At 52.9% G+C, this 70394-nt stretch overlaps 2 protein-coding genes and 1 long non-coding RNA gene across 15 annotated transcripts in view; 1 reads left to right on the plus strand and 2 right to left on the minus strand.

The window, feature by feature from the left end:
* The first annotated feature begins 16474 nt into the window (after nucleotides 1-16474).
* Nucleotides 16475-27269, plus strand: C14H14orf180 (chromosome 14 C14orf180 homolog). Of its 13 annotated transcripts, XM_076551505.1 has the most exons (8): nucleotides 16479-16682; nucleotides 16768-16821; nucleotides 17981-18282; nucleotides 20614-20655; nucleotides 22200-22326; nucleotides 23982-24111; nucleotides 24480-24515; nucleotides 24878-27269. In XM_076551505.1, exons 5-8 carry the CDS (start codon nucleotides 22216-22218, stop codon nucleotides 25240-25242), a joined length of 642 nt encoding a protein of 213 aa, XP_076407620.1. In that variant the 5' UTR covers nucleotides 16479-16682; nucleotides 16768-16821; nucleotides 17981-18282; nucleotides 20614-20655; nucleotides 22200-22215; the 3' UTR covers nucleotides 25243-27269. The 13 variants fall into 13 exon arrangements, with proteins under 13 accessions (XP_076407627.1, XP_076407626.1, XP_042117176.1 ...); XM_042261242.2 differs by having other exon boundaries at nucleotides 16476-16821; nucleotides 20611-20637; XM_042261241.2 differs by having other exon boundaries at nucleotides 16476-16821; nucleotides 20614-20637.
* Nucleotides 27270-39554, minus strand: Tmem179 (transmembrane protein 179). Its single transcript, XM_042261238.2, has 4 exons — nucleotides 38909-39554; nucleotides 31553-31690; nucleotides 30383-30461; nucleotides 27270-28980 (listed from the first exon to the last, which is right to left on the minus strand). The coding sequence occupies exons 1-4, from the start codon at nucleotides 39499-39501 to the stop codon at nucleotides 28801-28803; spliced, it is 990 nt and encodes a 329-aa protein (XP_042117172.2). The 5' UTR covers nucleotides 39502-39554; the 3' UTR covers nucleotides 27270-28800.
* A 24828-nt stretch (nucleotides 39555-64382) lies between these two features.
* Nucleotides 64383-70394, minus strand: part of LOC143268563 (uncharacterized) — a 14864-nt gene continuing 8852 nt past the window's right edge. Inside the window, exon 2 of the long non-coding RNA XR_013044627.1 lies at nucleotides 64383-64612. This is a non-coding gene — a long non-coding RNA (uncharacterized LOC143268563). The remainder of the gene's footprint in view (nucleotides 64613-70394) is intronic.

Genomic DNA, 70394 nt, shown 5'->3' on the forward strand with positions numbered 1-70394 from the left:
CCCAAACCTGTCACTCAGCACTGTCTGCTCACACCTGGGTCGCCTGCTCCACCTTCCCCAGGCTGACTGCTCTGTGGGGACACCCTCAGGGCCCCTGCACGGTCTCTGCACGTGGCTTGGCCTGAGCACGTGGCTGCAGTGGGCAGGGGCTGGGTTGCAGGAGCCAGCAGTAGCAAGCGGCCACCAGTGCCTTTGCGCTCACTTTGGAAACTGTCAGTTCAGCAGTCTGGCTGAGGACCTGCTCCATGGTGGCCTTAAAACTGTCCACACTCATAAATCACCCGGGATTTAAACAAGCGCTGGTGGCAGGTAATTTTTCAGAACTCCCCCACACTCACACGCAGTCAGCGGCGTGGTGATGCAAGGATCGCGGGTGGGGTGGGGGGAGAATGAACTGAGATGGGGTCGACAGCATAACAATGCTGTCATCATCTCGGGGCTGCTTGTGGAGTTGGAGGTGAGGATGCTGACAGTGGATGGTTAACCTGGCCATGCTGAGGCTCAGAGTGTCCTGCAGATGTCTTCCCGATCCTGGGGCTCCACCCAGCTGATGGCGCTAAAGCCCACCTCCTCCTGTGACAAAGACACAACCCACAGCACAGCTCTCTTCTGAGTCTGGACTCCCCCACCTTCCCAGACGTCCTTGTGGGCAGGCAACACTTGACATGGGGAAGGGACGTGCTAATGGTGGGATTCAAACACCAAGACAAGAGCCCAGAGCTTCCTGCAAGTCACAGGTGATTGGCCCCACGTCCAGGAGGAAGTTAAAGGCTTCCCCCAGACATTTTTAAAGATCGCCATCTCCTTTAGTAGAAAGATGTGCTGCCCCACAATGCCTGTCTCTCCAAACGACTCTCAGATCACGGCCCGGAGCCAGGTTCTGCGGGTGACGTCTGAAGATCCATGTGGGCTGGGATCAGGGCTCAGTTAGGACTGGCACTAGGGCTCATGTAGACAAAAGCCAGGATTCAAATATGAGGCTGAGATCTGAGTGCTATGAGGTGAGATCAAGAATCCATGTGTGCTGGGATCTAGGACCAGTTCCGGACTGAGCCAAAAGTCCCTGACACAGGCTCAGAGTGGTGATGTTCACGGTCACACAGACAGTGACACAGAGGCTGATGTCTTCTCCAGACCCCACTGTTCTTCCTCAGCTGGCCAGAGGAGGATCCAGCCCAGTTACTTAGTTATGCAAGTGCAGGTCGTCTTTGGTTCTGCATCTAAAACTGCAGAAGTGCCCGCCTGACCCCTGGGAAGTGATGGGAAAGGAGGGCCCAGTCTAACAAAGATGGACTTGGGCGTAACCCAGGCCAGCAAGCTTTCTCTGACACTGGGAACCACGGGAGGACAACCAGAACCCTGGCCACTAGGAGCCCACAGGGCCCAAAAGTGTCTGCAGCCCCCTGCTAGGAAGGCCCTGACTGGATACCGTTCACTTTAGGTCCCAACCAGGTAAGGGCATTTTGATGAGCCTGGAGGGTTACTGGTACCCCAGAGCAGGGCCTAAGTCTCTAAGGAAGCACATAACACCAAGGTACTCCCAACCCCACAAGGCTGTAACCCCCCACCGACCTAGTATGGTACCTGTGAATTTGTAGTTTACAAATACAAAGGCTGCCTTCATCCAGGCACCTGTGTGGTTCCTTCCTGACCTGAAAGTCGCTCTTGGTGGCCCTGCCTCTGAGCAACACATTGCCCCTGCAGGGCTCCCTGTGGATATAAGGGCTCCTGGACCTAGAATGGCCTAGAACAGCCACACCAACTGTGGGATAGCCTCCCAGAGCCAGCCCAGGTAAGGGTGCATCCTGACCTTCTCTGGCCAGTCCTCCTACGCCACCTGGTGGCCATATCCTCACATGATTCAGGCAGCACCAACTGATGCCTGTCCGTCCCCGGGCGAGGCAGGACCACCATCCTGACTGGCCTTGCAGACATTTGCAGAGATCAGCATTTGGGGAAACTGAGGAACCCAGTCACCGGGCTGGCTTCTGGCACAAAAGCGCCTTCGCTCTTGAGGAGTCCTGATTGTCACAGGAGCCCCATCCCCAGAGGGCAAATGGCAATAAACACAAATGCAAGACATCAGCCGGCCCAGGCAGAGCAGCTCCTGATTGCTAATCACATCCTCATTCCTGTAGCTCTTTAAAACCCTTCCCGAGCCACATTATTGTCTCCAAAGAGCTGTTATTACTCTTATAAAAAAAACTTATAAAAATTCTAATCAACATTGGTCTTAAACGGAACCATCTCGCATGCTGGCTGCCTCCTCCTGTGCGGGTCTGGGGAAAATGAGAGGCCTTTACGAGGCGCCACTCGCCACCTCCCTTCAACCTCATTGCTTTTGCTGTCTACTGAAGTGTTAAGGATGGGGCCTGGGGCTGTAGTTATTGACACTCCTATATTCAGGCAGCCAGGACCAGAGGCCCTTAAAAAGTTGGGAGTCCTGATGCCAGCGCGCGCTGTGGTCCCAGCTCCCCCTGGCCAGGGCAGCTCTGCATCACCCTGACTTCCTGCTTCAGCTGGCTAACTCAAAAGGAGGCCAGGAACACAGCCCAGAGGCCAGCCAACGTGTGAGTGGACAAGCAGCTAAGGGCCCGGGCAATGAGGTGCCACGCGTACCTTCAGACTGTGTTCAGGACAGGCCCATGGAAACCATGGCCAGTGTCCAGCCTGGGCCATCTCAGGAACCCACACGACCTGAAGCCAGACCATCTCGCACCAGGTCAGCCATGCACCAGACTCTCACCTGGGCCTCAGGTGCTCACAGATGAATGCAGGTGCAGGCGGACGGCAGCCACAGGCTGGGGCTGACCTTCAGCTGACCGTGCACCCAGTACCCGCGGCAGCTCCTGCAGTCAGGAGAAGCCGATCCCTGGGAGGATCATGGGAAAGCAGGGTGTTGGGGCCCCTGATCGTGCGATACAGCCCAAACCAAAAACCACGCTGGCTGACACAGCACAGACCACAGGCCCTTTTCCTCAGGACCTCAAGGAATCGCGGTGGTAACAATGGGGTTCAGGTCAGTTCCTGGCCATAGTCTTGCCCTGAGCATTGCCTGACCTGTCTGCTGGCATCTCTGGGCCTGGATCCCACACTGCAGGGCCCAGTAGTGCTGGGAGGTACCATGTGAGAGGCAGGTACAGTTGTGCATGCCCTGAAGCAGCCACAGGCAGAGCTGTGGCAGCCTGAGTGGCAGAGACCCTGCTGAGGAGCCGTTCACCACAGACAGCATGGCTCCATCCCAGGATGCTAAGGACGTCCCCACAGACTGCTTGCCACCAAGCACATCTTTGCCTCCTTGGTGCACCCCAGCTGCAGGACGGCAGGTCTGGGCAGATGGACAGGAGGAGCACTGGGTGACGGGAAGTCCAACCCAGGGAGCCGCTGGGGACTGAGGGCTCTTCCTCACCTCAAGACGTGAGTCTGAGATGTCCCAGGAGAGAGGGACAGAAGGACACTGAATGTGGGGCCTCCTGGTGTCTCACCCCGGCCAACAGTTCAGCCAGTGGCTGTTCGGAGGTGGTGCCTGTGAGTGTTGTAGACAGGCCTGTGGGGCCATGGGGCCCCTGAAGCTGGCGTCTGTTTCCCAGGAGCCAACAGAATTTTCAGGGTATGCGTGGCCCCTCCTACTTCCTAGAACGCTAAGGACCATCCCAAACAGCATTCTTTTGCCATGTCAGGAGGGTTGCCATCACCAAGGCAGGTGTGCGAAGTGTGAAGGTCCTGGTGTCCAGGGCCCCTCGAGGTGTGAACTAGCAGGTGTTCAAGGGCCTCGCAATCCCCCAAACAAGCTCCTCCCTCCGGAAGCCACTCTGTGCGGCTGCTGAGACAGGAAGCACCCTAGTCCTCCCCCTGCATCCACTCTGACTGCAAACAACCTGGACCCCCGACCACAGCCAGAGATCTTCCAGACATGCTTACCTGTCAGACCAGGGCCAGGGCACCTTTAAGGGGCCAGCCGGGGGCTGGTCTCCAGAGAGGGACCACTGTGCTCTGAAGTCCCAGCAGCCTTGGGATAAGATCGGGAGGGGGGGGGGGGAGGGAGGACAGTCTGAGGGGAGCATGGGCTCTCCTGGGGTGGGAGGGGGGCTGTGCTTAAGGCGGCCTGTGATGGGACTTGGGCCAGGCACTGGAGACCACAGAGCCAGCTGTGGAACAGCAGCCACGTGTTAAGGTGCCTGGCTGCCCACCCCTCCCACCCACCCCCCACAACAAAGACACTTGAGCACGCAGTCCTTGGCATTTCCCTAACTCCATAGCCTCCTCTTCTGAGCCAGACCCTGGGCTGGGGTGCTTCCTGGAAACCTCTTAACAGGAAGAGTTGTCCAAAAAGGAAGTGGACAGAGAGGCTTGGAGGAGAGCGGGTCCCGCAGTGCTGAGGGGTGAGCAGGAGGAGGGGCCTGGAGGTCGGGGATGAGTAAGAGAGTGCCACAGCAGGCCATGGAGCAGATAAGGACAGGCGGGAACCAGAGGGGTGACCAGGGCTGGTAAGGGAAGGAGCAGGCAAGGCAGCCACTCACTCTACCTCCCTGAGCTCCAATTCTCTCCCCCCAGGGATCCTGGAGTCCACACCTGCCTTAAAAGCCACCTCATGATGGCATGCGTGGGAAACACTCCCTTAGAAGAGAACAGACAAAGATAGGATGGGAGAAATCCATCAGGCGGCCTTCCCAACCGCCACAGAGATTAAAATGCACGATCTTTCGATATGGGGCTAATAAAGTGAGCCGTCCCTCGCTGCAGAAATGAGCCATAACTCAGTGAAGATGCGCGCCAGATAAACTCTGCGTGGGGCCGGAGAGCGGCGGCCCACCACAGCATCCTCCCAGCTGTGGCCAGGGCTGACAGTGGTGGAGAACCAGGGCACCCACTATGGCCTTCCGCTGGGCCCTTTATTTCTAACAGCCTGCTTGGGGTTGAGGGAGGAGGACTAGAAAATGAGACTCTTAACCAGCACCCACTATAGCGTGGATGGAGGCCAGATCACCACGGTGTTTCTCAGAGGCCTTTGCAACCTGTGTGCTTGCCTGGACTATGGAAGGACAGACCAGCTGGGTCAGAACTCATCAGTGTTTGCCATCAGTATGGACAGAATCTGATGGCTTGGGGTCATGGTAAGGTTACCCTGAAGATACACCTACCCAGGTCCTGCCTAGGATCCCTACAAGGCAACCATGTCCAGGGAGTTCCAGACTTGACCTTTTGCTCAAAAGTGCTACCTGCTCCAAGCTCGTTTCCTTGGGAACATTCTAGAAGCCCAGACTCGAGCCCACCCAGCATTGGTGTATACTCAGCTCACACAGAGTTCCTTGCTCACAGTCAGAGAATTCCCCCATTGAACACTTTAGACCTGATCAACCACCACCTCGATGTGGCTGCCACGCCTGTGGAAGCTGTGGCATGGATGCTACCTCGTAAGTACCAGGCTCACTCTGGCAAAATGAAATGCACAAATCAGTGGGAGGAAGGCGACTGCCAGGGAGAAGCACGTGAGAGACCTACATGTGAGAGACCTCTTCAGGGAGCAGCCTCTCTGGCCTCACCCCCTACCTGTCAGGGTCCTGTGGGACCTTGGGCACCTGCATGCTGGTGAGCAGTCCATGCAGGAAGCCTGTGTCCCTGGCAGGGCCTGAGATAGATTCCAAGGCTTCTCTTCCTCCCTCCACAGCCCACACCACCACCACCACCACCACCGCCGTGTGGTCCTGCCTCCCAAGGGGCCAAACCAGCTCTGGAAGCTGACAGTTTCCCAACAGCTAGGCTCTTAGACACTATTACACAGAGAATACCACCTAAAAGCCCTAAATAACTTCCCAAAAGGGAAGCCCAGACGTTTACCACAGAATCAATTCACCTCTAATTTTAATGCTCTGAAAAGGTATTTTTCTTAATGACTCCATTATTTGTTCAAGCGGAGAGCCATAAACTCCCTACATACTCCAGGCTGTCTTTTTCTCTCCTTGCCTGCCTTGTCAGCCATCTCCGCACAGACAGAGCACAGCTCCCATCGAGTGGCGATTTTATACAATACTCCCGATCCCAAGAACTATAAAGTCTAGAACTTAATTAGGCCCATCAGCTCTCGGGCTGCTGAGGCCACAATTGTGTGGATAGCACCCAGGAAGCCTCTCACCCTGACAGGCAGGATCCATGTGGATTCATGAGCACAAAGTCAGAACACTGAAGTCAGCATTGGGGGCTCCCTACTCCCACCAGGCAGGGGCACAGGACCCATCCAGCCCAGTGTCCTGATATTGGGGGTTAAAGGACACTTTCCTGTGGCCTGGATATGAAGTTTTCCCTGTAGGTTTACGAAGCAGAGCTCAGAGGTGGGGCTATGGGGAACAACAGGATCCCTAGGCGTCTGACTTTCTCCATGACTTGCCACCGAGGGATGCTTATCTGGAGGAAGTGGAAATATTAGCAAGTAGAGCCTAGCTAGAGAAAGAGGGCCATGAAGGATGTCTTCTTCCATGCCCCCACCCCCAACGCCGCAGCCACCACCGTTTCCCAGTTGCTGAGACGTGAGTGACTCTGCTCCATCATGGCCTCGCCTCTGTCATGTTCAGACCGGACTCTGCCCCACAGTGGAGCCAGCACAGCATGGGTTGAAACCTATGAAACCACGGGCCAAAATAGATCCTTCCCCCCTAAGTCATTTCCTCAGCTATTTTGGCATGGGGCAAAAAACTAGCATGCTCCCCCTGCATGTGCTCTGAGCGGGCTTTGTTCCAGCCACAGGCATGGGTCATGTCAGCCGCTGAGGGGGTGGCTGCAAGGTGGGCACCTGGGAAAGCGGGTAACTCTGTGTCACCAGTGCGGGCACCTCCACGCACCCCAGAGCAGATCTGTGGGCAGTGGGCAGTCTGTTCACACGGCAAGCATTGCCTTCACACAGCAGCGTCCATACAGGGGCCAGTGCCCGGTGGCAGCATGGAGCTGGGGGAGTGGGCAAGTGCCGTGGACTGGAAAGGCCAGAGCTGGAAGGCAGGCGGGAGCTGGCAGGCGGGAGCTGGCAGTCTGCCTCTCCCGACCCGGGGACGCCTCTGCTCAGGGCTGCCTGGTCCATGGAAGTGCTGAGCCTCCTCCAACTTTGCAGGATGAGGGGGTCTGAGAGGAGGGCAGCAGGGCCACCCCGGACACTGCACAGCGGCAAGGGGCAATGGAGGTGGCACCGGAGGGCACACAGCCGGGTAAAGCCAGAGGGACGAGGTCAGATGGACACGGCTGGGCTAGGCTGGGAGAGATTCCCCTGACAACCCACACATGACTTCTGATCAGTATCTCTCCTCACATTCAAGTGTCCTCACGGTGCCTCTGTCCCTTCCTCTAGCAAATCTGTCAGCTGATTATCATGAATCTGAATAACTAACTATACACGGCCACTGTCCACGGGTCCCCAAGACCTGCAAATTGGGGGCCAGAGCCTATTGCCTGGAGAGCATTAGACAAGGCCCAAACATAGCTCCCAGCTCTGCCTGGTTGTGCGCACACACACACCCGAGGCATAAGATTCTTACTCTCCTGGACCCGTTCCACTTGCACATTCCCCATCCATAAAGGCAGGGGAGGGGAAGGACACACTAACCCAAGGAGACACCTTAGCCACCGTGAGCTCAGCATAAGGCAGTGTGTGTACACCTGCCTGACACAAGCTTGGCTGTGGAGTACACACAAGACCTGTTGCAAAGTCACACCTGTCAGCACCTGCAAACAGAGCGGTCCAGTCCTGAGCCTGACTGGCCATCTGAAGTTCTTGCTTGTCCTATGCACCAAGAGGACTTACAACTATCTCATGAAGGAGCATGTACCCTCTGCCCAGTTAAACTCACGTCGGTGGATCTTAAAGTGACCCCATGTGACCCTGTAGGTATGTGGGTACAATACCTACAGCAATGGCAGAAGTGACTTTGCTCTAGGCGGTGACACCTGCACCTATTCAGCCTCCAAAGATGAGTACACCTAGGTGCTCCTCTTAAAAGTGTGTTGAGTGCTGTGTGCTGCTCAGGGAGAGAGAGAGAGAGAGAGAGAGAGAGAGAGAGAGAGAGAGAGAGAGAGAGAGAGAGAGAGAGAGATTGATTCAGTGTTCTGCAGTATACAGAAAGCTACTTCTGTGTGAGACAGAAGCCCAGCCCAGGGTCCCCACCCGCAGCCTCACCCCATGACCTAGCCTTAAAGACCTGCACAGCTGTGCCTTCTTCTGCCAGGGACCAAATCCTCCCTGCCACTCCTGGCTCTGACCCTGACTGTTCCCTGTCCAGCCTTATTGCTTGTTCTGCATTTCCTACCCACACTAAGCAGACAGTCCTCCTGGCAAGCTGTCGCTGTCGTTCGCCAGAGGTCCTCAGAGGGGTCTGGCACAGGCCAGTTTTTAAATTACCTTTCCTGTGGAACTTGCCTGGCTGGTTTTCTCCTGCAGACAGGTGAACAGACAGAGAGACTGGAGAAGCCAAGGAGCAGTGCTGAGATGAAAATTCCCGGCACGGCCAATCAATTTTGTTGTTAGCAAGATTAGAAACGAGACCTGACAAGGAAAAGCTAGCTTTGTCTGTGAGGTCCTCAACTCGGAAGGACGTTCTAGGCTGTTCCAGCAGCCCCTCCCTCCTTCTCTGAGCTCTCATCTGTGCTGCTCCCGCCCTGGCCTCCTGCAGGATTTACCTGTGCTATCCACCCACCCACCCTGCAGGCTCAGGAGCCCAGGAAGCCAGAGAGAGCGAAAGGTGCTGCTCCCAGCTCACCCCAGCCCCGCCCTCCCTCTCCAGGTGAGAGGTAAGCGCTGGACAGGGGAAGGAGAAGCGGACACAGTGCCATGGGGACACATCTTCCTTCTCTCCACGTCCCAAGAACTCTGTCAGCCTGGCTCACCTCCTCCCTCTCCAGCCTATACTCTCCAGCAGGCACAGACTCAAGGCGCATGCTCTGTGTCCATGCTGAGGTCTAGCAGCCATGCCCCATAGACCCTGCTCCTTCCAGCGCCCGCACCGTCATCTGAGCCTACCACCCGCATCCGTTAGTTTGTGCCACTCTCCCGTAAGGCCATCTACACGGTGGGTACCAAAGGCAGTGCTTACCCCTCGCCACTGAGAGCGCCCCTCGTCTACGCTCTGAGGGGACATCAGTCACGTTAAGCTTTTCTGATTTTCTCACCAGCTCCAGCAGCAACTGAGTGCTTTAGTGCTACAGAGTAACCTAGGTCCATGGCAACCTAAGCTACCTGCTCACATGACTGAATAACGTCCTCTGCCTAGGTGGAGTCTGGTGTCCTAACATGACTCGGTCTGTGATGGGCAGACCCAGTGGACCAGAGCTTTCCATCTCTGATGGGAAAGCAGAATGCGGATCCTAAAGGCACCGTGCTCCGCATCTCTCACTAGGGTCTATCAGAGACACCATGCAGCTCTGACTCTGCTGCGGTACCTAACACTGGCCAGGCTAATTGTGGTGGTGTGAATAGCGCTGACTGGTGTGACTCTGTGTAGACCAGGAGTCGTCTCAGAGACCGGACAATGACAGAAGAAGAAAGGAGGGATGGATGGCAGCAAGGCTGTGTTCACTGCCCTCGCTCACAAGTGAGAAACAAAAGATATGGCTCTTCCGCTGTGTCCTGAGCACGCACAGCCCACGGGAAAGGATACAGAGACCTCATTCCATCGGGCACCACACCCGCGAGAGCAGGTTCAGTGGAGGCTGACACTAGGCTAGGCCAGGTACGCACTACCACTTGCCTCTAGGCTAGACAGAGTCATTCTTCCTAGTTTGCCATTGGACTAAGACAGGTGATCCATCATCATCCGCCTTTGAGTTAAGCCAAGTGATCCATTGTGATCTACCATTGGTCCAGGCTGGGTGATCCATCATCATCTGCCTTTGAGCCAAGCCAAGTGATCCATTGTAATCTGCCATTGGTCCAGGCTGGGTGATCCATCCCCATCTGTCATGGACTAGATGATCTACCACCACCTGCCAGGACCCATCTGGTTCATCAGATCCCACACAGTAGAGCAGAGTAGGGATGCAGTGAGACCACAGCCTGCATCCTTTGAGTCTTGAAGTGATACTAATTTCTGTAAGTCCCTTATGGGCTATGGTCTTACTTTTTTGGCCAAAGGTGGAATTGGCCATCTCTCTGGTTCTCATCATGCCCAGTGGCTCTTATGTCCTGGGCCAGGAAGCTGATGTGAAGGCTATCCCAGCCCTAAGTGAAAACAACACCAGTTATGCACTAGGAGCCTGGGTTTGACTCCAGAGACTTTTTTTTTTGTTGTTGTTGTTTTGTTTTTTTGTTTTTCGAGACAGGGTTTCTCTGTGTAGTTTTGGTGCCTGTCCTGGATCTCATTCTATAGACCAGGCTGGCCTCGAACTTACATAGATCTGCCTCCCAAGTGCTGGGATTAAAGGCTTGTACCACCGCTGCCCTGCTCCAGAGACGTTTTACCACTGGGCTCATTTACCACCGATCTGCTAAGTCAGTGGTTCTCAACCTATGGGTCATGACCCCTCTGGGAGTTGAACGACCCTTTCACAGGAGTTCCCTAAGACCATCCTGCATATCAGATCTTTATATTATAATTCATAACAGTAGCAAAATTACAGTTATGAAACAGCACTGAAAATAATGTTATGGTTGGGGGTCACCACGACATGAGGAACTGTGTTAAAGGGCCGCAGCGTCAGGAAGGCTGAGAACCGCTGTTCTAAGCCCTCACTCTAACCATGGTGTTGTTATGGATCCCCTAATGTCAAGAGCAACTCAGATTCTGAATCCAGCAGCTGTCAGAACATCTGGGCATGCCTCCCTCCCTGCGTATAGTTACTGTTGAGTCTCTCATACTGCCTTGTCTTGTGCGGTCTCAGTGAGGCTACCTCTGTGTATGGTGTAAGGGTTGGGAAAACTTGTACCCCCCACCTGGGCTAGGGACCCCAGTGAGGGACCCAGCCACTGTCCAAGGAAGGAAGCACACATAGAAGGCACATCTGAGCCACCAGAGACCCCATTCTGAGCTCTTGGCTGCTGCCATGATGGTACCACAGACTGGGTGTCCATTTGCCTACCCCTCCTGGATTTCAGCATGTACCATATGCAGCAAAGCAAGCGTTTCCACAGAGGAAGGTCAGCTGAGCTCACTGGGCATTGACTACCTCACGACACAATGAAGTAGTGGTGATCTTGGGCCCCGCCCCAGGCTCTGGGCCAGCGGTTCTCAACCTTTCTAACACCATGACCCTTTAATACAGTTCCTCATGTTGTGGTGACCCCCAACCATAAATTTTTTCATTGCTATTTCATAACTGTAATTTTGTTACCGTTATGGATTATAATGCAAATATCTGTGTTTTCTGATGGTCTTAGGGGACCCCTGTGAAAGGGTCATTAGATCCCCCCCCAAGGGGTCAAGACCCACAGATTGACAACTGCTGCTCTATGGTATCTTGTTCCAGCAGCTGTGCGGTTCTGGTGTGGCTGTGCCAGGTGCCACCGCTGTGCCCTGAGCATGACACTGCCTCCTCAGAGTCCTCGTCTTTGTCAGCCAGTGGGGCCACCGCTGGAGCCCAGTGGGGCCCTGAGAAAACATGAGGCCCAGTTTCTACCCCGCCCACAAGGACTTCTGTGATTGACAGCATGGCTCACATGTGGACATGTACCTGCTCATGCCCCTGCACGAGACTTGAAGTCCGTGTGCTGCGTGTGAAGGTTCTGCCCGGGACAGGCACAGCCATCTTCCTGCCATGGGTCCTTGGGGCCCAGAGACCAAGGATGGAAAGCCAGCAAAGCTCACACAGGACCCCTGCCAAAGCTCCTGCTGTGGGCAGGAGCCTGGCTCTGCAATGGCCGTAACAGCCGGAACACCCTGAGACTGCCCTTCCTGAGCCTTATACCCTCAGTAGGCTGGAGGTGGCAGACTGAGGCCTCTGGCCCTCCAACATCGCTGGGCCTACTCCAGCCAGCCCCCAAGTCCCTGCTGGAGAAACAGCTGTCACAGCGGCTTTGGGCAATCCCTGTCTCCGTTACGGCTTATGTACAGCACCCCAGGCGGCGGGCTTGTGGGGACGGGCTGACTTTATAAACAAAATTTATCATTGTAATTATGGTTCCTGGAGAGAGCTGAGGACTTTTACGGCCTCTTGGAGGTCATGAATAATTTAGGAAAATGGAACCAGGGTGCTTTTGTTAGTGTACAATTGGGCCCAGAGGTTCCCATTACCTGGCTGCGGGTGGCGTTGTGGCTGGTCATTCTGAATGTCCCACTGGAGGGGACCAGCCTCTGACACCCAGGAGCCCACCCTGTCGGGGGCCAGGGACACTGCCCAGCATCCTCATCTTACTGAGGGTCTAGGCTCGTGAAGGGTGGCTAGGTTTGTCTGTCAGGGGTCCCTGTGTCAGCCAGAGACCAGCACGTGTCAGCCCCATAGCGAGGCTGTGACTGCACGACAAAGAAGCATCACTCCCACGTGACCAGGATGCCGCATGGCACACGCTGTCCCCGCCACTGCTCCCTCTCCCTACAATGTGCTATCCCAAAGGCCTGTGAGACCCTTGAGAACTGCAAGAGGCAAGAAGCACCTTTGCTTACCTCCAGTGATGGAGGACTCACTACCTCACTGTTGGAAGTTCTTCCCTCAGACAGTTGTCTAGAAAAATTCCCCAAGTCTGGCCCTCAAGACGCCCCCGCCCCCGGGCCTGTGGACCCAGCCCAGGCTCCCACCATATTCACTGGAGTCCTGTGTCAGCCCTAGCATTCCACAGCCTGCTCTCACCCCACCTTGTCACCTTTCCCTCTCTCCACTGTGGTCCCTACCCTCATACCACACACCCACCATCTACCGACAAGTCTGCCCCCGTTACCCACTCAGCCACGTCCAGTCTCCCTCTGGCCTTGGAGCCCCAGCATACCACATGCAGTAGACAGCTCTATCCCTGGTTTCTTCTCACCAGCCCGACCCCCCTCATACGACAGCACCCAGGACCCCATGGGATCTCCGTGTGCCTCTATCTCTGAGCATTCAGGTTCCATTAATGCAACAGAACAAGCAGATGTAGCCTCAGACCTAAGGGGATGTCCAAACCCAGGGTGTTGGCAGGCAGCCCACGGTAGCTCAGGGGCTTCCAGCGATGGGAAGACCTTCCCGCATCTTTGGCTTCTGGTGGCCACTGACATTCATGGCCTGTGACTCTGCCTTCAGTCTGCACCCTGTGTCACACCATCTCCTCTTCTGCATCTGACCCCTGACCCCTGCCTCTTAGGACTTATGTGATGACCTTCAGTGTCCACAGGATACACAGTCCCATGTCCCCTTCCCATCTCAAGGTCCATATCTCAGCATAGTTGCAAAAACTCTCCCAGATGAGCTGCATTCATAGACTCCAGAAACCTCGCATAGATCTCTTTGGGGTACCACTGTTCAGCTTGTCACACAGGGTAACCCCAAACTCACCTCCATTTGGATACCATGAAAATCCTAATACAAGTACATGGCCTGCCAGCCCTCCATTCGTCTCCACCCAGATCTCATTTTCTAATCCCTAGGACATCCCAAACTCACTCATCTCCCGCCTGTGGAAACGTCATCTATAACCTGTGGAAAGTGGAATAATGCCCCAAAGATATCTCCATCCTCACTCCCCAGAGCCCGGACATTTTCAGTGTAACATACAGTGTATTAGTAAATTGCCAGGTGCAGTTTAAGTTGTTTAAAGAGGACCTGGGAGCGAGTAGTCTCTCTCTTGTCTCTTCCAAAGCCCCCTGTTCTGGGTCAGCCTGGACTCTGGATCGGGAATGAGTGAGGAGAAAACAGCAAATAGCTAGAAGGTGAAATATTTCAAGGAGGCTACCATTGTTTATTACAGCGTATATAAACACCTGCAGTGGGAAAGAGCAGGCAACTGCCTCGGTTTCTCCAGTCAACTTCCGCTGGCTGTTGTAAGCTCTGATTTAATGATTTTTATCTTCATTCACTCTCTCAATCAAATCAGTAAAGTCCTGATTTGACCATTCTTTGCCGTCTGTTGGCTGCTTCTATCGGCCGCCTGCTGTTTCTTGCCTTTTGTCTACTACGTGTTTAATGAAGTCATTCACTCACAGCTATAACAGCTCATTCTCCAGACAGGTACAGAACACGTGGTCATTGGCTGGTTGAAAACAAAGGTTACAGACAGGACTGGCCTTGTTGGAGACGTGGGATCTTTAAGATCAAGAGACTGTCGTGAATGTTGGGGGAGAGGCTTCAGTGGGTCCTTACCCATCAGAAGGATGAAGTGGTTCAGATGACCTCTTCTATTCCTGGCTTCCAAGCTGGGGAGAAAGACACAAGCAGGTGTGCAGGGATCTCTACAAGCTGGGAAAGGACATAGAGGGGCCTTCCCCAGAGCCTTGAAGGTCCTGGCCCTGCTGCATCTTGCTCTCAGCCTACAGCGCAACTCTGAAGGAAGGAAGAAGGGCTAGCCCATCAGCGGCATTTGTTCTAGAGGCAATAGGAACACCGGGGTGTACCCGCTCACATACCTAGCCAATGAATATCTGACCCAGAGGTCCTCAGTCAGCCCCCTGGGCCATCTGCCTTCAGCAGGAGCCCTCCTGCTTCCTCATGGCGCCCCCACCCACATTTCCCTATAGGAACAAGCCAGCCCATGGGTCAACTCTGCCTGACCTCTTCCTACCCAAGCTCTTCCCTGTATCCAGTGAGGGATCCATCAGACCTAATCAGTCAATATCCCTTCTCACCCACCTCCCTGAAGAGGACCACTCCCATCCCTTCGCCTCTCTGTCCTGCTTCCTGATGCTCACACCTATCCACAGACCCTTTGCGCGCAAACCCCACCTCAGAGTCTTTTGGAAGCCCTGAGGGTGATGGCTAACGTAACAGACAACATTGCCCCTACAAACAGAAAGTCCTGGGACACCCGTGGCCCTGTGGTCCAGAATCACAACCCCTCACCCCAGCAGTCTAGGCCACAATAGTGGGACAGAGAGCACCTCCGAACCACATCCCAAAGCTGTGGATCTACAGAAGCCTGACTTCACTGACAGCGTCCCCAGGCTGCGTCTTAGCAGCAGCAATGACTTCCAGGCTCCAGCTCTGCCCACTAGACTGAAGCAGTGGGAAATTTCCTACCTGGGAGACCCTTCTGCTGCTGTAGCAGATAGGGTCCTGCGCCCCACCCCCAACCCTGCCCCAGACCCACCGGTAACTCCTGTCAACCCGAGTCCCTCACTGCCATCACCACTACCTGCTGCCCATCCCAGGAACCAGCGTGTGGTTACCCAAGGCCTGTGCTTTCCGCCTGCCCTGCCTTTCTGGAAGGGACCTTTGCCTTCCATCTGCACGAGAAAGCCTTGGCAGCTAGGCCAGCATGGCACAGCAGTGCGCAGGACCGGCACACCGCCAAGGGCTGATAAAACAAAGGTCACCGTGGCAGTCACAGGCCTTACTGTGTGGCCAGAGGAGCTGAAACTATAAAGCCCCCACGACCTCGGTCCCGTGGGTCACCTCCTGCTGGAGACTTTCAACGCCCTCCCAGGAAGGCAGCACCGGCTCCTTCTCAGTGTTCACTGCCTGTGGCCATAGGGAATCTTAATCCTGCATGAGGCCGGGGACTTATTGCTCCACCTCACTCGGGTGACATAAGATTGCAGTGTAGCACAGAGCTAAGAGCAGGGGGAGACGGTCCGGTGCAGGGGGGGACAGTCCGGTGCATGACGCTGGTCATTCCCACCTTCAGAAGAGAGGCCCCGGTTGACAGGCAACCACACAAGGTGGAGACACCTCAGGTAGTCCTCAACCCAGCGGAGCCCTGCACACTCACAGACTCTGGTCCCAGGACCTCCCTCTCATTCCATGTAAGAGCCATTCATGAGCTGATAGGGGCTTCAGCAGGGGCCACCACATCGGGGCCAGCCCACCATCTCCTGTTCATGTGGCTTTGGGCAGGTTGTTTTATCCCTCACAGCCACGTCTCTCATGCACAAATGAGGGGCAAGCTCAACATCTGTCAGCCAGGGCAGATGCAGCAGAGAGCCCTTTATGCCAGCCCAGGATAGACCCTAGGAAAAGCAGTCCCTCCCCCCAGCTGCCCCTCTCTGGCCTGATGCTAACTCTTCATCTCAGGATACTACTGGGGTTCAGCCAGCATTGCCTACAATCTGTAACTTGGGCCCTGTACTCCCAGGGCAGGGCACCTTACGAAGCAGGAGGCCTGGGGCAGGCTAGGAGCCATCTCCACCTCAAAGCTCTACTGTAAGCCTGACCGGGGGCCGGATTCTACAGTCACCCCACATCTCCACAGCCCCCATGTCACCCTCACACAGCCACACTACCCTTAACTCCACAATATAGGTTTTCCAAGAGATTCACAGTCCTGGAACTGACCTGATCAGAACAAATGGGGCCAAGATGGGCAGGACAAGAGGTGCTGACCCCTGGCCTTGTCTACAGGCCTGGCCTACTGTCCACTGGGGCCCTGGGAAACGGCACCTCCCAGATCTGGAGCCAGTGGCCGGGCTGTGGGGTTGTCGCAATTTCTGTCAAAGGGGGAGGCAGTCATAGCTCAGGCCTTGCTATCTGGATGGCCCTGTGGTTCAGCATGAGGGCCCAGATAGGCAACACAGACCAGCGGTAACTGTACCCTGCATACAGTTAAGCAGCTCCATCAGAAGGAATTCTGTGGAGACCAGTGTGACCTACAGGTACTGTCCAGGGCCTCCCTCTTGAGGGGACAGGGAGGACTACTGACTGAAACCCACCAGGGCCTTACTGGACTGCACCCCACAGTCGTCCTGCAGAACATGGTCGTTTCTGGCCCTCGTGGACCCAGGAGGCAGCCAGGTAAGTAACCAGCTCTGGGGACCAGGTCTGTGTGACCTTCCCACTTGGGATCAGGACTTCCAGCAACAGGTGTAGGCAAGGAGCCAACTGTGGTGGGCAACGGGATGAAGGCGGTCTGGGCAGAGATCGCACAAGTCACCATGGACACTCCGGGGCGGCCACCATTCCCTCCCACAAGGTCTGAGGGGCTTCCTAAAGCGGGGACCATTGCAGACAAAACGCAGCAGCTGGGAATCCCAGAACGCTGTGTGTCCTTGTATGCATAGGGGGCCGAGGGAAGGCTCAGTCACCAGGTACCTCACACCCAGGTACCCGATGCTCCAAGGCTCTGGGCGGCTACACCTGGCCCTAGGGCTGCAATAGCCCCAAGCCCATCCCCTGCCCAAGGCCAGGCCATCTTTGGGAGGAGCAGGGAGGTGAGCTGTTTAAACCTGAATGCTGGAGCACTGTCCTCTAGCCACACAGGCTAGTAAGTGCTGCATCAGACAGCGCACAGAACCAGGGGCTGCTCCCAGGGCAGCAGGGGCCAAGTCAGCATGCCAGTCAGGCCTCCCCGCATGGGCATATCTCCTTAGGACAATGGCCTCTTCTGTGGGCACCGCCGCAGAGGCCATCTCTGACCCGCCCGGTACCTAGGCAGCTGGCAAGTGGCTCGCAGCCCCCAGGGCTCACCTCAGTTTAGGCCCTGCTTAGGGGAGAGTCCACACTGCCTACCAGAGGCTCTCAGGGCCTAGTCCAAGCCTGCTTCACTCTGAGGCTCCCCCGAACCCCGTCAACACACCACCATCACCTGTGCCTCGGTAGTCTCATGAGCCAAATGCTACTGAGCTGTGCAGACCCCACAGCTCACGTGAACAAGGCCTCGGGGAACATGAGTCCAGGGGCTGCTCCTACTCCTGGTTCCGGGGCAAGGGTGCATGAGCAAAGCCAGCAGGGACCAGCCTAGCTGGGAGCCTTCCTTAGAACTCTCTCTCTCTCACTTAAGTCAGGAATGTTTGGTATCTGGAGAGCTTCCAGACTATTCCTGGCTGGAGCGCCAGATTAGTAACACCAGCCCTCCCAGGGACCCCATCGCCCGCCTGGCCTGCACTCTGCCTCCCGCCCTGCAAAAGGGAGGTGAAGGGCCAGGGGTGTCCACGGCTTCCTGTTTCCTTTCTAGCTGGGAGGAGGAACAGCAGGCAGCAACCTCTGCCTTGTCCGTGCCCCTTCACGGACCTGTGGCCAAGCTGCTGAGGTGCCTGGGGTGGCATTCAACTCCACTGGGAGCCACTAGGCCCTGCGCACAGCAGCCCCCCTAGAAATCCGGCTGCCTAGAGGCCAGAGGGCCGCCAACCCTCAAGGCTGCTGAGGCCACTGCCCCCATGTCTCTGTAATGGAAACTTCTCAGCTGCTCTGTGAGCAAGAGCTCCAGTTCCTGCCTCATGTGGGCTCTGATCGGCAGCAGATCGCAGGACAAGGCAGGTGAGCCACCACACACAAGACAAAAATACAGTGCCGCAGGAACCCAGGTGGGGCAGGCCTTGGTGTGTGTGAGTGTGTGTGTGTGTGTGTGTGTGTGTGTGTGTGTGTGTGTGTGTATTAGTGCACACGGCCCCTGTGTCTGTGTGCATGTCATGTAAGGAAAGCCCCCCAGAGGCTCTGGCTTCCCAGCAGGCCAGGCCACCTCCAGTCCCTCTGGGGAATCTCCGGAGAGGTGATTTTGCAGCAGGAAGTCAAGCTCTGCTCAGAGGTGGGGACACCCTGCCCCTTCTTCAGGTCTCTAGCATAGCGCAAGTGTGAGGGTGGGCAGAGGGCAGCCACGGCTGCCAAGCACAGTGCCAGCCACTGGTCAGATCTGAGGAAGGACTTCCCTGTGGGGGATGGCAGGGCTGGCAGGGCACTGAAATTACCATGTGCCAGCTCTTGCACTCGGCACCCTGCCCACCCCCAGAGACTCTCCAGAACACATGGCAGACCGAGGAGGTGTGTGAAGGGGTGGCGGGCGCAAAGCACAGAGGCCAGGCTGGTGAGAGGGATGGGGCGTGGGCCACTGCTGACTCCCCAAACTCCAGGATAAGGCGAGGGAGGAGGGGCCTCTGGATAGACTTGGGGCTGGTCTCCAGAGCCCCTGGTTCGGGCCACCAGGCTGACTTGGGGACATGGCCCTTCTCTCTCTCTGTGACTGTGCTCCAGCCGTCTGCAAACACCACGTTCGCCTGCCTGGACTCGAGGGTGCCGTGTCCAAGCTTGGCTCTGAGCCTGTCTGGTGGCGTTCTTCACCTGGGTCAGGATTCCCCGCTCTTAGGGGCACTGTGCTCCCATGCTTGTCCTGGACTAGAGGGACTGGGCCTTGACTCTAAGGGGGCAGCTGCTGGGTTGTTTCCCTGAGTGAAGGACAGAGCCCCAGATACCAGCCCTCCCCAACCAGCGTGGCACAGCCATGGCACTCCCCGGGCCCCAGGCTCCTGGTACTATTTTCCACCCTTTATCACCCATCTGTCACGAGCCGGCCTCTGAGCAAATGCACTCAGGTTACGAGCTACGGCCTGTCCCTGCTGGGCCAAGGCCTCTGCTCTGGGGCCGGCAGGAGGGGGTACCAGCAGGCTTGCCTGTGTCCACTACATCCGCTACGTGAGCCAGAGATGCCCCCCTCTGAACTCCTGATGGGAGTGTGAAAGCCTGAGAGCTCTCTGCTTGATTGAGGCCACAGAGATAGGGATCCAAGGCAAATACACACACACACACACACACACACACACACACACACACACACACACCATACTCACACATATACCAAACACTTACACTCACACACACACATTCACACACACATTCACACACTCACACACATGCCACACTTACACACACCATACTCACACACACCACACACATTCACACATACCACACAAACTCACACACACACACACATACCACAAACACATACTCACACACATACCACACACTCACATACATACCACACATATACTCACACACATACCACACACACTTACACACACACTCTCACACACACTCACACACATACCACACATACTCACACACACACTCTCACACACACTCACACACATACCACACACACACTCTCACACACACACACTCAGAAACACACCACACACACAACCCCTATACACATTCACATACACACACCCCCACACTCATACAGCACACACAACACATACTCATACACACATACACACACACACCACATACTAACACATTCACACAACACACATACCACATACTCATACACACACACACACACACAACACATACTAACACACTCACACATGCACACATATGTGGTTCGGGTACATTCATGCATGTGCAAACATGCCTGTGTGTACACAGATCACATGCATATGCATATTCTCACATGCTAGCATACATCAGCCACACAGTTACATTTTTATGTGTACACATGGATTCTCCACAGGTCAGTATTCACATGCTCACACAAACAAGTGTCTACTCAAGTCATACGACCCCATGTACGCTCATGCACACCCACAAACATACATTCTGTTATGTGTATACAAACACACACGAGCGTCTAGAGAGACGGCTCAGTAGTTAAGGGCATTTGTTGCTCCTGCAGAGGGCAGGATTCAGTTCCCAGCATCCACGTGGTGGTTCACCACCATCCATGGGATCTGACACCCTCTTCTGATTTCAGTGGGCAACCTGCACATCCACGGCACACATGCATACACACAGGCAAAACACTCACACACATTAAGTAAGTGAAGTAAACATTTAAAAAACACTGACACATACTGTCTCACAATCCCCTAGCAGATCCTGGCCGTGGAGGACCAAAAAGTGAGTGCTGGCAGAAAGGTACAGTATGTGGCCCCTTCCCTGAAAGTGAGCTTGGAGCCTAAGGCGTTCCCCTCCCCTCCCCTCCTCTCCCCTCCCCTCCCCTCCCTCCCTTCTCTGCTCCCTGTGGCCAGCCCCTTCTCTACCTATTGCATTAAAATCTGATGCTGTGATAGGAGAATGTGCTCCCTTCTGAAGTAATTGAGCCATGCAAACACATCCAAGCAGACATTAACAGGGCTTCAGCCACCTGCCGTACTTACGCCCGCTGAGCATAAAGACTCGGCTGTTCCATTATCTCCTATGGAAGACTGTATGGAGGCCCCTGGGTCAACCTTCAAAGCAGCCATTTCTGGGGAGACCTTGAGGGGGTCCTCCTTGGAGTCAGGGCAAGCTCCTCACTCTTATCTACTCTCAGTTCTCAAGGGCAAGGCCCCTGGAGTCTATGAAAGTCAGAGCCACGTCTCATGAAAACAGGCATTTGCCCCCATTTCAAAGCATTCTCCGGGGCAGAGATCTGGGGGAATCTAGGTGGGGTGGAGGAGGAAAGGTGCCTCACACTGTCCCTTCCAGCTGGGGAAAGGAAGGAGAGCCACCCTGCCAGTAGCCCGGGGACACTTCCTTTCTCTCTGACCTGTGTCTCTACCAACTGACGGAGAAGGAGGATGGCAGTCTCTTACCTCCCCCAGCCATCCCCCACCCCCAGGCTCCAATCAGAAGGCATGGCTGAAACTATGGAAAATAATCACACAGTGGGCTGTTGTAGGGAGTGTGTGTGTGTGTGGGGGGGGGGTGTGACAAGGGTCTCGGCTCCACAGGCAGAAGGGATGCCACTACACCCAACCGTGAGCTGCGACAGGAGAAAGATGGACTCAGAGAAAGAGCAGCAGACGGGGAGACTGTCAGGGAGACAGGCTGAGAATTGCCCACACATGCAGAGACAGTCAGAGACAAATAGGCGCAGAGATATGGAGACAAAGAGAAGGACGGAGACAAACGGGCGGGGCCGGATTGTGGCCCATCCCTCCCAACACAAGGGCCAACTGAGGAGGCAGCGCACCTTCCAGAAAAGCCTTTCCTTGCTGGGGGATCCCTGACAGCGAGAAGCCCCTACTGTCATCCGCTCCCAGCGTCTGCCATGGGGGCTTAGCGGACTGACCGAAGCCAGAAGCATCTACTGTATGCAGCCTTATCCGTGATCTCAGAGTACTGCAAACTCCTGCAATAAACCACCATCTTCCTGAGCAGCCCATGACAGTGGGTGGATGGGCAGCTGTAAATCTCAGGGCATCAGCGCCCAAAGGAATATTACACAGCCATCCAAGGTGATAATTGTGAAGACTATGCCCGCAGAGAAAATTGCTGACAGAAAGGCTTTGCAGCTGGCGGGGCACGGGATTTATCTGCACCGTGATCCCTTGCAAAGGAAGCTGGTGTTTGCGGGTCTGTGAGAAGGGTGGGGGCTAAGGAAGCCAGCCTGGTTTCCAAGGGGGAATTTTCTCATCCCTTTATCTTTATCTCTGTAAGCATGGCTTGTGCAATAAATAACGTCTTCCTTATCATAGGACCATGTGCCAGTAAATGAGGTCTGCAGCTCGAGTCTTGCGCCCTGATTCCCACCCGCGGACACGCCAACCAACCAGAGAGAATGAGGGGGCCACGTGGGGCTCACAACCTCCCCGGACTGAGAGGGTAAAGCCACGATGCCGCCCGAAACAATAGCTCTAGAGATACAGGCTGCTGCTGTGAGTTGGGAGAGAGGCAGGGGCCAGGAGGGCAGACAGGGTCCCTGTCCTTGCTCTCAAGAGATCCTCTGTCCCTGGAACTCCGGAAGCCATATGACTGGGAACTTGGTGGGAGACCGGGAAATGGTTCCATTGTGAAGGGTTTGGTTTGGCCAAAACACCGGGTGTGGTGTAGCACAGCCAAGGGCACAAAGAGGATGACACGGGTCTGGGGGGGGGCGTGTCTGCTCTGTGCCTGTCCAGGGGTCACAGCATGGGATCAGCATGCAAGGACAGGGAGGTATGACAATCAGAGTGAAGAAGTTGGAGGGACAGGGAAGGATGGTGGGTGGAGATGATGGGGAGGGGGAGAGAGCCCTGGCTGGCTACAGAGCTGGTTAGTGAAGGATGTCAGAGGGAGAGAAGGGATGGACACACAGCAGGCAGAGCCTGTTAACAGCTCCATCCAGGAGTAAACAAGAAGGCAAGAGACTCAAGGAGCAAGAGGGGGTTCCAAGTGGGAGGAGCCCAGACCTGGGGCGCTTGCTGCCAGGCCAAGGAAGAGGCAGAGATATGCCAGGTTAACCTTAGCACAGGTAGCTGTGGGTGGAGCAGGGCAGCCCCCCAGGGCTCCTCATCAAGCTGTGCAGAGTCCAGTATCCTGCCACGGACAACTTAGAAATAGCCCTGGCTTCCCTGCGCTCTGCCCCACAAACAGCCTGCTGTCCCGTGTCATGGATGAAGCCGCTGAGGTTCACAGGGTGACTGGAGCAGGCAGGAAGGTAGCCTCTGGGTGTGCAGCATGTGAGTGCTGCCTTCCTCCACCTGCCAGATACCCTGAAGTGCATCCTAAGTGCAGGGAGGGGAGATTCATAGAGGAGAGACCCCAGCCTGCCAGCTGCCCACAGCCGCCCATCAACCTTGGCTGGGGCCCCACTCTATGGAGTGTACAGACTTGGCCCTCTAAACCAAGGACCCTCCCCCATGTCTCAGGTTCCCCCTAACAATCCCTACAGGGGTCTGAACAATTGCCTGGTACACTTCCTCTCAGAGAAGAGGGCCCAGCAACCTCTGAGGCTGCAAAGCCAGGTCTGAGTTTTCTGGTAACACCTATCCAGGGAATTGAGTCAGAACCCCAGGGTGTCTCAAGCCAAGCACACGGTTCAGGGATGTTGTCCGGCTCTGTACCCAGCCCTTGCCAGTCACACTCCCTGGCCACTGGGCTCTCGGTGCCTGAGTCTCGCGGCCTCTGACAGTGTTCCCAGGGATCACGTGATTTTGTACAGGCCGTCCTCGGTTGGTGGGGTTTTCGCCCTTGTCTACTGCTGCCATTCCTCTGGGTGTGAAGAATTTCCCTCAGAACCCCCGGGATTGGCAGGGGGCACAGCCTGGGAAGAAGCGTGGGCCTTCTAGGCACTGAGCTCACCCACTCATGACTGTTGAGGCTTCATTCCACGGAACCTCACTGGAGAAGCTGGGCAAGGTGGATGGCTGGTCCTGAGGTCTCCTTGTCCTTCTCTGGTCCTCTCCACGCAGCACAGAAGAATCAGCACACAGCACAGCCCAGGGTGCCAGGCTTGAAGAGAAAGAGCTCACAATCATTGTTCTCCATCCCCACCCTAGGATGGTGACAGGAAGTGCCCTCCCTCTATCCTGAGACCCAGACGGCAGGAATGTGGATGCCATGGGGCTGAGCCACAGAGAACTTCAAGGCACGTGCGCTTCCGAGAGCCCCTGGAGGTGGCTGTGCACTGTAAGAGGGGCCAGGGGCTTGGGTGCGAGGGTCTGGGTGGGGTGGGGTGGGGTGGGGTGGCCAGGTGCCCTTGCAACTCTGGCCTGGTCTGGGACCATCAAGAAGAGCCGGTCCTTGTTCTGCCTTCCCAGACAGAGCCCCAATAAACCTGTAATATGGGGTCATGAGGGTCAGCCATGGTCAGTGGGACAGCAGCCAACAGGGGAGAATGCAGTGGTGACTATCACCTCCTATCTTGGAGGGGTTGGGTTCTAGATAATTTCACCTCACAGGCCAGGCCAGTGAGGCTTGTCTCAGTACCTTTGTATGGTGGGGTGGGAGAGCTTGAGGACATTTTCCTAACTAAACCATTGCGGTCTCCTTCCCAGACATTGCCCGCAAGGACACCACAGCTGCCGTCAAGGGTGAGTTCTGAGAAGGAGGCCCCATCTGCCAGCAGGTCCTGGGCCTCCACCTCTACAGGGCAGAACCAGGCACAGCCTCAACCACACCCCTGTCCCCACATCCCGAGTCACTCTAGATCCTGACTCTGTCTCCCCTGGTCACCCTAGAAGTGACCCCATTCCCACAGGGCCACTCCCCAGATCCCTGACACGTCGTTGGGCAGCAGCATCCCTAAATGGGGGCAGTCTTCCTTAGGCAGGCAAGGACAAGAGCCCATGCCCCATGGATTCCATGAGACTCACCCCAGGACCCTACCTGACCATCATCCTGATGGCCAAGTACAGGTCAACAGCCGGGCGACATAAGTCTCCCTCCATACCAGCCCCACCAGCAGAGAGAGAGAGAGAGAGCCTTGCAGGGCCACATGGGGGAGCTGCCTGGACTGACCTACAGCCCTCCTACAGTGCCCAGCCGACCAGCTTCCCGTGGTGGCTCTCTGCTCCAGCCAGCGTCCTGCAGTGGCTCCCTATTCCTGTGGCTGACTCTGTGTGTTCTGCTTGGAGTGGTGTTAGGCCTGTGCTGTGGCCAGGCCAGTCACGTCACAGTAGCCCTGGAGGACCTCTGGGGCTGGCTCCTCGTCCTCGTCTTGCGCCTGTGGCATGTAGTCCTTGCCTGTTGGCACTGCCTCCTGCGGCTCTGACACGTGGCCGAATGGCAATTACACCTCTGACCATCGCCGGAGGGTGATGTTGGAGCGGGGCGGGTAGGGTGGTTTGGGGGCCATGGTGGTGTAGCCCAGGCACTAAGACAGAGCTCTGCTAGCCAGTGCTTGACAAACCCAGGGGCTCCAAAAGGCTGCTGCTGTGGATTAAGTGGGGAAAGGGGGTGCCTCTGGCTTGATGCTACAAGTAACCCCTACACCAGTCAGCACAGGCTGGGATCTTGGGGCTTTAAGGTTGTGCCAGAGAAAGAACTCAGCCACCGTGGGTGGGGACTCCTGTGTTCCCGCCGGTCCTTTGTCTTGGGATCCCTGGCCCGGATGCTGTCACACCTGGATGCTGTCACGCATGCCATACAACCCTTTGAAGATAAGTGTCACCTACATCTGAGGGGCAGTTTGGGAAGACGAGCCCCAGACTCCTGCTGCTTTGAAGGCTAGCCGCGGCTTCTGTCATACCATCAGGAGATGATCTCAGGGGCCTTCCTCTGCAGTTCATGGGAGCCCTGTGGGTATCTGAGCCTGGGTCTGCCTCCTCCGCTTCACACCGAGATCTGTGGTGTGGGAGCAGAGGTCAACTCTGCAGGCAGCAGCTCTCGGAACAAAGATATATATATATACTTTTGTTCTGAGAAGTCCCACTTCCAGGGCCACAGACAAGTCCAAGGCCATCAGGCCTGCCTTGTCTCCTGAACCCATGGAGACATAGTTCTGTCGTGCTTATTGCAAGGTCAAGGGAAGCAAGCACATCGTACTGAACTTCAGGACCCCCTAGACCTGCCTGGAGGGGGAGCCCTGAACACAGTGAGGAGGCCCAGTCAGACCCAGGAGGATCCACCAGGGGGACCCTGCACCACCCTGGAATAAACTTCTGATCAGGGTTTGGGAGCCAGGGGGAGGCTTGTGGTTGTCCTCTTAAGGTGTCTCTCTACTTATGTGGGCAGAAACAGATTCCATATTAAAACACCCACACCCTCTTCACCTCAGGATTATTACAGAAATGAGGGATGTAACACAGTTGTTGTGGAATCCCTTCAGGGCCAAGCATGCTCATCTAGACACCAGAGCATACCCTCCACCCACAGGTCCTTTGCAGCTGTCACTCATGAGAATTTGGGGGACCCACCATGCCTCCAGGACCACATCCTCCCCAGAAAGATGTGCCCAGATTTCTAGCTCACTGGGATGCCATCTGCTCCTCTCTGGCCTTCAGGTACTCCACACAGTGATCTCCAGCTATAAAGTTTGAGGGCACAGTCAGGGAGGGGCCAGTGGAGAGAAACCCTGCTTCCAGGAGCGGTCTAGAGAGGACCAGCCTGGGAAGCCACTCACCAGGATCAGCCATCACCGTGGCTGCTGTTGCCTGCCCCAGCCCAGCCGCCCCAGGACCCGTTCATCTCATCCCACTCTGGTAAAAGACAAGCTCATTACGGGCCTGTTACTCCAGCTATGGAAACAGACACTAAGAGATGAGATGGAAGACCTTGAGGTCACCCTTCCGTCCCTGCCTCTGAGAGTGAATACCCTCTAGGAAGGGCATTGGTCACCCCATGTTTTACAACAGAGAACCGTGGCTTCCCACCCCACAGCCAGCATTTGCTGCAGAGGCCACAGGAAAAGTGTGCCCAGCTCTGTAGGGGCCGCAGAACCCTACCCTAGCCAGTTTGGGTTTTCCGTTTGTTTCCTTTTCACAGTGCTAACCAGCACTGCTAGGCAAACGGTCTGCCACCGTGTTACATCCCCAGTCCTGTTTTGTTCCAGAATAAATGTCCAAAAGACATACACAGAGATACATGTGCCTAAGAGATGTCACCAAACCCCAAACTCATGTCTGAGGGATGGTGTAGGGATGGGGAGCCGGGGCCACAAGAGTCAAACTCCTTAAATGCCCAGGCATGAAGGACCGCCCATGAGCACCTGGAACCGAACAGGACAAGACCGTTTAAATCATAAACAAACAGCTAAAGCCTGAGAGTCAGGGGGTGGGAGGTGGGGCCCGGACTGGGCTGGCTGGTTGGCAAAGCCACAAACAGCTCATCCACACAGCATCTCAGATGTTTCATCTTTATTTTGATATTTTGACTTGAGAATCCGACACGTGGAGGCTTAGGACTCACCACTATCAGCTTTACCAGGAAGACAGAAACAAGGGTTGCCCTGAAACAAGCTGGGGAGGAGCAGGGGCATCTTGGGGACCACGCTGCATCCTCTGCCTGCCTCTTTGCCATACATCCGGAGAGGCTTCTCCTGGACAGACAACAGCCAACAGAGCTCCTAGGCCAGAGGCCCTTCCCCACGAGTCCCTGGGACATTGACATCCAGGGAAGTCTAGGCGTCTTTAGGTGAATGAAGGCCTCTCTAGACTTGACCAGGTCCCAACCCCCAAGAGACAGTGGCAAAGGCAGGCCCACACCTGAGGCAGGTCCTAGGTCCCAGGGGCCCCAGCCGGCCTCCTGTTCCTCTGGGTCCTAAGTGGCTACAGCCTTAGTAGGGATGTGGGGCAGAAGATGAGGAAGGAGCCAATCCTAGGGAGACAAAAGAGGGGACCCAGGGCTAGACAGAGTTCCGTGTCCCACAGATTAGGGCTGGTGTGAGGGTCTGGAGGAGAGACCAGGTCAGGATGGAGACCTCAGCCAGGCCACAAGCCAAAGCCCCCAGAGAAGGTTGGAGTGTCAGTCTGCCTGGCTCTGACCTCCCCCAGATAGGCACGCCCTTACACAGCACCCTGACAATCCTTGCTAGCTGGCTTCAGTTCTTAGGGCCCAAGTGATCCCCCTCAGGCCCTCACAGGGGGCCTAGGCCACACCTTTATGGAGCTAGCACCTTCCACCTGGGAAGACACCAGCCACTGAGGTGGACAATGAGCTGACACAGGTCGGGATCGCCTTGCCTGGGAACGGAGGAACAGTGTTGGAGCACATCTTCAGACTAGGGCCAGGAACACTGAGTGCACTCACTGAGATCCAGAGGGGCTGGGCCTCTTCCGCCATGGGGGCCCCACCCCTGGTACACAGAGAACCATGCCACCTAGAAAACCTCAAAGGGCGGAGGGTGGGGCTCTCCTGCCACAGCCAAGCAGCCCCAGATATCCTCACAGAGCAGAAGACAGAGCCTAGCCCAGGGTCCCACATTCCTACCAGGGTCCTCCTCCTGCTGCTTTGGGGGAGGGGTTACATTACCTTCTAGGGGCCTTAGCTGAAGATGCTATGGGATGGAAAGAGAGCCCCTCCAGGAGGGGCAGGGACTCGGGTGTGCCGGAGCCTGTGGCGGTGCCGAGGCTGCCAACCCAGCGCCATCACCTCCGCTCGGCAGTCACACTCCCATCCACACACAAGGATGGGCCAATGGTCACACAGAGGCAGAGCATGGATCACACTAAGCAAGGCCGGGACAGGAGCCAGAAGGCACCCCATCCCCAGGTCTCTGGTCTCTGTGCCACCACTGTCGGGCTCTCCACGGGAACACGAGCGCTCTGCTCATGGAGGGCAGAGCCAAGAGACACATGCGGAGCTGCGTTGGCCAGCCTGGGTGGGGCCCCAGCCACCCCTCAGGGCAGGCCTCGGGAAAGGGGGCCACCCCTGCACAGCCTAGATGACAGCACTCTTCTCCCCCTGGAAGGAGGTGCGGGAGGCTGGCCTGGCCAGCAGCAGCTCCTTCTCGTGAACCAGGCTGTCCAACAGGTCTTCCTGGCGGTAGTTGTGGTAAACCTTCAGGAACGCCAGGGTGGTGATCGCCAGCCAGGCCAGCCACGAGGCCCACAGGCCAAACTGCAGAGAAGATAGAGCAGCATCAGTGGTGGTGGTGGTGGTGGTGTGGGGGGGGGGGGGGTGGTGTGGGGGGTGGCTCATTGTCCAGTGTGCTCCGTACCCACCTCCTAGCTCTAGCTCTGCAGGGAAGGGAAGGGCACACTATGGCCAGGGGGGGTCATGCCCCTGAGAGCCCATGCACACCCTCCTCTGGCTTACCCTCTGCAGTGGCTGTTAGGTCCATTACCCACAAGAAGCCAGGTTTGCGCAGAGGCTTGCGGTGCTCAGCCATTCTCACCTGCCCTGCTGAGGTTCCCCGAGGAGAAGCAGGACCCGGGCAATGCTCTCTTCCCACCCCGACCCACTGGGCTCTACGGAGTGCCTATAGATCAGGGAGCCCCTCCAGTCGGGGGGATAAATTGACCTTTTTCAGCTGTTTCCAAACAGCTGAAGGAGAAACAATGAAATCAGCTCCAGGTCTGCTCTGCATCAAACTGATTCTCATCTGAGCGTGCTTGTCCTCACACTGTGCATGCCTCTGTCTAATTGGTCCAAATTAGCTCTAAAACATCTTAAGCTAAAGTTGCGTGAAGGTCTCTCTGACCGTTTCAGCTCATCTCAGCAAAGAACTTTGGGACTTCCAAGGGCTTTTGTCAGTGGCAAGAATCATCTCAGTGCAGCCTTTGAGAAAGCAGAGCCTCCGGAAGCCAGACTGGGGCATGGAAGGAAGCCACGGAGGGGGAAAGCCCCATGCAGCAAGGACAGGCATCCATGCTCAGCCCCACCTAGGTGCCCCTAGCCTGCACCACCTGTCTGGGGCACAGATGCAGAAATCAGGGGACAGGGAAACCCTAAAGCTCTCCCCAGGGCCCTCAACTACCAATGTGTCCCCATAGTCTAAAAGTCACATGAAAGGGAGGACAGGGTGGGATCTCGATCTTCCTAGGGCAGGTCTCTCATTTCACCCTCAGACAGCACCAGGCGGCTCAGGGACCCTCCAGCATTCTCTGAACCCTTGGAGCCACGCCAGAATCCAAACCCTGTCCTGCTGGCAACCCCAGATCCTGCGCCCCATTTCCTGCACCTCTTGCCCTCCCATGCCCTCCTCTTTCCTCCCACCCACTCAGCACTTCCCACCCCTGCCTCCTGAGCTCACTCCGCATGTCTGCCCACGCCTTCTCTTGCCCGCCCCCCACAACCCCTGCTCAGAGATCCAGCTCTCCTGGATCTCCCAGCCCACCCTGAGGTGTGTGTATGGGGGGGAATCTCTTCCCGCTCCCCGAGCCTGCACCTCCCCTAACGGCCCCACCATAGCTGAATCTGGGATTTCCTTGCCTGGGATCAGGAGTCGGTTCTGTCTGTTGTGGTCCCCACCCCCATCCCCAGCATGGCCACTTCTCTTCCTGCCTAAAACACCACCTACCTGAGCGATAGCAAACTGATGGTAGAAGGCAGAGTTGTCCACGTTCAGCTCCAAGTTCACGTCCTGGTACTTCTCGCAGCTAAAATAGCAATGATGCCAAGTGGCTGGTGACTTGTGAGCCCCTGAGCCAAAAGGCAGCAAGCGGCTAGCTGAGGAGCAGAGAGTACCTCCCCCAAACAGTGAGGGGTGTTTCATGTCAACTTGACACAAGCTTGTCATCTGAGAGGAGGGAACCTCAACTGAGAAAATGTTTCCATAAGATCAGGCTGCAGGCGGGCCTATAAGACATTTTCTTAATTAGTGATTGATGGAGGAGGGCCCAGCCCATTGTGGGTGGTGCCATCCCTGGACTGGGGGTCCTGGGTTCTATAATAAAGCAAGCCAGTAAGCAGCATCCCTCCATGGTCTCTGCAACAGCTCCTGCCTCTAGGTCCCTGCTTTGTTTGAGTTCCTGTCCTGACTTCCTTGGATGATGAACTGTGATGTGGAAATGTAAATTGAATAAAGCCTTTCCTCCTCAAGTTGCTTTGTTTCACCCTAAGACAGAGGGAGCAGTCCCCAAAGGGGACTAGAAACAGATTCTCTAGAAACTCCACTGAGAGTCGGCTTTGACCCCTCATTGGGTGGAACAGTGGCTTCCAGGACGGGGAGCTGCAAATCGTTCCAACTGGCCCTGAACACAAGAGTCAGCCTCAGCTAACTTGTCACTGTCTGTCTGGCCCTCGGGGGGGGGGGGGGGTCACAGGCTGCTCTGCCTAGTCCCTCAGTTCCCCAGTCTAAGACGGAAGTGATGCCCCTAGGTCACACTGCACAGTGGTCCTGCACAAGTGTCACGGGGGGTGGGGCACCCTGAGGGTAGCCTCTTCTCACCAACCACAGACTGCCACTGCCACACAGTGCCAACAGGAGCTGAAGCAGGCCATGTCGACTACAACGTCCTGCTGCATGATGCCTCCTGGCCCACAAGGACCTTCCCTGTGTGATGCTGTAGGCTACCAGGCCAGAGAAAGAGGTGCTTGATGCTAAGTGGGAGGGTCTTAGCCACAGGTGGGGGTCACAGGTGGGCAAAGCCTCAGGCTCAGAATGGGATTCAGGAAGAAACACATTTTGGGGTCCTGGGCAGGGGTGGGTCTTGTAGGGAGGTGGCTTAGGAGCAGGGCCCAGACGTACCTGAAGCGATGAGTGCCCTTCTCCGTGATGGTATCACACCACATGGTGAAGCCCACGCTCACGATGGTGCTGGCGATGAAGACCAGGAAGACCACAAAGGCACTGACCAGGAGGTTCAGGAAGGCGTAGAAGAAGGAGCTGCAGCGAGGCCAAGAGAGGGATGCTAAGCAAGCCACCCAGGGGCCCACCCCCAGAGGCTCCCCTTGACACAGGAAGGGGACACATTCCCAGGTCTCCTAGCGAGCACCCGGGGTCCTGATGGGAGGGAATGGGGCTCCAAGGGCCTGCTTCCCTCTCCTCCACCGACTTCCCAGCAAAAGCGGCTCATCTTGTTCTCTCACAGACCCAGAGTCGGGTCCTTGACACCACTGCTGTCCTGGGAAATCAGGGCCACGCCAACAACCCAAGATCATGAGTCCCAAAGCCCAGGAGCCAGCACACACACTGAAAACACAAGGCCCCCTTCTAAGGCTACCCACTCACATAGTCACAGCTGTGGATTTGTGTCCCCTCAAATACATAGATTGAAACCCCAAACCCCGTCATGAGCACCAGGCCTCTAAACCTAAGCAGAGAAGGGTACAAGAAGATGGGACGATGTGGTGGTATTGTGTTCCCCAATACATTGTGCACCCTAATAAACTTATCTGGGATCAGAGAACAGAACAGCCACTAGATACAGAGGCTAGAAAATGGTGGCACTCACACTTTTAATCCTAGCATTCTTTTTTTTTTTTTTTTAAGATTTATTTATCATGTACACAGTGTTCTGTCTGCACGTATCTCTGCAGGCCAGAACAGGGCACCAGATCTCATTACAGATGGTTGTGAGCCACCATGTGGTTGCTGAGAATTGAACTCAGGACCTTTGGAAGAGCAAGCAGTGCTCTTAACCTCTGAGCCACCTCTCCAGCCCTAATCCTAGCATTCTTAAGGCAGAGATCCATCTGGATCTCTGTGAGTTCAAAGCCACACTGGAAACAGCCAGGCATGGTGACACATGCCTTTAATCCCAGGAAGTGATGGCAGGAAGCAGAAAGGTATATAAGGCATGAGGACCAGGAACTAGAGTGGGTTAAGCTTTTAGACTTTTGAGTAGCAGTTCAGCTGAGATCCATTCGGATGAGGACACAGAGTCTTTCAGTATGAGGAAACGAGATCTGCTGAGAAACTGGTGAGGTGAGGTGGCTGTGGCTGGTTCTGCTTCTCTGATCTTTCAGCGTTCACCCCAATACCTGGCTCTGGGTTTGTTTTTATTAATAAAACCTTCTAAAAACTTGTGCTACAAGAAGATCCCTCCTCCCTTCCCCTCTGCTGCCTGGGGGGCCAGCAGTAACCTGACTCCAAGTCACGTGTTAACCCAGAGAAAGAGGGCGTGTGGGAGGTATCACCCCACCATACTCTCCAGAGTCACCCAAAGGTGGAAGGTCCACAGCACAGAGCAGAGCAGCCAATACAGGCCCCTGCCCCTTTGCTGCAAGGCCTCCAGCCTGGGGTAGGCGTGACACTGGGTCCAGGCCAGCTGTGCTTAGATTCCAAACCAAGTGACAAAACGGCCTCACAATGGGAAGCCAGCAGATGAGATGTTAAGGAGTGGCTGCCCTGCCCTGACCACGTGAGCTGCTGACGGGCTTGTTCACTGATGCATCATTCCACAAATCTTCTTGACCATATGCCAACCCCATGCTGGATGCGGAGGACCAAGGCATAGGAACAGTGTAACCCCGACTACTCAAGATAAATAAGCTAAGAGTAACTCAGGTCACATCACCAACTCACCACCGGTGACACCCAGCTGTCAGCAGGTGGAACCACCTGATGTCTCCCGGGATCACACGGGGCTTCCTGTGAAGGACACCCAGTCTTGGTGACTATTGGGCTGACAGCAACAAACCCCAGACATGCGCTGTGACAGGGTAGTCACAGCATCAAGGGCAGGCAAGGAGTGAATCCCTGCTGTCGCTACACGACCCAGGGCCCTGAAGATCAAGTGTCAGTGGGCAAAGACCTGTGTGGTACCCCCACTGCCTGTGAGCAGCTACGTGCCCTGCCTCCTAACCCTGGGCTGTGCCTGTCCATGGATCCTCCTGGCACACGTGGCAGTTCTTGGCCCTGCCCACCCCACACCTACACTAGTGTTCCTCTTAGCTGCCCCCTATCCTTGCCCAAAGTCTGACCCAGGGACCACAGCAGGACCTGACGTCCACTGCTCTCGTGTGGACCAGAGCAGGGACTTGGTGCCTTCCTCTCCCAGCGCGGATCAGAGCAAAGACTCAATACACTTTGCTCCAGGTGGGAATGGGGAAATGGGAGGGGGGCGGTTTCCAGGGGAAGCTTCTGGCTAGCGTGTCCCTGCAAAAGAGCCTGACCCTTTCTCCAGGATCCCTAGGCCCCCCTGACCAGGGGTACTGACAAGGTCACTGTGGTCCTGTGATGCCTAGTTTTGTGGGGAGGGGTTGTTGTTGTTGTTGTTGTTGTTATTTTTGTTTTGTTTTTTGTTAACTTGGCCCAAGCTAGGGTCATCTGGGAAGAGGGCACCTCAGCTGAGAAAACGGCTCCACCAAATTGGCCTGTGGGCAAATCTGTGCGGCATTTCTTGATTAATGGTTGATATGGGAATCTCAGCCTACTCTGGATGATGCCACCTCTGGATAGGTGGTCCTGGGTTGTATAAAAAGCAGATGGAGCAAGCCATGGGTACCAGGCCAATAGGTAGTATTCTTCCATGGCCTTTGTTTCAGTTTCTGCCTCCATGTTCCTAGTTCCCTTCATGATGGGCGAACTAAAAGCTGTAAAATGAAATAAACCTGTTCCTCTGAGTCTCGCTTTCTCCGCCTGAGTTGGGTACTAAGATCCCCCCTCCTGTGGATCACTGTGGAAACTGGGGGAGATTATGCAGGTGAAGGATTGTAAGCAAGCAGCCCATACACTCTGAAGTGCTCACCGGCCACCCCATCCTGTCCCAAGACAGATCTGGACTAGACTGGGCTGAGAAGGACCCATTGCCCTCCCAGATCCTCAGTGAGCTCATCTGCAGCTGTATCCAGGCACAAAGTTGATATTATTGCCAGGAACTTAGGGCGTACAGAGTGGGGAACTAGACTCCTAGAGACTGAAGCTGGGGTACTTCCATGCCCACCCACAAAGAGGAAAGGACACCTCAGCCATGGAACTCTCCTTTCCGGTAGCCTGTGAATAGAAGATAGCAAGTGCTCACCCAGGGTCCACTGTGGCTGTGCTGGCCCCACCAAGATCACCAGGAAGTGATCAAAGGCAGCCAGAGGCAAGCTCCCATGGGCAGAAGCAAGGACACAAACCTGTCCATGCACAGAAATCCATCTCATGGGACAGCTGAGAACTGAGGACTTTGGAAAGCACCCCTCTTAGGGAACATCTGTCCTTCCCCCTGTTGGACAGACTCCTGCAGTCTTCCCAAGGTCCCTGTTCATCATTAGTGTCCTCAGTGCCTGACATTCCTACTTCCCAACTGTTGCCCCCCACTGGCCTTTCTGAGGGCTGAGCTGGCCATGGTGTGGGCAGTAAGGTGGGACCGACCCCAGCCCAGCATCACGTCCTGTCCATCTCAGAGCGTGTAAGGCAGAGTTCCGAGCTTTCTAGATAGTGCAGGGCATACACACCTTGCAGCATCTGGCTAGCCCATGTCCTTGATGTGAGACTAGCACAGCAGATCTGAGACACAGGAGCTCTGAGCCCAGCTGCCAGCCCACCAAGCTGGGTCACCACCAGCCAGAAGTCTCTAGCTCTTCTGGATTTGGTTTGTTTTTTGTTTTTTGATGTAACATGCTGGACCTTCCGTATTTGAAGAACTTGATGTGCCCAAAGCCATACCCGGGTCCTGTTTCCTCGATTTAGAATGCCACCCTTCCCTGTCCCTGAACACACACACCAAGGACAGGACAATGGGTGGAAAGGCACAGCGCACACAGGGTTAACCCATCTTCCTCTCACTGCCTCTCAGTGTGCCCAGCCTTGGATGTGCTGTCTCCATGGCGACAGCTATCCTGGGAAGCCCTGGGAGCAATTTGAAGGCTGAGCGACAGGTGTGAGCAGGCAGGCGGGGTGTGTTAAGCCAGTGCTCTCCCAGTCCGCCACTCACAGACTGCTACCAACCCCAGCTCAAAGGGCTGCTCTTGAGCAAAGCCTTAGGCACACAGCTCACCTGGGCCCCCCCCATCTCCCTGAGGGACCATCATTGAAACCATAGGTGCTAGAGATCATTCACTGAAATGGTACACTACCCTCTGCAATGCTGCCCTGGACCCTGCCTCTCTCCACCTCTATGTGTGAGCAGCCAGAGCCTGCCTAGCATGGTAGACATACCCTATATAAGGAAAGGCTGGTTCCTCTGCCATAGCATCTGGCCCATATGCTCAGCACCGACCAAGAGAGTCCCTGAAGAGGCTACAGGGCAAAAACTCCACCTCAGAATTGACTGGGAGGTACTTCAGTGGCCTCTGGGGCTGGCATCTAATTTCAAAATCAGAGAGTGTCTGGAACATAACCAAACAAGCCCTCTAAATCCAGGGACCGGCAAGCCTTGTATCTATCCTCCACAGGCTGTATATCCAGTGGCCCTACAAGCCATTGTGTAGCCCATGAGCTCACTGTAAATGCCTGCCCTACCTCCTTGAGTCTCCCGAGTCCCCTCCAATGACCTGCCATTACACCGTCTGACTGGTAGTTGTGCTGGAATCACCACGCTCTCTCCATAGGGCGCCGTACCCATTGCCAGCCTCTGCAGACCCAACCTCCTCAGGGGAACTGAAGGGCTGACTCAACTCTTGGCCAGGCCGTGAGTCTATAATCACAGTAGAGCCAGCAGTGTGGCCACAAAATGGCAAGCCTCGTGGTCCAGACATTTTTCTGCTCCTCTCCAATGAGCGGCAACCCCGACAGCCCAGGCTTTCTGCTGGCCTAAGGACAGACTAAGATGGTGTGCCTGAGTTGTCTCATGGCCCTGGGTGTGGTGGGTATACACGGCCTGGGGCAGCTCACCGGAGCTGTGCCCCTAGTCCCACAAACTGGACTCTGGTGAGCACTGACAGCACAGGGGGCTGACTGCCACCTGGATTGCACAGGGGACAGGGAAGGACAGCGCCAGACAGCCACATGGCCCTTGCCAATAGTGCCTGGTAGCCAAGCAGGGCTGTATATGTCAGACATCCTGGGAGAAGACAAGGCTAGACATAGTCACGCTAGTCTATAGAAGCCTGAACAGAGGTCATGCATGGTTAAAAACAGGTGAGCACCAAGAACTGAGGCAGAGAACAAGGGACTCCACTGGTTCCACAAGAGGGGGTGTGAACGGCCCAGACCTGGCCTCTGGTGTGGGTCAAGACCATGCTAGTTCTCTCCAAAGTGTTACGGTGTGCCACGTCACCTACAGTCTCCTAAATCCTGCCACAGACCTCAGCTGAGGGTGTGACTAAAGGCCATGGCACCTTCTGGTACATCAGTAAGCCTAAGGCATTCCTCAGGAAGGCAAGCACAATGAAGGGGCCCTGGAGAGCTGGAAACTCCAGGCCTCACTTTTGCATCTCTAAGATGGGCTTGCGATGGCCACTCACAGGGCAGATGTCACCTACAGTGACAAAGGAAGAAGCTGATGGTCCCGGGTCTGTAGCCTAATTGGTACAGAACAACGGTTGTGTAACCAAGATTCCAACCTGCAAGCCTGAGGGTCATCTCAGCCTCTGATGGTCCCACACACAGACCACACATCTGCATCCTCTCTAGAGAGCTGCCCTGGGGTCCACCTGGCTAGAAGATACGCACCATGAGGCTGCCTCTCTTGCAAGGAAACCCAAAAGGCCAGAGGATGCGTCTGAGCCGTCAAATCATGGCCCCATCTTCCCATCAACCACTGCCATGTCTCCCGTCTCAGGGTGCCACCACCTGCTCCAATCTGCACACAGTGGGGTGACTCCCAGTTTGGTGACAAGAGCTCTCAAGTTCATCTGGACCGTGAAAGACTGAGGGCCAAGGAGGGGTCCTGAAGAGGGACATGGGCTCACCCTAGACAGAAGCCCAGCCTCAGACAGGAGTTTGGTCCACATCACTTGGAGGCTCCTAGGACCCTGGCTTCCAGCAGACTCCCATGGAAAATCTTAGCATAGTGAGCTGAACTATCACCTCAAAGCCACACCCAAGTCCTAACCTTGGTACCCGTAGACATAGCTGCCTCGGGAGAAACAGGCAAGAGGCTACTCAAGGACAGAGGCAGAGACTGGAATAATCCAGCCCCATGCTGAGGAACACGCAGAGCTGTGGCCACCAGGAGCAGAAGTGTAGGAAGGACATCTGCAGACCAACTCTCACGACACTTCGATTCTAGGCTCCCAGCCTCTGGTATGGTGAGAATGTAACTGTTTCCAGTTCCTTATCCAAGGTACTAGCCAGAGTCCCCTTCGCCCAACCTCCTGCACCCTCACATCCATCCTCAGACCCCTGTGCTCGTCACCTACCTCCCTGCAAGGTGCAGGGGAGCTTCTAAAAACATGTGTGAGGTGGAACACAGGTTGGGAAGGGCTGGATCTGGGGATTCCCTCTGCATGCAGGAGCACTGTTACTCCAGGACTCAAGAAGCCTCAGGCAGGCACAGAGTGGGCTCTTGGTTACTTCTGGCTGAGGACACCAGGTGAGCCACATTCCACTGACTCCAGCAGAATGACAAAGCAGGAAAGGATGGAGAAAATCTGGAGGTACTGGGACCACAAAGTAGGACCATCCTCACCCACATCCCCTTCACACACACACACACACACACACACACACACACACACACACACACACACATCGTTCATGCCTTCAGCCAAGGCCAGAGTACCAGGTGTGAGCTTAAGGGACTCCCCAGACATCCTCTGTTATCTTTTCCAAAGATAGGGTGTCAGGAATAGAAGACTACCCCCTCTTTCCAAAGTGTGTTCTCTTCCCCATCCAGAGGAGAGGGGTGTAGGCCCAAGACTGTTGCAAGTGGTCCCAGGTTCCCAGCGAGTGTGGCCTAGCTGAGTCACAGAGCCCGGGGCCTGTGGCCATGACAGTGCAACATCTGTACCCCAAAGGGGTCAGGGCCAGGAAGCTGGGGTGATGCTCTGCTCTAGGAACAGAAGGAGGTCACGAGGGTTGGACAGACAGCCTCATGGCCCCTGGGCCTGTGTGTAGACAAAGGGCAGTCTGCTTGGAAGTGGTGAGGCTCAGTGTTGACACTTGCAGGCCTCTGCAGCAGGAGAGGTGGGGGGACTCATGTCCCCCGCGAGGGGAGGGCCTGGTAGGGTGCCCCGAGGCGCATGAGTGCTGTGTCGGTCTGTGCTGGTCTGCTGAGAGGCCTCCACTTACCCCTCGTGTCCCTTGCAGAGGAAGAAGAGCGTGCGCCATGCGTGCGCAGCGGCCAGCAGCAGCGACAGGAGGCTGGCGAGCAGGCTGAAGCGGCAGGCTGCCGGCGGACCCCACTCCTGCACCGTGAAGCGCTCCCGCCCCTGCATCGTCATGTTGGCGCTCAGCCACATACCCTCGGTAAAGAGCAGGCAGCGGCCGCGAAAGTCGTGGCCGTTCTCGGACAGCGGCACAACCACCACGAAGCTGAACAGAAAGGCCAGGAAGTAGCAGACGCACTGCGCGAAGAGAAAATTGTTGAGCGCCATGGCGGTGCCGGGATGTGAGGAGCGGCCAGGGAGGCGGCGGGGGAACGAGACCGGGCCGGGAGCCGGGCCGCCAGTCGCCGGCGCCGCACAGGCCTGGCCCGAACCGCGTGGGAGGCTGCGCAGTGACGGCGCCCCCGGGTCTCTAGCGTTGCGCGCAGACGCGTGCGCACCGGCCGAGCGTGGGGCGCGCCTGCGGTCAGCACCGCGGACAGCTCCCGCCGCAACTCGGGCAGGCTGGCTGCATGCCACACTGGACAAGGCCAGACTGCCTAGATGGAGATGTGCCATGGGAACGTGGCAAGGATACGACCATCTCTTAGTCAGGTTGGGGAGACCCGACTCTGTCAGTAAGGGTACCAGCAGTTAGGAGCTAAGGAGGAGAGGGGTGGAGACTGCCGTGACTTCTTTGCCAAGGCCTTTGTGAAGAGTATGGAGGAGGGAGGTGAAGAGTGACAGAGCCCGGTCAATAGGAACGGAGACAGAAAGCAGGGATGGTCCAGGACTCCTGGCTGGAGTGGCCTGTGATCTGTCTGAGCCCTCAACCCCACACAGTGGGACCCTCCAGTCTGTGTTTGTAAGATAAACAATGGTTGCCCTGAGCACCTCATTAAGACCTCTTTGCTGAGATGGAACTGCTGGTGCATTAATTAATAGAATTAATGACTTTTCTAGTTTCCCTTAAGACCAAGTAACTGTTAGTCCAATTCCCAGAATGAACAAGACCTAGAGCCCTGCTTCTGGATATAGATTACATCAGCATTTTTTTTTTCTTCTTGGCTGCAGGCACTAAAAAAGCTCTTTTTGTTTTATTGCTGAAGTAATATGCACTTGGTTTTCACTTCAATAAGAAATATGTGTAATATAAAGATACCGAGTTCCCTCCTCTTCCGTCCACCCTGCCACATCGTCACCACTCGTGACAATGTGATGTCTACTTATCCGGACATTTTGCACACCAGCACACACAATTTACCAAAAAAAAAAAAAAAAAAAAAAAAAAGCTTCACACTATGCCCGTGTCCACAGGTGATTCATTCATCCAACAGCGTGCAGTAGGCATTATTGCCTGTCTGCACAAGTAACTGTGGAACATTCCATAATGTGTGTGACTGTGCCTCTCTGGGGGACACTGAGTGTCTCCGGGGTTTGCTGTCTCCAGCTCTGCTGTGTGACATCCTGGTGTCTGTGTTTGTGTGGCATGCAGGCAACACACGAGTCTCCAAGGAACTCTTAGAAGAGGAATGGCTGGGTCATGAGGTGTGAGCATTTGAAGTGGTGTTGGCAGGGATCACCAAACTCATCTCTGGCGATATTGTAGTCCACATACCCACATTGCAGACCCTTCTCCCAAGCAAGGCTTTCCACTTGATTAGTTTTAGATGGGAAAGACAGCTCATGGATTTGTAACTTGTCTTCTGCTTATCACTGGGAGGTCGAATATCTCCTTACGCTCACTACCATTTGTTATCCACTTCTGCACATAGAAATTTCATTTTGCAGTCTCCTGAGTACATATAAGTGAAACCAGGCACGAGGTTGGCAGCAGTTACCCTTTTCTCAGAGAATTCATCCAGGGTTTCTTCCACCGTAACGTCCTCCAATCCAAACCAGAGGGAACATTTGGGAAATTCAGCCTGCCCCAACCTGAACACATGTGGAAATCCTATCCTTTCATAAATACTTGAAGGCTTTGGTCAAAATAAAAAGACCCTGGCAACTGAGAAGGAAACCAATTAAATGGGAGGGGTGATTAAATACCAGCATCCAAAAGGGCAGCTCTGACACTCAGATATGAGTTCCATTTAAACTTTAAAAAAAAAAAAAATCAAGGCTGGAGAGATGGCTCAGAGGTTAAGAGCACTGACTGCTCTTCCAGAGGTCCTGAGTTCAATTCCCAGCAACCACATGGTGGCTCACAACCATCTGTAATGAGGTCTAGTGTCCTCTTCTGGCCAGTAGTCACATATGCTGTATATATAATAAATAAATAAATCTTGAAAAAAATAATAAATAAAGATAAATAAATGTAATTAAAAAAAATCAGGGCTGGCAAGATGTACAGTAATTAAGAGCACTGGTTGCTCTTCCAGAGGACCCAGGTTCAATTCTCAGCTCGCACTGGGATTTGGTGGAGCATAGTCAATGGTGGAGCCCAATCGTCTCCGACTCCAGCTCCAGAAGATCAGGTATCATCTTCTAGCCTCTGCAAGCACCAGACAAAACATACAAGTGTTGCACAGACATCGGTACGGACAAAAATACGTAGGCACGTAAAATAAAATAATAAAATTTTAATTTTTTAAAAAAAATCAGAGATTCCCTTAATATTTCTTTTTTTTTTTTTTTTTTTTTTTGGTTTTTTTGAGACAGGGTTTCTCTGCGTAGTTTTGCGCCTTTCCTGGAGCTCACTTGGTAGCCCAGGCTGGCCTCGAACTCACAGCGATCCGCCTGGCTCTGCCTCCCGAGTGCTGGGATTAAAGGCGTGCGCCACCACCGCCCGGCTCCCTTAATATTTCTATCAGTCCAGATTCTCTAGAGAGACAGAGCCAACAGGATCAACAGGGTGCATACATACAGAAATGTGTGCAATATGGTGCCAATGTATATGCATCCTATTTCATCAGAGACAAAGACAGAGCAGGGGTGCTATTTTAGGAAATATGTCACATGGCTGTGAAAACTAGCAAGCTCACAATTTGCAGGGTTGGCTGTCAAACTGCGGACCAAGATGAGAGCTGATGCTTTGGTTCAAGTTCAAGGTCATTCTGATTCAGAATTCGCTCTTGCCCCAAATAGACCAGGTTTGTTCTATACAGGCCTTTAACTGATAATGAGTACCACTCACAGCATGGAGGGAAAATGGATTTACACAACTGATTTAAATGTTAGTTTTATCCAAAACTATTCCCACAAAAACTTCCAGAATAATGTTTAACCACATATCGGGGCATCTTGTCCAACTAAGTTAACCTATAAAATTAACCATCGTATTACTGAAATAGTTTCAATCTATAGAAACTATGGAAAACTTTACAATTCTCTTTTCTTTCTTTCCTTCTTTCTTTCTTTCCTTCTTTCATTCTTTCATTCTTTCTTTCTTTCTTTCTTTCTTTCTTTCTTTCTTTCTTTCTTTTTGACATAGGGTCTCTTTATGTTTCCCCATATGGCCTGAAATTCACTATGTAGACAAGGCTGTTCGTGAACTTATAGAGATCCATCTGCCTCTGCTTTCTGAGTGCTATTATTAAAGATGTGGCACCACCACACCCAGCCCTCACAATTCATTTGTAAAGCCAATATTATATTATTGGAAAAACCTCATCAGAACCCTGTGGGAAATAAAGTAATAGTAAATTGCATTTACAAATCTTGATGCCGATTTGAAAAAAAAAAGTAAATTGAATTCAACTCAAATTGTTAATAAGAAAATATGGATAAGTAAAATTTATCCTACAAGTACAAGAAGAGCTAAGCTGTAGGTTTGTCAACAAGTAGAGAGAAAGGTCTACATTCTGTGTGAAGGCATATCTGAAAGCTATTGTGTACCACTGAGTGTCCCTTTCCAATTCTTCAATCCTGTGTGAAAACAGAAGGAAACTACCAGGATATGATAGTCTGTCTTTAAGACATCAAGCTTGTACCTGTTCACGTAAAAAACAAGACAGAAATGCTCATTGTCACAGCTATTGTTGACCATTTGTTTGATGGTTCTATCTAGTGAACGGAGACAAGAAAATAAGATTCATAGTGTATCCATGGAAACGAGTGAAATTATCTTTATTGGAAGATCATGTGACTTTACACCAAGAACTCTCAAGCTACTCTACTACAATAATTAGAATTTCCAAGAAGACTTTGTAAGATGCTTGGACACAAGACAAACATAAAAATTCAATAGCCTTTCTCTAAATGAGCGAGTGAGTCGTGTTTCCTGGGAAACAGACTGAGAGGTCACAAGCAGCAACGTGGTGGTGGTGCATGGTGCAGTCCTGGCCGGAGGGATCCATTGTGAGGTAGCTGCAACAGGCACACTCCTTTCTCTTTGGTCCTTCCCTGTCTCTAGCCCATGGCTCTGGGTTGAAGCTAGCTCATGTCCAGAAATGAGAAGTCACAATTTCTGCACTCAGAATCGTCCTGCTCCTCCTGTATAAGGAGGATGGAGGGACAGTAGCCATGTTAGAGATGCTGCTGGGCAGACTATCTCCATTATTCCCTGTGCTCTCTCTCATTCTGACTCTCCTCTCACACTCTAGCTCCTGGGGGTACCTGAGCCCACTTTGTACCTGAGAATTGAGTGCTGCTACCATGCACCTACAGGGGTTGCCCTTGGGCTTCTCAGTGATGCAGGTGTCTGTAGCATGAATCTTAAAAGATCTTATTAATAAAAACAAACCTGGAGCCAGGTATTGGGGTGAATACTGAAAGATCAAAGAAGCAGAACAAGCCACAGCTAACCTCACCTCGCCCCTGTGTCTATCTAGTGGCTGTTCTGTTCTCTGACCCCCAGATAAGTTTATTGGGGTGCACAATATATCAACCACAAGTGTCGTTCTGTGGTGCAGCCACACAGCTCTGGTAAGTAGCGACTCTGCAGCCACCCTGGTGGGACACAGGCTTCAATTGGATGTTCCAAAAGCCATTGCACATCCCGTGGCTGAGCCCTGGCCCCTCCTCCCCCGTCTGCCTGGGCCATTCTGGTATTTCCACCTCCCATAGGGTAGACTCTGTTTCCCAAGCTCCTCAGAGATAGTAATATGCATTTTTTATCACCACAAATTACGACACACTGAGTATCTTGGACAACACAGACTGACTCCCTGACACTCTGGAGGCATGGAATTGAAACTCGGGTTAGGCTTCTGCTCTGGGGGTTTTAAGGGAGGATTTTCCTCACCTTTTCCAATTTCTAGATACTTTGTCCCTGACCCCCTAGTTCCATCTTCGAAGCCAGCAATGCCTGCTCAGGTCCCTCTTGGGCTCACCTCGGTGGTCCTCTACAGGTGAAAAGGTGGCCTGTGCTGACATTGGGTCCACCAGGATGTTTCCCACCCTCCAAGTCCCTAGGTTTTCTTACAGAGCCAGGCAATGCTCTCCTACTATACCCACCCTTGGCCTTTCAGTGCCCTTACCTCAGTCACATCTGCAGAGCCCCACACGGTTTGAATATGAAGTATCCCCAAAGGCTGATGTACTGAAGGCTTGGTTCTAAACTGGTGGATTCAGTCATTGAGAGGCATTTGGGAGCTCTGTATTCTCAAGGTCATTGCCATTGTGGATCAGACCAGTCGTGATCACCTGCACATGACTCTTCCAAGATTGATTCTGCTAACATCCTTTCATGGAAAGTGAAGGCTCATGGGCTTGGGAGACTCAGAGTTCTCTACCCTCCCCAAGGATATGCAAGTGATTAACAATTCTTCCTCTGAGTAACCCCAATTAAACTCATGGCTTCACCAAGCTGGACTTGGGTGTAGTAGAATATTATTTTAAGGTGTGCTACTTTCATATAGCTGCATTTGTAAAGCTGCATTAATGTGTCTGTCTAAAACACCTGATAGTCTAATAAAGAACTGGCCAATAGCAAGGCAGGAGAAAGAATAGACAGGGCTGGCAGGCAAAGAGAAGATACAGAAGGAGAAAACTGGGAGGAGGGATCTGAGATCTAGCAGCCAGAAAAGGAAGACGTCTCCAGGGCCAGCCACCCAGCTTCACAGCAAGCCACGGAGTAAGAGTAAGACACACAGAAGTAAGAGAACCAGAAAAGCCCAGAGGTTAAAGGTAGTCAGAATAATTTAAGGTAAGGGAAGTTGGCTAGAAACTAAGCCAAGCTAAGGTTGGGTATTCATAAGTAAGAATAAGCCTCCATGTGTGATTTATTTGGGAGCTGGGTGGCAGGCCCCCCAAAAAAGTAAAAAAGAGTAAAAACCCCCAACAACACTTGGGCAGACCGCTTCTTTGGTCTATTGCTCTCTGGCATGAGTAGAAACAGAAAAAGTCACAAAATACTTGGCACCCAATGGAGATTGACAGAACCAAATAAATGAATTGGAAGGAGTAGTCACACTGCCCCTGCCACGAGTGATGTGACATGTAACTGAGGCCAAGCTGTCCATGGAAAGGGACGTGACCATCCTTCCCTATGTGGCATGGAATGACATGCTTTCCTGCTGTCATGGCAGTAGCATAGTGTCCCTGCTATGGGTGATAGACATGCCACTGAGGCTGCCCCATCTGCAGGTAGAATGTCCAGGAAGAGAGACTCTGGAGGACCCTCTTCTGTGCTTCATGGAGTGGCATGCTTCCTCGATGGCCATGTGAGTGTTGGGACATTCCCTCGATGCCTAATTAACTAGAAAATGTACTGCAAGATCTGAGCGTGGCGAGCACGGGACAGGACGGTAAGTGAGCAGGCTACGACGGCAGCTGTAGGGTCTTGATGGACACACAACCGAGGCTCAGCTACCTGCCCAGAAAGAACTTGCCTCCGTGAGGGAGGGAGACATGTGGATGGCATCCTCCACACTACCTCTGAGTCGGCAGGACTGTGGGGAAAGAGGAGGGAGAGCAAATAGAAGCAATGAAGACCAGTCTGACCTCTAATGCCAGAGTAGAGGAAGTCCACGACTGAGCACTCCATCGGAGGTCTTCATAACAACCCGTGCAGGAGGAAACGTGATAATCAGGGAATACTTTGCCTGTGAACTGCACAAACCAGGGAAGACCTTTAAATGAAAAATGAAAGAACCTGAGCAAAGCTGTGGGACATGCGGATGGGAGGGATCCATCTGAGGGCTGTGGAAGCTGACAAATGGAGACAAAGACTGCTTAACCTGCAGCAATCCAAAGAAATCAGTCTCTGAGGAACTCATCTGTAGCAGGAATCTTAAAAGTTCTTATTAATAAAATCAAACCTGAGGCCAGTTATTGGGGTCCATGCTGGTAGATCAGAGAGACAGAACAAGCCACAGCTATCTCACCTTGCCTGTTCCCCAGCTGGTCCTGTTTCCTCAGACTGGATGCTTCTGTGTCCTCATCCCAATGGCTCTCAGCTGAACTGCTGCTCGAAAGCCTGAATGCTTAACCAGCCACATGCTTAACCAGCCAAATACTTAACCAGCCAAAATCTTCTAGTTTCTGGTTCTCACGCCTTATATATCTTTCTGCTTTCTACCACCACTCTCTGGGATTAAAGGCTGGCTTTCTGGGATTAAAGGTGTATGTCACCATGCTTGGCTATTTCCAATGTGGCCGTGAACTCACAGAGATCCAGAGGGATTTCTATCTCTGGAATGCTAGGATTAAATGTGTGAGTGCCACCATTTTCTAGCCTTTGTATCTAGTGGCTGTCTGTTCTCTGACCCCAGATAAATTTATTAGAGTACACAATATTTTGGGGAACACAATACCACCACACTCATCCATACCAGCCACCAGGCGCATTTGGCCATTGCCAGCTGAGGTCCCTATGAGAGTCAGAAACTGGGCTATCGGACATTAAAATGGCAACTGTCTTTCATCCCTGAGTAGGTGATGGCTGTGTCTCATTGCATTTGAGAGCGTCACCGTGTCACCAGGGAGGCAGCCCTGCCAGCTGACCCGCCAGCATTGGTCCAACCCCAAATTCCCCTGCCCACAAACATCAGTCAGGTGTTTCCTAGAAACCCGATCTGGGATGGCGCCGTGAAACAGGCTGTAGCACGGGGGCCTGGAGGGACAACGGTCACCAAAAACATTTGGATGGGCTGAGGGAGGCACACCAGGTACAGACCCGGGGAACTGAGACCAGCCACTGCCATGGGAACAAGGTGGGGGAGTAGACTTTTGTATTCGAAATGAATCAGGGGCTGAATGTGGCTTCATCCACTGCTCTCCTCACCAGGAGCAGCCTTGGACTTGGCTGGCATCGTGTTATCCAGACATCAGGAAACTGCAGCCCAGTCAGTCACGCTACTGTACCTGCTGCCCCCCTCAGACCCACAAGCATGAACTTCGTATGTTCCCGTGTCTGGTGTGCCCAGTGAAATCCATGAGATTTCACAAGTCATGGGACCACTTTGTAAAGTCACATGTGGGTGACCCTGCCGCACAAGACGCAGAACCGAGAGCCATAAAGTAAAAGACAAAAAGATTAGGCTCTACAAAATTCTGAGCCCTCTGTGGCAAAATGGAACACGCTATGATTAGAAGCAGAGGATGAACAATAGGCGGAGAGAAAACACTTACACTTGTCTGAACAGGCGGTCCCATCACTCGACTGTGCGGTGTGTTCTGCACGTTGATAAGGGAGAGGAGCGAGTGTGCGTCCTGGAATACAAAAGGCATCTGTTCTGGTTCAATTGAGACGTGCACACAAAAGCCGCTGTGCAAGGGTGGCCCTGTCCAATCCTGGCCTGAGGAAGCTGGGGCTCTTAGGCATTGCCAGGAAGATGGTCTGGAGATAAACTGACAGTCTGGGCTGGAAGGCCTTCCCTTGACCTGGCTGTGCCTCTCTGGGGGGCTGTCTTGCCCGTGTAAGCTTCATTGTGTAGAAACACATGAGCACAGGTGTTCATTCCATTCATTGTAGCCAGTGATGGAAATTGCTAGACTGTTCCAGAACCAGGAGGCTGGCGAGGTTCTGGGCATCCTTAGGACGGAAATCATGCACTGCTGAGCGGCAGTCAGACCTCCGGAAGTTAGCACAGAGGTCTGTCTATCTCAAAGCGAAACCTAAAGTGTCAAGGTGACGGGGGCAGACATCCTCGGCTGTAGACTAACACCCTTCGTGTGGATGCCTGTGTTCGTCCAGCAGTGTACAAACACCGCTGTGACGGTTCCTCCTCTCGGCACCCTGAGCAGCACCTGGCCCCCAGCATGGTGGTGAGGCTCAGAGAGTTCTGCTGCTGCAACACAAGACACGGCCTGGGAACCCAGGCAGCGGAAACGTAGTTTTCACAGTTCTGGATGCTATGAAGTCCAGTGTTGAACAGCTGCCTCTGGGGAGGGCCTCCTTGCCACATGACAATGTGGAAGAAGGATTCACATGCCATGTAATAAGATAAACACAGACAGAGAGACAGAAGGACAGAAACGGGATAGAGACAGCGGGACAGATACATAGGCTTTTTTTTTTTTTCTGGAAAAAAAATCTATAAAAAACTTGTTTGTATCATTTCCTCTTCCTCCTTGCCCTTGTCTCAAGGGTCTGGGGATTGCTCAAATCACCCTCTGCATTTCAGCCGGCCTGTGGCATTCCCAAACTCTGTTCTCTGGACCACATTCCTACTGGGATGCCGGCACCATCTCCAGCCTGCCTCTCCATGTCTGTCTGCTCTGCCCCAGGCCACTTGTGAAGGGCTTTATGTTCTGTTCTTTTAGGCTTTTAAAATTTGATTTATTCTATTTTTATTTATGTACAGCATAAAATGAGTATATGCCGCACGTATGCAGGTGTCCATAGAGGCCTGAAGGAGGCGCTGGATCTGGAGTCACAGGCAGTTGTGAGTTACAAGCCACGGGTTCTGAAAACCAAACTTGTCCTCTGGAGAGCGGCAGGTACTACTTGCTGCTGAGCCATCTTTCCAGCCCCTTATCGACTTGTGTTCCCCAAGCCCTCTCACCAGCAGAGGCACCAACTGCCTCACTTCAGTCTGGGGACTGAATCACACTTGCTTTGTTCTCAGTGGCTCCATGACTCTGCTCCTGCTTCCCCTGCTAGGATCTCCACCTTTCTTCTTCTATGTGAACTTTGCTCAGTAGCTGAGCACCACTCAGCTGAAAGTCACCCTCTCAGAGGCTATCTATCACTGGTAAACTTGGGAGATGTTTGAACTCACTGAGAATTTGTCTGTGATACCCATACTTCAAATCCAAGCATGTTCATGTCAAGTGTCCTCCAAGGCTCTTGTCTGGGCATGGCTGCCCCCCTAACTCTATGACAAAGAGTAGAGAACAATGAAACAGGCCAATAGTCTAAACAGTGTGTCTCTGAGAACAGCTAGAAGGTGAAACATCCAAAAGCAGTTGCTACTGTTTATCTTATGATATAAACTCCCCACAGGAAGAGAGAAGCCAGTTCAGCTGTGGAAAATGTATCCATGGAGAGAAAACTCAATCAAAAACTCCTGCTGATTGCCTCAACACCCCCACTTGGTTTCTGCTGGATATTGTGAGCATCCGATTTGATGACATCATCTCTATTTGTTGCTATTTGTCCTTTTACTTGGAAGCCTGACCTGAGGGGACATGACGCTGCTTGGGACTCTCTCAGGATCTCCAGCTGGCTGCCTCAACAGGGCTTCCCCAGGAGACTTTCACTGGGTGTTTTGAGTCCATAGTTTGATGTTCTTCTGTCTATCACTTGGTAGTTATCCTTTTACTTGCTATATACTTAATAAACTCACCCATTCATATCCAAAAGCTACTGTAGATCATTCTCTGGACCGTACAGAACACCTCTAAACAGATCCTGTTCACCTGACACAAGCATGGAGGAGAGCATCATGCACAGGCATGACCCACCACCTCCCCTGAGAAAATCTTCCCATAAATACATTCAGGTGACAGCCCATGACCACAGTGGCCCTGTACAGAAAAGGCCTTTTAGGAGGTGTGGGACTTGAACACTGTCAGGAAGGAGAGGCGGGGCAGGGATTGCAGAGCTGAGGGGTGTGAAAATCGGCCCAACCCACCCTCACTGGGAGGAGCTCAACTTGGCTTTAATCCCCTGAGCATGCTGCTTGACCCAGGGAGCCCCCATACCAAGTGTGGCCCTCTCCACTCCGGGGCCAGGTGGCCTCTCCCGTGACGGCCAGAACTCTGAGGCAGCAGAAAGGGCAGGGAACTGTCTCTAGGTGAAGAACCCCTGTTACTTGGAGTGTTCCAGAGCGGAAACCTGAACCAGTGCTCCAGCTCCCTGGCTCTCGGCCGACTTGCACATGGTACAGCTGCACCACCTACATGCGAACACACCTCACCGAGGCTGTGGTAAGCTGCCCAGGCTGTTTGGCAGGGACCTGAAGGCTGTTTTTGCCTGAAGGTCCTCTGTCTTAGCTAAGGTTTCTATTGCTGTCAAGAGACACCATGACCACGGCAACTCTTAATAGAGAAAACATTTAATTGGCATGGCTCACTTACAGTTTCAGAGGTTCAGCCCATTATCATCATGGTAGGGAGCATGGAGGCACACAGGCAGAGGTGGTGCTGGGGTAGTAGCTGAGAGTCCTACATCTTGTAGACAACAGGAAGTTGACTGAGACACTGGGCAGTATCCTGAGCATAGGAATCCTCAAAGCCCGCCCCCACAGTGACACACTTCCCCCAACAAGGTCGTACACACTCCAACAAAGCCACACTTCCTAATAGTGCCACTCCCTATGAGATTATGAGGGCCAGTTACATTCAAACTACCACAGTGTCCTAGGTGACCGGAATGGGATGAGAAGGCTTGGCGTCTTTGTCTTCATGTCCTGCCTGTCCCTTTTCTGCCTTCAGTCAGCTCCACATGTGGCATGGTGGTCATAGAGAAATGTTCTGTCAGAAACTATAACATGGCTCAACCCAAACTTCAAAGAAGCAAACAGCAGTAGGCTGGTGGCGCTGAGAGATGCCCAGGCTCCCAACAGGGACCTGAAGGTCTGTATTAGCCATCTGCCTTCACTATTGATGGGGTCAGGAAACCCCCATGCCCAGCACGGCCCTGTCCCAGGTATGACTCTCAGCCCTGGAGCAGAGAAGCTGAACTGTGAGCAAGGCTCCCCTCCCCCACTCTGGGCTTTGAGCCAGGCCTTTTCAACCCCAGCACTGGGCTTTCCCATAGCATGGGCTTCCTCTGCGACCCAGAAAGGGGGAAAAGGGATGCAAGTTAGGAGAAGCTCTGCCCTCAGAGACACGACTCCCTCTCCTCTCCCTCCACCCCTCCTCGGCTTCTTCTCCTCTTCCTCCCCTTCCCTTCTTCTCTCCTTCCTCCTCTTCTCATTCTCCTTTCCTTTTTCTTTCTTTTGGAGAGGTCTCCATGTATACCAAGCTGACCTCTAACTTACAGTCCTCCTATCATGGTCTCCTGAGTATTTGGATCATGAGCCTGCACCCCACACACATCCTCCTGTATTATCATCATCATCATCATCATCATTATTTAACCTCATACATGTGTATCACTAATTTTGGTTACTTTTGTTCATTTTTTTTAAAAAAATTTCCAAATCTAAGGAAACAAAAATGGAACCAAAAAAATATTTTAAATCATCAACTATAATGCCTTGCTCTAGGACAGCCCATTGCAAGACATCAGATCTGTGCACATGGGCAAAGAAATTGTCCCTGAAAAGTGAAAATGAGAACCTCCCCACATGTAACTGAACTGTTAATTGCTTTTTGCAAGCAATATTTATGCAGATGGCCCCATGCTCTGCCACGCTGTGTGGATTACACACACCCATGACATCTGTCACAAGTCTCCCTTTAATCTGGACCTCAGAGCTGTGAGGGCAGCAGCTGCAGAGTCCACTAGGAGCACTCTTCTCTGGACACCTGGAGGCTCTCAGCCTGTCCTCCTCTATCCCTCCCCCACCTCCCCTCCCCCACACAAAGGGAGCTGCATGCCCCTGTCCTGTGTCCTGTATGAAGGCCTCAACCCCAGCTCCCCCCAGTCCCCAGCAGAAGCCAGGGCCAAACCAACCACCTGCAGCAGTACTCAAGGCCACAGACGACGCGACGCAGGTTTGGGGGAACAATCCTGAGATGAGCTGACCTCACACACAAAAGGATCTGAAGCCAAAACATCACGAGAAAATGTCAAGGGTCACAGAAGAGACCAGCGGAGGCTTTGTGGCTCTGCCGGGCCCAGTTCCATCCTGGGACAGGCCAGGGAGAAGGACATAACCAGGCAGAAACCACTACCTGGGCAGAGACAGAGACAGAATTCCTATCTGGGAAACAACAGAGAGAGAGAGAGAGTGAGAGAGAGAGAGAGATCGCACGCACAGAGGCATGACTCAGGCAACTACCCCCCAGGCTTAAAGGGAACAGGAGCTGAATAAGGGTGGTTGGGGGAAAGAGAAGATAAAAGGCATTATGGGGGGCCCATCACCCTGAGGCCCGAGAAATGGAGAATTATGTCCTAGTCACTCAGTACTCACTGCAGAGACACACAATGCTCTACATCATTCAGTATATGATACTGTTACCAAAGAGAAAAATTCCTAGGAAAATACCTATACCCAAACTAACCCAGCAATAAGAGACAAGACACAAACAGAATGAACAAAGAGCTCAAGGAATTTTCCCACCAAAACTGCACCAGGCCAGGACAGTTTCCCAGGGGAGTGCTACCTACCTCTCAATGGTTTCAGTGTCTTTGGTGAGAAAGGAAGACATCCTGAAAAGAAAAATCTACGGACACTTTCTTGACTTGCATAAGTCTATAAGAAACAAACAAGGGAAGGGAGATGCCACAGAACAGCAGACACCGTCCCAGAGCCTGTATCTTTTTTTTTTTTTTTTTTTTTTTGGTTTTTGAGACAGGGTTTCTCTGTGTAGCTTTGCGCCTTTCCTGGAGCTCACTTGGTAGCCCAGGCTGGCCTCGAACTCACAGAGATCCGCCTGGCTCTGCCTCCCGAGTGCTGGGATTAAAGGCGTGCGCCACCAACGCCCGGCAGAGCCTGTATCTTAACAGACAGGGCACGCCCCGACCGCCTCCGAGGTCAGGGCCAGCAAGGGCTCCACACTCCCAGGCTGTGCGTGAGGTGTGAGTATGTGAATGAATGCCCAGAAGGCAGCAGACTTGGAATAGAAAGCACTGGCAGTGTTTCAGAAAATCCCAAAGAACCATGAAGCAGGGGAGGCTTAGGAATACCTTTTGAAAAGAAACACAGCAATCGCACAGAAAGAAACTCTTAAAATGCCCCCTGAAAAACTAGCTACCACAAAAGCACCCTAGAGATGCTGGTTCCATTTACTTTTACTGTAAGATTTATTTATTGTTATTTTATGCTTATGAGTGTTCAGCCTTCATGTGTGTCTGTGCACCAAATGCATCCCTAGTGCCTCGGAGGCCAGAAGAGGGCACTGGATCCCCTGAAACTGGAGTTGAAGACAGTTACGAATTGCCGTGTGGATACCAGAACTGAACCCACTCCTCTGTGTGAGCAGCCGGTGCTTTTACGTGAGCCTTCTCTCCAGCCACTACTTTGACTTGCAAATTTAATGAATTACTAACAGATCACCAAAAGGTTGTTGGTTTGTCATTGTTGTTGTTGTTTTTTTAATGGAACATACAAGTTAACATACAAACAAATACACAAAAATAGGAAAATGCTGGAAACGAAGGCTGCAAGGTAGGACTGCGTCTTCAGGGTCTCTACACCATCTTGGAGCCTCTGTGGAGGAAGCAGTGGGGGCTGACATGTGACAAACTTATGCAGTGACACCAGAAGCCCATGACTGAGTAGAGCCTGAAGCACATAACAGAAGATGAACTGCGTATGTGCCTGTGTGTCTGTGCACGTGAGAGTGTCCATGGGTTTTCACTCTTTATTTTGCAACCATCATGGATTCACAGGAAGTTGCAAAGAAACGCACAGGAGAGCAGACATCCCTTCCCCTGCCATGTTGGGGGAAATCCTACATAGAAGGCACTGGCACTATCCACCCATCTCATTGGCCCTCCCTAGCCACACGTGTTGACCTGCGTGTCTGCATCAGTGACTGTGTGCCTGTCCCAATATACTCTATGCAAGTTCATCTCTCCACTGAGATGATTGAAGTGCAGACAGCACCCCTTGACAGTTGCTTATAACGCCAGGTACCCCAAATCCTCACCAGAGACCACAGCTAAGCCAGGGTCTACTCTGTGATGGCCTTGCTTCAGGAACCTGTAGGAGTGGTCTAGTCCAATAGAAGCCATGTAGTTGTTTTTTTCTTTTATTCTTTGTTCTTTGCTATTTGGGGGTCCGCCACATAGCTCCCAAATAAATACATGGAGCCTTTTCTTTTTTATGAATGCCTGGCCTTAGCTTGGCTTGTTTCTAGCCATCTTTTTTTTTAACTTAAATTACCCCATCTACCTTTTGCCTCTGGGCTTTTAGCTTTTTCTATTCTATATTTCTCTCTCTCCTTCTTACCCCATTGCTGGATGTGTTGCTGGGTAGCTGGCTGTTGGCGTCCTCCTCTCCCTCTTCTCCTTTCTCCTCCTATTTATTCTCCCTGCCTGCCAGCCCCACCTATTTCTCTCTCCTGCCTAGCTGTTGGCTGTTCAGCTTTTTATTGGACCAATCAGGTGTTTTAGACAGACACAGTCACATAGCTTTACAGAATTAAACAAATGCAATATAAAATAATGCAACACATCTTTGCATCATTAAACAAATATTCCACAGAATAAAAGAATGTAACATATCTTTACTATTCCACAGCAAAGCCACTTTAGACACATCATACTGTAGCAGAATTCCCAGGCACATGTGTCAGTACACGCTCCTTTCACTGCTCTGCACCCTACGATGTGCTTCAGGGAACAGGCTGTTTTTTGGTTTGTTTGTTTTTTTTTAATTAAGAATTTTTTTTCATTCATTTTACACACCAATCAAAGATCTCCCTCTTCCCTCCTCCTGCCCTCTCATCCTCTCCCACCCATCAACCCCTCTCCACCCACCCCCCAAGAAAGCAAGGCCTCCCATGGGGAGGTACATCCAGTAGAGGATACATTGCTGACGATCTCAAGTCCAGAATCCAAGTCGAGAAGCAGGAAAATATCACCAGCATAAGCCCATGAAGGAGAAGCAAGGGTATCAGCAGAAATGGAGGCACAGCGGACAGAGTCCATCAGAGGGACAGCCGACCAAAACTGCACTCTCAAGAGGTAATAGTACAGGAGATCTCGCCCCACCCACGCCATCCAAGTCCGCCACAGCGATGCTTGAACTAGCAGCTTCTGCTCAGCAGCCCAGGCCTTTGTGAGCTTCCTGTGTGGCTAGCTCTTTGAACACAGTTGCTTACACAGGCCTGTTCATTCCCTGTTCATTCACACCTGTGGGTTCTGTTATTACCTTGCTCTGTGGCTCCTGAGTTCACTGCAGTTCAATGAGAGGTGCTCCCCCACCCCATGACCCACAGTTGGCGTTTTTGACACATGGCAGATTTCTCCAACTGTTCCCTGCCTGCTCTAATTGAGGCGGCCACCCATGTCGCCATTCCGCTGAACAGGCTAATTGTGCTTCCCTGTCGTTCCTGTCCTTACCTATTGTTGTAATCATTTGCCTGACTTGAAACATGACTGGTCCGATTGCGGTTGTGGAATTTTACATTGTACTTAATTAAATTAATTTAAACTTAACTGCAGGTAGCCTGTGAGTCTGGTGCTGTGCAGAGGAGAAACAAAGTTGCTCTGTTTAGTGAACGGCCTTGGCATGTTCTTCGCATTTAGGAAAGTGGGGTATCAAGCCTCACATGAGTAAAGAACTTCCAGAAAGCCACAGGGCACCGCCTGCAGCAGAAAGCACAGGAGAACTCACTCGACACCTTGGAAGAGCAATGTCTTCAGCCACAGAATCCTCGAGCAGTGAAGAAGGAGCATGATGACTGTGTCTCACCTAAACTACAACATGCCTGAGTGCCAAAAATATACCGCTAATGCAGTGTGCATGTGACTAATAATTAGAATCTAGGATGTATCAAGAGTTTCTATAAAGGTTGATTTAAAAAGAAAAGTCACATGACCCAGGCAGGAAAGTGAGTCAGACACATTGTGTCCAAACCCTCCTGGGGCTCCTTTTTTTTTTTTTTTTTTTTTTTTTTGGTTTTTCAAGACAAGGCTTCTCCATGTAGTTTTGGTGCCTGTCCTGGATCTCCTCTGTAGCCCAGGCTGTGTGCCACCACTGCCCGGCCCACCTAGGGGTTTTACCACCACTGACCTCTTTTTAATCCTTACCAAACATAGATCAGGAAAGGCAGGTGACTGTAACAGGAATCTTAAAATTTCTTATTAATAAAAACAAATCCCGGCCAGGTATTGGGGTGAAGTGCTGGATGGTCAAAGAGACAGAACAAGCCACAGCTAACCTCACCTGGCCAACTTCTCAGCTGATCTTGTTTCCTCAGACTGGATGCTTCTTGTGTCCTCATCCAGAATGGGTCTCAGCTGAACTGCTGCTGCTAGAAGTCTGAAAGCTTAACCAGCCAAATGCTTCTAGTTTCTGGTCCTCACGCCTTATATACCTTTCTGCTTTCTACCATCACTCCCTGGGATTAAAGGCTCGCTTTCTGGGATTAAAGGCATGAGTCACCATGCCTGGCCATTTCCAATGTGGCCTTGAACTCACAGAGATCCAGAGGGATTTCTGCCTCTGGCATGCTAGGATTAAAGGTGTGAGTGCCACCATTTTCTAGCCTTTGTATCTAGTGGCTGTTCTGCCTCTGGCCCCAGATAAGTTTATTAGGGTGCACAATATTTTGGGGAACACAATACCACCACAGGTGACAAATGTGGTTGCCGGCCCTTTGTGGACAGAACACACCTTCCCTAAAGCTGTCAGCTTCTTTCTGGCTGCTGAGGCAGTCCTGGGTGGCTCTCAGGAGGGGCTGAGGAGGCCACAGAGGGCTGTGCATGGGCCAGCTCTGCACCTTTTCTGAGCAGCGTGCGGGGGCTCTGTCTCGCTCACACACGGGAGATCAGGTTTTCTCATCCCCTAAAACCTCCGCGGGGAAACGCTGACAGTGCCCACCTTCCTCCATGGCCTCGGGGTACCAGAGACCATATGTGTGTGGATGCAGACTCCTGATGATCCCAGGGGTGGGGGTAGGGGTCCACAGGGTGAAGCTGTCCTGTTTGACAGGAAGAGGCCACAAAGGAAAAAGGGGGAGTGCCCACCTCGCCTGTGCCCTGGGCATTCGGGCACTGGGGCTTCCCTCGCTGCGCTTCTGAGTCGCGTTTAACAGTCCCTTCCCGCGCAGAGCCCCACGGTGGGTCTGCCACCTAGGCTGGCTCTGTCTCATGAACCTGCCAGTTTCCCCACATCTGATTTCATCCACATACGGAGTGTGTGATCCCCCCAGGAACAGTTCCTGCCTTGGAGGTGAGGCGCCCACAGTTGAGAACACAAGAGCCAGAGCAAAACACAGGCTGAAGTGGTGCTGGGCCCTCGGGAGCCAAAAGGAAAGACCCGCAGCGCAAAAGAGGCCCGCTCCAGAAAGGCCTGGGCCCCTGCGGCCGCCTCATGTGTCCCCCGCTATGTGGTGGACACAGCCTTCCCCCAGACTCCCGGACTCAGCCTGTCCGCCTCCCACTGCAGCTAGCAGGGCCCTGCTTAGGGCCCCCAGCACAGCGCCCCCCCCACCCCACCCCCGTTCCTGACAAATTCAGCCCAATTCATCTTCTCACACACAGCCTGTTAGAGGCTCCGGGGACCCTGGCACTGATTAAATGACTGTAATAGACAACATCCATCAGCCGTCAGGTGAAAAGTCACCGCTGCAAATTGTCCCGTCGGGCTCTTCAGGAAGCCAGGGGAGCCCGCCTGGCCAAGATCCAGCCCTGGCCAGCCTCTGGCCTAGGCTATCCGGCATAGGGCTGGGGCGTGGAGGGAGATGGGAATGACTGACCAGGAGCCCTGTCCACGTTCCTTCTGCCCATTCAGACACAGCGTGGTAAGCGCCTGGGCCCTGAAAGTAGATGGGGTAGCATGGCTTCATCTCCCCCATAACATGTACCCAAATTACAGACTGGACAGGAACCAACCCCATTCTCCCCATCCTCCCAAGACCTGGAATGAACCACTGGCCAGCATCCTTCTCTGGGTGAACAAAAGCCGGTATACCATGTCCCCAGCTCGAGTTGCCCCCCCCCTCAGTGGACAGAGAAGTAGACAGCTCCCACCAAGTCCCTACGGTCCTCGTCTCCACGTTACAGAGAGGAAACTGAGGTTAGATGGATGAGGTAATGTGACCTACACCAGCCTCAGAGGGTGGGAAGCCTCCAAGCCCAGAAGGAGGAACTCCAGCCAGCTAGGCAGAGTGACCCTTTAATTGTTGCCCTGGGGACCCAAGGACCCTACCAGAATTCTTCATGCTGACCCAGCTGTACCCCATTCTCTCCAGACCTACCCTCTCTCTCCGGCCCAATCCTGCCTGTTGGTCCCGTTCCAGCTGCCTCGAGGCTTGAGCCAGGGACACACACCTCAGCTCTCCAGGCTGGACCTGTGAGACCTACGGGCAGCAGGGGACTCCGAGTCCCCACACCAGAGTCAGAAGGAGTTTTCTGGGTCTCTCTGCACAGGAGCCCTGCTCCCTTCACGAGGCCCCTGGGAAACTTCCTGAAGTGGCCTCAGCATAAGGACAGGCCACATTAGACAGAGTCCCAGCTGTCTGTCCCCAATGCCAGCCATGTAGAGCCTGGTGAGGTGCACGCGCGCGCGCGCGCGCACACACACACACACACACACACACACACACACACACACACCCTGGCAGGGAAGCAAGGTGACAGCACCAGGCACCAATGAAGAGCAGCTATGTCTGGGAAGAGCCCCGCCCACACAGGTCCATAACGTCCAGCACCAAGGAGCCTCTGGAGATTCCTACTGGACCTAGCTGGGTGAGGGGGACTAGGAGAGAACTTCCGGGCTGGCTCTCCCCTGCAGCATACGGGGTTCTGCTCACCCAGACAGCTGTAGGACCTCATGAGGCACCACACCTCTGCCTTCCTGTCTCTCTGTCCCAGCCATCTCCCCAAGTCAGGACTGTAGGTGGGACAGGGCAGGAAGCTCCCAGCTTTCCTCTCCCAGCATGCCGTGGGTGCTTCGTGACCCGGCCAGGAGACACCACCTGTACCCACCACACACAAGGCTGGGCTGAGGATGTGCCAGTCCAGGCTGCGCGGTCTTGTGCAGAGTGTCCTCTTGCTCAGAGTGCCCTCATGTGCAGGTCTTCACCCTCAGGCACTTAGCCTTAAAGGGGTTCCAAGGTGGTGCCCAGGACCAGTGACTGTGTCGGTGAGCAGAAAGTTCCCAGAGCTCTACTCAGTTACAGTGGCTAGGCCCAGCCTGAATGTCCCCTCTCTTCCCCGACCCGGCAAACAGACCGGCAAGTACTTCCAACGCTGTGGATTTAATGCTCGGTGGCCCCTGAACTGCCGCCTCTATTTTATGACTAAATTAACGTTATACACACAGGAGCTCGTTTAAGATGCCACCAGAGAGGAGTGATCGCTGCATGGGAAGGGATAAATTTTTACACACACTGTCTCCGGGCCATTAACAGACTGCGTCCATCCTTCTTCCCTGCTGACCTTTACCCAGCCCAGAACTCCTGGCCACCTAGAAATCAGCATGCTTGGGCTTTTACGGCCCACTAATTTACCCATGTTTGGGATATATTGGGCTTCATAACTTTTATATGCAAATCAATAAAATGCCCTTTGCTATTTCATTTAAATCATTGAATAATTAACCAGACTAAGCCCCTTCCACCAAAGCTCCGTTGTTCCCTGCAAATGAGGGGGGCTGTACCCCAGAGTCCTGACTGAGGACTGTCAGTACTGTCCCCAGCCTGGAAGGAGCAGCAGGCCCTGAAGGGCCTAGGAGGCTGGGGATTTGGTCACTTGTCTGTGATGTGATATGTTAGTCTATGGCCCCTAACTCCACGTGCTAGCACCCCCGCCCCTTTGTCTCAAGGACTAGCAGAGGCACCCAGAACGGAAAGTCTGTGTGAACAGACGCCGTACACTGTCGAGGAAATCCACAGGCTCCTGCAGAGCCGGCTGTTTGCACTCCCAGTCCACCTCCAGTCCACATTTCTGCATCTCTGTTTCCCATCCATCCCCACACCCACCTTGCCACCCTCCAGCCACTCCTCCATACTTCCCTCGAGCTACCATTTTATCCTCCCACCCATCCCACCACCCTCCATATACTTCTCCATCATCCCTCCATCAACCATTCCATCCATCCATCCACCCCACCACCCTCCATATACTTCTCCATCATCCCTCCTTCAACCATTCTGTCCCTCCATCTATCCACCCCACCACCCTCCATATACTCCTCCATCATGCCTCCATCAACCATTCCATCCCTCCCTCCATCCACCCCACCACCCTCCATATACTCCTCCATCATCCCTCCATCAACCATTCCATCCCTCCATCCATCCACCCCACCACCCTCCTTATACTCTATCAGGGACTATGGGGGTCCAGCCCCTCGATAGTCCCCTCTCAGGGTCCGGGAAGAATCTACAACCAGCTGATAATTAATCTTTAATGAGAAGAAATGAATCTATGTACACGAAACTCCTTAGTTCATACACTTTATTATTCTGTGATAGTTCTCTCTCTACACAGCTTCTATTCTGCTCTCATGTTTAGCTCCTTTCTTGCCTGATTTCTCTATATTTATCTACTGTCCCCTCTAGGTTCTATCTTAATTCCTTCATCTAGTTCTGTCCCTTCTAGGTTCTCATCTATCTAGTTCTTTCCCCTATCAGCTCCTCTCCCGTCTCCTTCTCTCTCATCTGGCTCTTCCTCATCTTGTTCTTCCCCATCTGGTTCTTCCTCATCTTCCATCTCATTCCTCTAGTCCTCTCTTCTAGCCCTTCAGTCTAGTTCTTCCCCATCTCAGTTTGTTCCTCTCAAGTTCCTACCCGTCTAGTTCTTCCATTCTCTTTTCTCCTCTCCATCCTCCCTTGCCCTGGGAGTTCCGGTATATATACACTTACAAGCAGTATTCCCTTAGCAGTGCAAAACCAGGCTTCCAGGGTCAAATGGAGGGGTGATAAGAATCACATAGGGAGGCAATAACCGTTAATTATCATTTGCAACCCCAAAGGGAGTAACCAATGGGGAAATGAATTAACTAAAGACTAAATTCAGGTAATATCTAAGAAGAGGGCTCTTATGTGCTCAACTATAATCTTAAACGTGATTGGTAGAAAGTGTTAAGAATCTATAAGTTGCTAGGTCAATGGGAGAAAATAAAACTGTCTTTTTTCCTGTGGCTCCTATCTGTCCAAGCTATCTGCCATTTTTCTGCAGCGTGGGGGAAAGTGTGCTCAGTCGCTAGGCAACCTGTGTACAGCTAGATGCCTCTGGTGATAGTTAAAGGGAGATCTGGAACTGGAGGTAAGGTTTGGGAAAGGAGGAAGTAAGGCTTAATTGGCACATCCGCCAGGCCTTCTCAAACAGGTAGCCCAGATACTTAAGTCTGTTCTTAGATAGTACAGAGGTATCTCTGATAAAGTACTTTCCTCCATTTGGGGATGGACCTGGCCGGATGCTGCCAATGATGATAATTACAGGGAGGCTTGAACTGGGGTTCTGGCTGAGCATAGCTGTCAGCACAGAAGGTTATCTAAATATTCCTAGAAGTGGTTAGGTAAGGAGTTAGAGGTCTATAAAGTTAGTAAGGCTGTAAGAAAGGAGGGTCTGAGCTGAATTGTGTAAAGCTATTATTTATCGTCTACCTCACCTGGGTGGTGTCTCCTTATGGAATTTACCTTAAATCAGGAGACTTGCATGTGGACTGTTATTACTGCTAGTCCTTGAAAATGGCCAAGGGAGATATCTGATTCCAGAGAAAGCCTTTCCTGAGGCTGTTCTCCAAATACCTGGAATGTGTATGTCCAGTGTTCAGTCCACACTGTTAGCCCTTCTTAGGGAAAAGTCAACTGGGAAAACTATGAAGGCACCCATGATTTTCATAACAGAAGAGAGCTGATATATAACAAGCTGAGTAACACCAAAAACTCCTTGGGATTTGGCTTCCTCTGGAGGAATTCCCCGATCCCTCCAGGTAGTGACTTTGCCATAACCAGCTGAGTTCTTATGATATTCCTGTGGCCTGCAGCAATACTCCTCCATCATCCCTCCATCAACCATTCCATCCTGCGGCGCGCTCCTCGGTCAGCGAGGAAGAACGACCACCATGCGAGGATCCGTCTCAGAACACACTTTATTGGAGCGCCTCTTGATTAAGGGAGAGCGGGAGGTGAGGGGCCCCAAGAACTAAACTGCAGCTGCTTATAAAGGGAATCAGGCAAACGTGCCGTACTGTGATTGGGTCCCGCCAGAATGCTAGCACGGGGAGCCACGGGATAGGCTGAGGACATAAGGTCAATTACCATACTCGTGCATCATAGCCAAATATGGAGTTGTTTACACCTAGGCTCCCAGGAAGCCAGCGCCATCTTTGAATAGCGGCTCCCTACACCATCCCTCCCTCCATCCACCCCACCACCCTCCATACACTCCTCCATCATCCCTCCATCAACCATTCCATCCCTCCCTCCATCCACCCCACCACCCTCCATATACTCCTCCATCATCCCTCCATCAACCATTGCATCCCTCCATCCATCCATCCACCCCACCACCCTCCATATACTCCTCCATCAACCATTGCATCCTTCCCTCCATCCATCCACCCCACCACTCTCCATCCACTCCTTTCATTCATCCTTCCACCCCATCTCTCCATCCACCCCTCCATCCACTTCTCCACACTCTGTCACTCTCCATAGACACTTTCATCCCTCCTTCCTTCCATCCCTCTCTCCACTCCTCTATCCATTCCTTCTCTTCTTCTTTCTATCCACTCTTCCTTAGCCCAGTGTGGCAAATAGAAGTCCAGTTCCTTTTAGGAATTCCCTGTCCAGAGGCCAAGAGGGAGCAGCAGACCCTGGTGAGCCCCGACACCCTCCGCCTCCCATTGGCCTGCCACCTGCTCCTAACGATCAGCCTGAAAGCCTCACCTGGGCTGGCCTGCACCCCCACACTCCTAACCTTCTCTACTGGGTCAGAGGCCCAGACCTAGGATTCCTAGCCTGTGAGGGACCTTTAGTCCTTGGGGAGAGAACACAAATGTATACCCCCTCTTTCCCATGCAGCTTCCTGGATGGATTAGCCACACCACTCCACACCCTCCCTCAGTCCCTCTCTGCCTCACCCCTGCCCCCAGGTCCCATTCCATAGTCTTTGGCAGAGACTCAAAGCCCCCTGCGTCATTGATGACACTGAAAGGAAACAGCCTCGTCCACAATCAAAGAACAAGAGCAGTGGACAGTGGCTGCAAGCGGAGCCAGACCTTTAGCTTGCTGGGCAGCTCCAGCAGGAAGGCGCAGTCCTTGGCCAAAGAGCAGTCCTCATCTATGGAGAAGGGCATCCTCTTCGACTGAGTGCACGGCTCCTGGAGGATGCGAAGAGCCGTGAGGGAGAAAAAAACCTCCGCCTACCCAGCTGATTTCAACCCTGGAGGTGATGAACAGCAGAGGTCACAGCAGCATCCCTCCCATGTCAGAGAAATCTGGACACATCCCTGGACACTTTCCCTCCATCCACCCCACGTGTTTTCTTTGCCTTCCTTGGCGTCGGGCTGCATGCTTTGTGAAGAATATGTCTGGCCCAGTTCCTGACACAGAGTTTCTAAGAAGTCCAAGGTTACCTGCAGGGAGGAGAGATTTAGCACCTGTGTTTATGCTAATGAGGTGGCCCTTTGAGGCTGCCCACCAGAAGGACCACCCATGGGTCAGGCAAGCTTGGAATGCTGAACCATGTGTGATCAGCCCTTCCCTGGAGGGGATCTGGGAGCCCTGGACTGCCAGCCAGCTGGTCAGAAGTGTGAATAGTGACTCCTCCATTCATAGCTGTCACCTGGAGTGGCAGCAGGCTTGGTGGGGACAGTGACCTCTAGCCAATTGGGTCTGTGCTGCCGTCTGTACAGGACTGCCATGCAGATCTCCATTAGGAACAAAAGAATCCTGTGTGATTTTTTTCCAAGAAATGTAAAATAATAATAATAATAATAATAATAATAATAATAATAATAATAATAAATTATGCCCACCCCCGATCAGACACAACAAACCAGAAGGGATTCTGCCTAAGTTCAGCCGGTGAACCAATGGTCTATTGTGACTATCACAGAAACATGGGTGATGGAGAAGCAACTTCAGCACTGAAGAATTCCACCCCAGAAAGGGTGATGACCTCACCAAAGTGTACCGTAATCTCCCTCCCAACACACCTTCACCTCTTATACACTCTGGCACCCCCAAGACCACCGGCAGCTGTAGAGCAGAAGCGGGTGGGTGCCTGGAATCTCAGGCAAGGGTGCAGCAAAGTTTCCTACCTCCTTTTATTAGGGAGTCACAGCAGTGTTTTTTTTTTTTTTTTCTTATTGCCATAATCGATGCCTGACAAGAAATGCCTTTAAGGAGGAAGTTTTATTTCTGCTCACAGTCTTAGGGGGTCCAGTCCATCATGTCTGTTTTGGCTCACAGCCCTAGGGGGTCCAGTCCATCATGTCTGTTTTGGTTCACAGGCCTAGGGGTTTCAGTCCATCTTGTTTGTTTTGGCTCACAGGCCTAGGGAGTCCAGTCCATCATAGCAGGGATGGCAACTCGGCAGAAGCAGAAACATCTTGTCTTGCCACATCTGTAGTCAGGAAGCAAAGTGGGAACAGGAAGTGAGGCTAGGCTAAGAAACTTCTAGGTCCTCCACCAAAGACTTTCTTCCCAGTTATACCCCATTGGATGAGATATGTATGCCCACAGGCTCATGGATTCAGGCTCATGAACTCAAACACTTGGTCCCCAGTGTGTGAGCTCTATTTAGAGAGGCTGTGGAGCCTTTATGGGGTGCAGCCTTGCTGGAGGAAGTGTGCCACCGGCAGTGGACTTAGAGAGTTTGTAACCTTGCCTCACTTCCTCCTCGTGATCTCTGCTTCCTGTTTATGGCTGAGAGGTAACCTCGGCTTCCTGCTCCCACCTCCATCCCTTCCCTCATCATTATAGACATCTAGCCTACTGGGATTATAAGTCAAATAAAGTCTTCTTAAAGATTTATTTATTTATTATCCATACACCATGTATGACTGCAGGCCAGAAGAGGGCATCAGATCTCATTACGGATGGCTGTGAGCCACCATGTGGTTGCTGGGAATTGAACTCAGGACCTCTGGAAAAGCAGCCAATGCTCTTAACCTCGGAGCCATCTCTCCATTCCCTAAAGTCTTCTTTAAGCTGCTTTTGGTCATGATATTTCATCACAGCAACAGAACACAACACATCCTGCCTCGAGGGCTATCCCCATCCGAGGACCAAGTGTTCAAACACATGAGTCTATGGAGAACATTTCACATCCAAACCACCATGGGAACATTAACAGACCAATCGCCAGTGCCGCAGATCCAGCCATCGCTGCTTGTTTTGCTTATTTTGTCGTCCTGACTGTGCAGCTAAGTTATTCTGTAGGCTACCCCAACAACTTCTGCTTCATAAGGGCTGGTGGTCATATCACTGCTTCACCACACCCCTCCACCCCTCCACCCCTCCACTCCTCCACCCCTTCCACCAGCTCTTACATTTTTTCCCATGCCCTCTTCTCAGTGTTCCCTGAGCCGTGAAAGACAGGACTGTTTTCTGAGCGTTGGGTCACTGTGACACAACACAGACACTTATGCCTGGCTGTCTGACCGGTCCTGAATCTTGTCATTCCCAGCTCAGCCTCATCTTGATATCTCATATCTCAAAACAAGAGTATGTGGGGTCTTCCGCAACAGGAACTGGTCATCTCGTGCTGATACCCAAACCACAGCAGTGGCGACGGCTCATATAATGTTGGCAGAGGCTCAGATGCCCCCCTCACTAACTCACAGGGGTGGAACTCACCCCCGCCTGGCTCTGGGTTTGCATCTAATGGCCTTATAGCCTCTGGCCAACCTTTCCCATCCACACAGGGCACCTTCATGCCAACTCTTCAATTTGTTTTTACTGTTCTTTCAAATGCTTTCCCCAAACCGTAAGACACTCAGAGGTTAGCATTATGTAAGGACGCTTCTTATATTAAAGTGAGTGGGTAGGTTCTCTAAACAGACCACAATCAAATGTCCAAAGAACATGCCAACTGATCTTGGAATTCAGAAGTTAAGGGAATACAAAGCATCATATTAACAAAAACGTGTTATGGTTTAATACAGCGTGAAAGACCTCTCGTCGCTTACATTACTTGCTCTGTTGAAAGAACAAAGTTGGGGAAGGAGATGTAGGTGACGGGTACTGCTTTATGTGGCTTTCTACAATACATGGTCATTCTCCATGAGCCCTACAGACTCCCCACCAGCCACCCCTCCCTGCTGAAAGGACTTCCGTCTGGGCAAATAATCTTTACCTTTACAGGCTCCTGTTTCCCCCCAACCACGCAAAACACCTTTTCACTTCAGGCCCTCAAACTAAATTCCCCTATGGTGACATGCAGGGTCACAGCAACATCACAGTAACATGTCCACCTCCAGTAAACTCTCCCTGGTGGGAGAAATGTGCCATCGTCCTCTTCGGGGTCACCCACATCCCTGTAAGCTCAGCCTTTTTAACCTGCCCCACTCTGTCTCGCTGTTCATCCGCTGCTGCCCATCGTCCCCAGTGCTTGGGGTGCTGACGCTAATCAAGGCTCACTCAGATGCAGCGTCTCCCAAAGCTCAAAGAGTCTGCACATCAGTCGAGGGCCAACAAGTCTGCAGCCCAACATGCCGTCTCTAGACATCCTTCATAGTCCTCACCCGCAACCTGGACCACTCAACGAGGTGGACAGCAAGGGTGGTCTCCCTCAAGAGAGGCCTCCTTCCTCCACAGCGGGCATTTGGAGGAGAGGAACATGGGCTTTTTTCTAGCTTATATACATTTAGTGGACTGTTCAAGCTTTAACCCTTCCCAAAGCTCACCACCACACACCCGGCCCTCTATCGGTCTTCTCCCTAGAAAATCCGGTTATACACAGATCTTGTCACTTCTGCTTATGAGTGACACACACAGAATCTTCTCTCCATTTTCTTCTCCTGTCATCTCCATCATGAGCCTCAGCAAAGCCGCCAATGCCCCACACAAGTCCTGAGGTCCCTTTTGAACTAACCTCTCCTCTGAACACAGGCTTCTCGGACCTAGTGACGTGAGCATCACACACCGCCTCTGGAATGCCCAGTTTCCTTTCTTTCTTTTCTACCTCATTCTCTCCCTCCTCACCTTCTGATTCTACCCATGAGTTCCAAGGCTCAGATCTCAGAAGGGGCTCTTCGGCACAGGTCAAACTCATCGTCTGTTTGCCTTGCTCTCTTACGCCTCCATTTCACCTTCCTCGTACCCACTTTGCCCGCCACCTCACAAGCTCAGGTGGAAGATCGCACCACCATGTCTGTTTCCCGTTGTAATTTCCCCCTCACACAAGCAAGCTCCTCTGGACAGACGCCGCAGCCTCAGTTGCAAGTCTTAACTCCCATAGCGGGGCCCACACAACCTCTACAACAGCACAGACTTGCCATTCCATAACCCGTGGGAAAGGTGGCTGTGCTGAGACAGACAGGCCTCCGCCTCCGGAGGGCTCCCTCAGACAGCCCAGCCCCAGCTGCCTGTGCTATGATTCATCATAAGAGCATGCAGCTGCTCCTCCTGGGTCCAGGTCAAGTCCCCATTCGGGTGTCACCATGACCTTTCCTGGTGACAAATAAAGAAAAAATGTCTATTCACCCCAAAGAGGGCACAAACAAACCAAATAAATGTTTCCATCCCAATTAGTTCATTTAACTAAAAATTTTAAAAGAACAAATCTATCTAACTCCATCTGGATGAACCAATAAGTCTATTGGAGTTATTTATAGGAACATGGGCAAGGGGTTATTTACAGGAGCAGGGGTGACTAAGGACAGCTGCTTCGCTGAAAAGTCCCCTCCCGGCGTGGACGACAGCTCATAAAACCTGCATCCCTAGCTTCCCACCCTCAGTTAACCTTTAACCTTACAGCTTTCACACACACACACACACACACACACACACACACACACACACACACACACAGACCACATGTAGCTAGGAAGGAAGAAGGAAAGAGGAAGTGGTGTAGCTGATTACCCCCCTTCTTCCTCCCCCTCCCCACTCCCCCCCCTTCCTCTTACACACAGGATGTTAACATCTCCATTACCATTCCATAGACCTCACGATCCCTGTATCACTCCGCTTATTTCACTGCCATGACTGTGGGACTGTGGGACTAGGACATTCCCCATCATGGTACATGGTCACATCAGGTCTGGGAACTCTCACATCACTACAGTCTGCACCCGCAGGTGGATCGCCAGCCCGTGTTGAGGTGGTAGCCTGTGTGAACGTGTCTGTTGCACAGATACAGCACTGAGAGCAGGCACAGCACTTCCAGAGGCCTGGACCACCAGACCCTGCTGACAAAGCACCAAGGGCCATTTGGAGAAGGAGTTCCACTGGAGTTGACCACAATCCTTCCACAAGGCTCCAGTCAGATCAAGATGTACCAGTGTCTTAGGGCTTCTATTGCTGTGATGAGACACCATGACCACGGCAACTCTCACAAAGGAAAACATCTAATTGAGGTGGTGGCTTACAGTTTCAGAGGTTCGGTCCATTATCGTCACGGCAGGGAGCATGGTGGCGTGCAGGCAGACCTGGTGCTGGAGAAGTAGCTGAGCATCCTACATCTTGCTGGCAACAGGAAGTCAGCTGAGACACTAGGTAGTATCCTGAGCATAGGAAACCTCAAAGCCTGCCCCCACAGTGACACACTTCCTCCAACAAGGTCATGCCCATCCAACAAAGCCACATCTCCTAATATTGCCACTCCCTATGAGATTATGGGGGCCAGTTACATTCAAACTGTCACAACCAGTGCTGTGCCTTCAGACTGATATTAGCAGCCCCATAGGGCTCACCTAGTCCTGAGTGCAGCCGTCTGCCCACTGCCCTGTGGACAGGAATGACTCTGCTGGAGAAACAAGGGCCCCAGTGACACCAAGCCGGGATCCAGTTCAGAGGAGCCGGGTTCTGAGTGTGCAGACATTGCAGTACTACCTTAACTTGTTTTTATTTTCCTTTTTATGTATGCATAAGAATGAGCTATGGTAAAATCTATGATTAAATAAGTCCAAAGGAGCTCTTTGCTGAATATAAAGTAGGACTTCTATACGATAAAGAATCATGTCAGGGTTTTATAGGCAGTGGTTTTTCTTTCTTAGAAACGCATAAAACAACAGCCCACTGTCCAATCAGCAGCATTTGACAAAGTGGCCAAAATGTAATAGCACATAGTCCATCCAAGAGGAGCCAGAGACCCACAAGTGGGGCTTACCAAGTCCACTGAAAGACTGGAGAGCCAAGCCTCCACAGAAAGTGTCACAGTGGACACAGGAACGGATCGGTAAATCTCAATGCCTATTTGTAACTTCTTACGCACTCCCAGAGGCTGCGTGAAAGAGCATCTCCTGTCCTTGGTGGTGCCCACCCTCCAAACCTTCAGGAAACGTCAGACATGAGAGACTTCCCAGCTCCAATCTCTGCGTGACCAGAAGTCACACGAGGACAGCTCTTATCGCCTCACTGCCCGACATAATCCTGAAAGTCCTGGGCAACACTGCAAGTCACATAAAAGTAACAAGAGGTTTAAGATGGGAGAGGGAGAGATAAAGCTGCCAGGCCTTGTGGATAACAAGGCACCTGGGTAGGAAATGGGAACCGGATCAACAAACTGCTGAAACGAGCCACAGCTACAAGATAAAGCCACGACGATCAATAATATTCCTGCACACCCCGGGACTCAGCCAGCAAATAAGACCTGTCCATGACAGCAGCTGAAGCAATTAAGTAGCTGGGAATTAAGCTACCAGAGAACGGGCTGGGCCCCGTGAAAGCACTCAGCCAAGCAACTGAAAGGAGAAGGTGCCGTGGTCAGACAGGGGGTGAGCCTGGATAGCACCGCCAACAATTGTCCCCAAATTAGTCTCCCTGTTAATGTCATGCAAATCACAGTTCCTGCAGGCTCCTTTCGGAAGCTCGACAGCCCTATTCTCAGCCGGCTATGGAAGAATAAAGGACTGTGAATGGGGAAGCTGATTGGGAAGAATGCAGGGGAAGGGCGCGCTCTGCCAGGATGGAGACAAGCTACATAGCCATGGCAACTAAAAAGAAAATGACAGGAAGCCGGCGCGGCGCCACCGAGGAACGCGCTGGCTCCGAACAGACACGTGAGAGCTCATGTAGGTCAGAGGGGACCTTGCAAATCGAGGGGGAACACAGTGTCGGGGTAAGTGGCTTGTGATGTGGAGTGAAAGGAAGTTAGATCCCCGTGTTACACCACCTTAAAAGTTGGCTACAGCTGGATTAAAACCGCACGAGCAAAACAAAATGTGCAAAGGGCTGTGGCG

Source organism: Peromyscus maniculatus, chromosome 14 (genome assembly GCF_049852395.1).
Source record: "Peromyscus maniculatus bairdii isolate BWxNUB_F1_BW_parent chromosome 14, HU_Pman_BW_mat_3.1, whole genome shotgun sequence".
Taxonomy (NCBI): Eukaryota; Metazoa; Chordata; class Mammalia; order Rodentia; family Cricetidae; genus Peromyscus; species Peromyscus maniculatus.

Coding starts and splice junctions, on each gene's coding strand:
- C14H14orf180 (XM_076551512.1), top strand. CDS start 22,216: ATGAGGTCTGCAGCTCGAGTCTTGCGCCCTGATTCCCACCCGCGGACA. Junction 22,327..23,981: donor AACCTCCCCGGACTGAGAGG/GTAAAGCCACGA, acceptor TCCCCACCCTAG/GATGGTGACAGGAAGTGCCC. Junction 24,112..24,479: donor CCTGGAGGTGGCTGTGCACT/GTAAGAGGGGCC, acceptor TCTCCTTCCCAG/ACATTGCCCGCAAGGACACC.
- Tmem179 (XM_042261238.2), bottom strand. CDS start 39,501: ATGGCACATCTCCATCTAGGCAGTCTGGCCTTGTCCAGTGTGGCATGC. Junction 31,691..38,908: donor CTCTGCAAGGGACACGAGGG/GTAAGTGGAGGC, acceptor GCCTCGCTGCAG/CTCCTTCTTCTACGCCTTCC. Junction 30,462..31,552: donor AAGGGCACTCATCGCTTCAG/GTACGTCTGGGC, acceptor TTGCTATTTTAG/CTGCGAGAAGTACCAGGACG.